The 68,485-nt window shown below is 43.5% G+C and overlaps 1 protein-coding gene across 7 annotated transcripts; it reads right to left on the bottom strand.

Annotated features, from left to right (window-relative positions):
• Positions 1–9,805: 9,805 nt before the first annotated feature.
• SEC23IP (SEC23 interacting protein) lies at positions 9,806–57,285 on the bottom strand. 7 transcript variants are annotated; one of them, XM_029932692.1, is made up of 19 exons: positions 57,042–57,285; positions 53,004–53,536; positions 49,567–49,789; positions 48,326–48,519; positions 39,102–39,191; positions 37,441–37,561; positions 35,892–35,981; positions 34,740–34,881; positions 33,207–33,415; positions 32,510–32,628; positions 31,810–31,962; positions 30,193–30,288; positions 25,781–25,978; positions 21,678–21,833; positions 21,176–21,278; positions 19,347–19,532; positions 18,564–18,726; positions 17,969–18,070; positions 10,808–10,895 (listed from the first exon to the last, which is right to left on the bottom strand). In XM_029932692.1, exons 1-18 carry the CDS (start codon positions 57,202–57,204, stop codon positions 17,989–17,991), a joined length of 3,021 nt encoding a protein of 1,006 aa, XP_029788552.1. In that variant the 5' UTR covers positions 57,205–57,285; the 3' UTR covers positions 10,808–10,895; positions 17,969–17,988. The 7 variants fall into 7 exon arrangements, with proteins under 7 accessions (XP_029788555.1, XP_029788556.1, XP_029788552.1 ...); XM_029932691.1 differs by having other exon boundaries at positions 10,824–10,913; XM_029932694.1 differs by having other exon boundaries at positions 10,824–10,913; positions 18,564–18,723.
• Positions 57,286–68,485: the final 11,200 nt, after the last annotated feature.

Here is a 68,485-nt window from a genome sequence, read left to right as displayed (position 1 = left end):
AGGGATGCAAAACTTGAGAGACTATTGAATACTGAAAACGAACTGAGGGTTGAAGTGGGGGGAAGAGAGGTGGTGGTGATGGAGGAGGGCACTTGTGGGGAAGAGCACTGGGTGTTGTATGGAAACTAATTTGACAATAAACTACTTAAAAATAAATAAATAAATAAATAAATGTTCACAGAGCTTTCTCTCAAAGGAGGTTCATCAAAGGTTGATCTAACGTGTCTATCTTCCTATACACACACACATACGTGTGCATATATATTTGGAAAATCGGAAGCAATTCAAAAACCAAATAATGGTAATTGGATAAATAAAAAGTGAGTTAATTTTATAGATTTTTTTAATGACATAGAAAAGTCAGGAAATAATACACATAAAAAGTTCCAAACATTATAATGTGATTGCATTTTTAAATTTTTTTATGTTTGTTTATTTTTGACAGAGAGAGACACAGAGTGCAAGTGGGGGAGGGGCAGAGAGAGAGAGGAAGACGAAGAATCTGAAGCAGGCTCCAGGCTCTGCACTGTCAGCACAGAGCCTGACGCGGCACTTGAACTCACAAACTGTGATATCATTCATGACTTGAGCTAAAGTCGGACGCTTAACTGACTGAGCCACTCAGGTGCCTATGATTCCATTTTAATAAAGAAAGAAATGGTGTAATTTTATTTTCTCATTTATGCTCCTCAACGTTTTCCAAATTTTCTAATCCAACACAGTGTCAAGAGCTATTTCATATTTACACACTTTGGGGCCTGGCAGAGTTACCAATTATATACTGATACGAAATATATTTCCAAGAAGAAGCAAGCAGTGCCACAGAAGGAGGGCGGGTCTAGGATGGAAAGAAAGACATGAGCGCCGGTCCCAACCTCCTCATCCACTTCCAGGTCACCATGGACAAGTCACTTCGCCCCTGGGATCCTCAGTCCTCCCATCTATAAAGATGGAGATGATCACCCCTGTCTTGCTTTCTTCCCTTAATTAGCACAGAGATCAAACGCAGTGAAGTTCATGAAAGTGTTCTGCCAAGGGGCAAGTGCAAAGCAATAAAAGAAATAATTGCAACCACTAAAGATGCTCTTAATGTTCTTATGAGTCTGACTCAAGCTTGTAAAGTTAAGGCTCTGTATTTTACATCAGTTAAGATATTCATCCCGACTGTGCACCTGTTCCGTCCAATACAAACATGGGACCCTCGGCAGAGCACTAAAGCAGGGATGCTGGGCAGGTGGGCAGTGTCAACCAATCCAAAAAAAGGAAAAAATAAACCAATACATTTACAAAACCCACTAAAATAAGGAACAGCTGTCGAGGCCCCTGGAGCACATTCTCAACAGTTCTATGAGGCAGGAAAAGGTAAGGATGTTGCGGAAAGTACATCCACATATTGAAGGACAAAATTATTTTTTAGATGATTAACATACTCCTCTCCCTTCCAAATCCATGAGAAAGAGAATTTTTGATCAATACACTGAGCCAAACATTTTGTCTAAACATTGGGAGGAACATAAGAAAAGTGATATGTAAAATCTTGACTTTTCATCTCATTTTACCATAAATTTTTGCTTTCTCTACTCTGACAGTTCCACCACTAAATCACTGTGTGATCTTACTTTTTTAAATATTTTTAAATGTTTGTTTATTTTTGAGAGAGTGAGATGCAGAGTGTGAGCAGGAAAGGGTCAGAGAGAGAGGGAGACACAGAACCCAAAGCAGGCTCCAGGCTCTGAGCGGTCAGCACACAGCCCCAATGCAGGGCTCGAACTCACAGACTGCGAGATCATGACTAGAGCCAAAGCCAGATGCTTAGCTGACTGAGCCACCCAGGCACTCCATCTGCTTTTCTAATCTCAGTTTCTTTACCTGTAAAATGGGCCTGTGCCATTCCAATACCACAAACATTGAAGTGATATATGAAGCTGCTGCTATGTTTCGGGTTCCAGATGGACGCAAATGGACTCTGGACTCAGGAGACGGAACTCTGGCTTTGTCGTTACCCACAACCCAAGCCCACCCCCCACCCCCCACAATGCTTAGATTGCTCAGGACTGATTGAAAGGATCCCGAGCCCCCAAACCCAGCCTGACTCAAGCTACACGCATCCATCATCTCAGACTGGCTTATTTATACACAAGGGACCTCCTCACCACTTTAGGTGGCACCGTGTGTGAGGACACTGCCTCTGACATGCTGAACTTGTACAGACAATGCTGGCAGCCTGCCACCCACGGGGATGCATGTGGGTTGTTTCTATACTTACAACAATAAACAGATGTGCACCCAACAGTCCACACGCTTTCACTGCCCAGTACGACCCCTTGTGGCCAAGAATAGAAATGCATGAAATTTCAAGTCTCCGGGTTCTCTGACGTCTTCCCAAACTGACCATCTTATTTTGCCTCCAGCAACTATAGGTTCTGTGCACGTCTTTTTTTTTTTAACTTACCATTATGAGAAGTTTTTTAAAAAGGTCCTTCTTTTTACATTTTAATTTGTATTTCTGTGATAAGTAACAAGCATGAACATTTTACTTCAAGTGGACTAGTCTTTTTTTTTTTTAGTGAATTATCTGGTCATGTCCTTTTCATATTTAAGTTGCTAAAGGTTCACCCTTGTGAAGCAACTTGTTCCTTGGGGGTGGAAGACTCAATTCTAGCCAGAAAAATAAGAAGCGGCCAGTTTCTTTTAAGTCGGTTGGGATTCACACTGTGCAATATGAAACAACATCTATAAAATAAAAACGACTTTAAATATTCATTTCCCTCTGAGGCTTGGCAAATGGGGATATAGATCCAGTTTACTGCACACGATCACTCTTGCTAGTCGAGAAAGCTTTCGAGAACTTTAAGATACGCCCAGGAGAAGATTTGACATTCTTCTCTCAGAACCAAAGAAGACAGACGTGGCTCTAAATTCCAGCCAGCAGACTGGCTGGCATTCTCCGCACAGAAGCGGCACATGTTTTGACTAGTGATACCCAAGGATCAGAAACCTTAATCTTCGTGTTTCTTCTGGAGAAGGCTTATGGAGACTCAACATCACCAATTCAGAATGCATTATAATTGACAACAGTTGAGGTAAACTATCATTTTCAGGTAACAAAACACTGTCATTTCATAAACAACGAAACTCCACAGGGCCCCATCAGCAGAAAGTGACGACAGAGGAAGGTAATAATACACTGTCATCCAGAGACCAGAGTGGTGCCAGGTTCCGGTGTTGACAAAGTTTATCTGGGAAAAGGGAAAACCACGTGGGGCCATCTAAGGCTTGGTTCTGAAACTTGCTGGAAAATAAACAGTGGCGTCAGGAAATGAATTTTGAAGGAAATAAGGTGAAAGGTGTTTCAATACAAAGACTTGTGTTTCTAATACAAGACTCAAGGGCTGCCTGCCCAAATGCCGAACAAAATAACAAAATCCGTCCTGTTCATACACATGACCACGACATGACCTAACGGGCGCTCTAATGACAATGATCAAACAGGAACACTTCAAGAGAGGCAAATGAGGGTGCCTGTGTGGCTCAGTCGGTTGAGCGTCTGACTTCGGCTCAGGTCATGATCTCACGGTTCGTGGGTTCGAGCCCCGCGTCAGGCTCTGTGCTGACAGCTCAGAGCCTGGAGTGTGCTTCGGATTCTGTGTCTCCCTTCCTTTCTGCCCCTCCCCTGCTCACGCTGTCTCTCTCTGTCTCTCAAAAATAAATTAAAAGCATTTTAAAAAACTTTTTTAATAAAATAAAGAGGCAAATGAAGGAATTTCTAGACGGCGTTGGGAAAAGTCTCCGTAGTAAAATGGGTCCCATTTAGAGAAGCTGTTTTTGACCCAAGATGATACTTCAGAGGGGAGTTTTTTTATCTTTTCACAGGGAAAGCTTTGTAATTAAAGCTCTTTTTTGGTCAGAGGAATGAAACGCATTAAATCCAGATCCTTGAGGTGAAGGCAAACCCCCCACAGGGCAGCTGTGTGTGTCAGAAGCGGCACCTGCGGCCTGGCCAGTGGCTCACCGATGTCCCCTCCCCAGGTGCCCAGCCACACATGGGTGCTGGAGGGCAGAGGGTGGAGACACTCACTCTCCCATCTCCTGCCTTACCGCTGTTCAGGTGGGAACCTGTCACTCTGATGTGCTCTTCCGTCTAAAGCAGGGCAGAGGCCGCAGGGGCGGGGGAAGAGGGACCAAGAAGGGCCTGCGCATTTGTTTGCCTCCCGTTATTTAACATCCTATGAAGCGAAGGCTGGAGTCCCATTAGCCATTTCCCCCTGTTCAACTGTGCTTTTTGAATAAACACCAGAGACCAAAGCAAGGCACAGGAGTTTGGGGAAGCAGCGACCACATGGGGCGGGGGCAGGTGCAGGGGGCAGGTAGGCCCGGGCTCTGGTCCCACAGAGAGGCCGGACTCGCAGCGCAGGGCAGCACAGCCAGCAAAAGAAAAGCCACGGGGGAGAGTGAAGAGCCGGCTTATCATGGAGGGAGCAGGAGGCGAAGCCGGAGAGAGGCTGCCAAAGAGGGTGCGGGGGCCTGAGATTCGGAACAAAAAAAAGCCCCTCCGTGGGAGGGGGGAGCCAAGGTCAGCGTCTGAGGACATGCTGGGAGACTCGAGGCTTCAGGCTGGGCAGGACGGTGTCACCGCTGCCGGGGGCATGGAAGGCAGAAGGAAGAACCAGCCCAACGAGGACCAGCCTGGCAGCGGCCACCCAGAAGCCCAGGGCGGGCGCACAGGCCAGGCACTTCCAAGGTCAAACAGACCATCTTGCACTTATTCCTCCCTCTTCAGTTCAAAGGGTCAGTGTGCAAACGTCTAGGTCCCATTTAGGCCAGTATTTGGGAAACTTCCTTAACAAGAGGGTGTTAGCACCCCCATCAAGGAAAACAGGAGCACTGCAGGCCAAAACGACAAAGCAAATTAGAATGCGTTGCTCCTAAAACTTCTCCCTTTCTTTGAAAGCTATCTTGCGGAGATGACTTGGCCTCTGCAGTAATAACGCAGTAATTTTGTGACCGCCTACACGCTTCCCAACGGGGGCAGTGGGCAGTCTGCAAATATTTGAAATGACTTTCCCATATTTTCATTTTGGGGGGTTAGGTGCACTTTATTCAGCCCTGACACAGTGTGGCCCCGGCAACAGGGCTCATTGCTATAAGCCTCAGTTCTCTCGTCTGTGAAACGAGGTAACAGCCTCCTCCAGCAGGCCCCTATAAAGACTACGGGAAAGAGCTACAAGGTGCACAGGGCCTGAAACACGGTCGGCGCCCAGGCCCCCCAAGTTCCCACCCCAGCTCTCGTCCAGGGAGGAACGGTCCAATGACAGCACCCCCGTTCACCGGAAGTTTGTCTGGGAGTCAGAAGTGCCCTTCAAAACCATCCCCGGTAAAAGCAGCAGCTGGACGCGGATCTGAGCGCCACAGGCGGCCAGTGCTTGCTGGTTCCAGACTGTGCTCCTGTCAACCAGGGCCGTGCAACCCAATGGCTACAGAAAGAAAAGGCGCCGCTAGAAATGTTGTCTTTCGAACAGTGTTAATGGGGTGCCTGGATGGCTGTCGAATGAGCATCTGGCTCTTGATTTCAGCTCAGGTCACGATCTCCAGATTTGTAGGTTCGAGACCCATGTCAGGCTCTGTGCTGACCGTGCAGAGTGTGCTTGGAATTCTGTCTCTCTCAAAATAAATAAACTTTAAAAACATACAGCGTAGGGTCGCCTGGGTGGCTCGGTTGGGTGTCCAGCTTCGACTCAGGTCATGATCTCACGTTCATGGGTTTGGGCCCCGCGTCGGGCTCTGAGCTATCAGCACAGAGCCTGGAGCCTGCTTCGGATTCTCTATCTCCCTCTCTCTCTGGCCCTCCCCTGCTCACACTGTCTCTCTCTGTCTCTCTCTGTCTCTCAAAAATAAATAAAAATCATTAAAAAAAGTTAAAAAAAAAACCATACAGCATTAATGATCCTCAGACTCAACACACTCCTACGGTTCTTTTCACAGTTCACTGGAAACAACTTGATTTTTTCCAGCAGCCCGAGTGGGCGACAGCCTCCCACACATCCTGAATGCACCCCCTCACTTCTCCCCTGGCCACCACTACTTACGTGTCCTTTTAGGTCGCCTCAAGAAGCCGTCCCTGCCAGCACCACCGACACAAGGGGAAAGGGTAGAAGGAGATTCATCACACCATCCTCCATCCTTTGGAGTATGTGAAATTTTCCATAATAAAGTCTCTTAGACGTCACTTTTAAATAAGGAAGGACAGAAAAAACACAGCGGGTCACCCAGAGGATGCTATTTGCGCCTGTCCATGAACCTGAACCTGCAGGTCACTCTCTAGTGAATCTACTGGCTCCAGGGTGGGTCCCTGATAATCCCGGTCTGTGTGACGTGTCATCAGGCAGCTTCACACGCTGAGCGTATTTCTGGTGGTTTCTGGGATTATTGCGCATGTACACTGCCCAGAATCGTTCCCGTCGGCCTCAGACTGCGGTATGAAGAGGCTGCGTTGTGTCACAAGCTCCTGTTGGACCTTTTTTCCAAATGCGAGTCACCGAGAATAGAATCCAGAACACAAACGGAGTTGGTTATTGGCTGTTTATTTTAGTTCGGCCGACAGGCCCCTCCGGAGTAGTTGTGATTCCGAGGAAGAGCGCCACCGAGCGGAAGCCCAGGGTTTATCTGGCCAGAGTAACCAATCCCGGTCTTACAGCGTTTGGTGGTAGCTCGTTACACTGTAAGACACCGCGGGGCAGTGACTAGACGGCTTTCACCTGCTGCCTTTGCCTTTGCCAGGTGGGGGTGTTGAACAGAATTACGTTCTAAGGGTTATCAGAACGGAAGTGGGCGAGTGAAAACAATGGTTGGTATTTTAGGGTCTAACACTCCCACTGGTGTTACCGTGAAGTCATCTTCCAAGTGTTCTGTGGAGCCCGTGAGTTTGGAGGAAATCTAGAAGGGTTGATGTTTTCAAGCAGAAAAACAAAATATGAGGGAGAGAAGAGAATTTAAGAAAAAAAAATATGTTTTATTGATCTTTATCCTAAAAAGAGCTTAGAGCACCAGGGCATGCAGAAGTAACACACAGGTGCTTCCTTTTCTTAAATTTATTTATTTTGAGTGAGAGCGCGCGTACACATGTGGGAAGGGCGGGGAGAGAATCCCGAGCAGGCTCCACTCCGTCATCGCAGAGCCCGGTACGGGCCCGAACCCACAAACCGTGAGATCATGACCTGAGCCGAAATCAAAAGTCGGCCGCTTAACTGCCGGAGCCGCCCTAGGGGCCCGCAGGTGCTTTCTAACGGTCCTGCTGGCCTGCGCGAGGCCCCGCCATCCCCCCACCTGGCTCCACTGTCCCTCATCCTCCTCGCTGACGACCACCGCCTCCTCCAGCCGCCACACTTCACCCCCCTGCACATCTGCTAGCTGCTCTCAGCTACGAGAAACCCAGCAGAAGCACAGCCCAGGGAGGAGAGAAGCGGCAGCGAGCCAGCCACGGAGGCCGGGGTCCTCCCCGACGTGCGGGCTCCCGGCGACGGAACAGGGCGTTCCGCGTGCTATGTGCCTAGCGCCGGCGCTGCACTTTCCCCGTATTTCCATTCAGTCTCACAACTGTGAGGCTGAGAACTGCAGGACGGAGGAAACGGATCAAAACCAAAACACACTGGGGCGGCTGGGTGGCTCGGTGAAGCATCCGACTCCAGCTCAGGCTGTGATCTTGCGGTTTGTGGGTTCGAGCCCCACGTTGGGCTCGGTGCTGACAGCTCAGAGCCTGGAGACTCCAGATTCTGCGTCTCCTCTCCTCTCTGCCCCTCCATGCTCATGCTTATGCTCTGTCTCCGTTAAAATTTTTTTTTTAATAAGAAAACCAAAACATGCCATGCCTGATGCCTGCCGTTAGGGACGAAGTCTCATCCCGGGAGCCACAGCTTGGACACCAAGGCAGGGAGGCACCAGAGCCCTTTAAGAGGCTGCCAAGGTTTGGGAAGCTCACTCAGGTGAAATAGCAGGACAAGGCTGATAACCTGCCGGAAGCATGACAGACACGTCAAGGGGACAAACCAGCCCAGTCCAGCCCCTGCTCTGCGGGGAGATGGACAGCCGGAACACAGGGCCGTCACCTCAGCCCCTACGGAGCTGACTTCCATCACCTCCTCGTAGAGGACCCACCTGTGGGCTGACGCCTCCTGAGCCAGAACGCCAACCGAGCGGGTTGCGAGGGACTGTACCTTAGAAGAAACCCAACCACTCAGCAGCTCAGTTCACCTCTTCCCAGATGGCAACATCTACGCGGGAAACCAGGTCACCACCAGTGTCGCGTGGTAAACACGTAGTTGCACACTTCCCATCAAAACAACGGCAATACAGACACCGAGGCCAATCACCCTGGGATTCCTGGGACGGGACGGTCCTGATGGCCCGCCCTCTTCACAGCCAGACCACGTGTCGTGAGTGACTACCTCACACATTTGGTCTTCCTGCCAGGGTGGGGGTATCTCATCTCTGCCTCATTTCCAAGGCTCTACGTGAATCACACCTTTCCAGGAACATACTTACCTCAAAAATCAACATAATCTGTGTAGTTCTGTTATGAGGACACTCACACTTTGAGAAAACACCCTTATCGACGACTCTGGAAACACACAGGTGTATCGGAGCTAAGAGTGCCTTCCCCTTGTTACTCGTCAACGTAACCAGCCAGGTGAGCATCTCCGGTTTTACGAGGACTCAGACCCCCAACTTCAGACACCGATGCTTTTTCTTGGCCCACACTCTGGGTCTGAAACCCTTTCAGAAGGACGAGACTTGACGCTTCCTCCCCTGGGGAAAGAGAGGGCGTTAGCCCGGGTTAGGGGCTGGGGTGGTGGGTGCCAGGCGGGGTGAGCTGTTCCTGGGGGAATTGGAGAGGTCAAGCTGGACTCAGAAGCTATGCTCACATCTAGGTTATGTTCTGGAATTTTCTGGAAAGGTCTCACTTGAGAAAGGGTTTTGCTGCTTTTTAAAAGTTTGCAAACCACTGATCCAGATGGTCTTCCAAGGTCTCTTCCAAGTGTTAAACCACGTTTTTGATTCTTAAAATTCTTTTATTCAAGAAATATTTGGGAGGTGTCTAACTATGAGGCAAGACTGTGCTCAATACAGTGGTGTCAACAGTGAACAATATGCTAACAGATGCAGATTCCATCCTCATGGGAACTGCTAACAGTTTTGCTTTTTTTTGTTTTTCTTTAAATTGAAGAGTAATATAAATACATGTCCACAGGCAGAATTCACAAAAACTTCTAATACACGTTTCAAGTGTTAAAATAGAATCTAAAAATTCCTGCAACTCACCTGGTACGCATTTATTCTTTGGACACTGGTTCAGGCGCTTCTTCTCTGCACAATACTCAAAGGACACAGGCAGACCAGACCAGTGGTACACTGAAAATTCAAACTGGATTCTGTTAAGGATACATACGTAACCCTCATTTTTCTTTGTCGCCAGTTTGGGGAAGATAAGTGGAAATTAAGCGAAACACAGCAGCAGCGGGTGTAGAGAAGTGAAGGCCAGAATGGAGTCAGGGAAACCGCATCCAGCCCGATCGGCCATCGGTCTGCAGAGAAAGGCACTTAGCGCCCTGTGCTCACCGCAGAATGAGGTTCGCGGGAATGAACGCATTTTGCCTGACATCACCTCGGCTCCAAAACTGTTCTGTCCTAATCCTACCATTAGGAGCAAACGCTATGGATGAACCCCGTACAGCAGGTCCTCACAACGACAAGTGAGTGAACGCTCAACTCACAGGAGTGTTTCTAAGGAAGACCAGAAACAGACGTATGCTGCTTTTAAAAAATGCAGTTACTGTTTTATTGACACTAATTAGAATACATACACAAAAAAAGTGTATCATTATGTTGCTTTCAAAAAAGTCTATGTTCCATGAGAACTATGTAAACAGTGTAAAATGCTTCTACCGCGTAACAAAAGAAGAAAAATCAGCATTCCCATGTAGTATTAGGAAAATATTTAAGATCATTTGATTTTGAAGTCATAGTAAAACAAAGTGAAATATTACAGAACAGTCTTTCCAGGAAGTAGGTTTATAGTCCAGGAGCAATACATTTCATACCTTGAAAAACTTTGGTTTACGTGAAATTAATACAAAGCAAACCCCCCCCCCAAAAAAACCGAAACCTAAAAACTCTACTTTGGTTCTCATAATAATTGAAAGTTCAGCACTGAGGCGACTGCACAGCTAGGTCAGGTGACAGGCCGGAAAGCCCCCCTTTGCTCCCCACAGCCGCGCGAGGCCCTCTCTGCCAAAGGAGTGACCCCTTCCCAACAGGCACGCTCCCGGCGAGGGCTTGGAAGGCTTCACGAGGCCTCAGATTCCACTCGGAATAGAAGTGATCTTGGTTACTTCCTCTCAGACCCAAATGACCCCGCATCAAAGCAGCTGGAAACTACACGTCACATTTAAAGTAGAACATAAATTTTTGGAAAATCATTATTACTACAGTGTCTCAAGAAGTCCATACATACTTGAATCAAAGAGCGTACTACATTAATTTAGAAACGCAAGTTTAATGGCCCTTTGACAATGAGTTTTTAAGAAACGGAAATAACCATCTGCATGCTACACGTATTTCTTCACTGATACCACGCGTGACTCTGACGGCTATACAACTAAACTGATCTGAGGAATTTTTAACTGCATCATTTTTAAAATTACATTTCCTTATCTACACTGTCCACACGTGGTGTTGATTTTCTTCATTGTCTTTGTTCCGGACGTCTTCTTTTAAATGGCTTCCCGCGGGTGAGAAACGCTGAGCAAACGCTGATGAACCTCTTCTGGCAGCCGTCACGGGAGCAAACGGGGAATGTCCTCTGAGGGCTTTCTCAGCAATGTGACGTCTATCCCGACTCTCTGGAAAGATGAGAAAGTCTTCAAAAGAGAAAAACAAATACCCGGTGAACTTCACAAAGTTACAGGAATGACACACTGCTGCACCGCTGCTCCTTCCTGAAGTAAAACAACTAGGTCAAGCGCCCAGCCTTACCCCACACTGCGAGCGCCTCCAGAGAACGCGGCCCGTGAGCACGAGGCCTCGGGCCTTCCGCGGGGATGGACGGCGATGAGTGTTTCGGGAGACTAACCAGCATGGCAGATCTTTGGAACAAAATGTGTTCGGAAAAGAACAGTTTTCTGTCTGATTCATGTGAGGTTCCTAAAGAACAATTCTTTTTCTATTTTTTATTTTTTTATTTAATTTGAGAGAAAGCGAGCGCCTGAGCAGGGGAGGAGCAAAGACAGAGAGGGAGAGAGAGAATCCCAAGCAGGCTCTGCACTGGCAGTGCAGAGCCCAACGTGGAGCTCAAACTCACGAACCATGAGAGCATGACCTGAGCCAAAACCAAGAGCCGGATGCTCAACCAACTGAGCCACGCAGGCGCCCATTAAAAAACAATTCTAAAAAGGACTAAAGAAGAGAAAATAATAGAATTATTCAACCAAAGTGATCTAAGCTTCTATGAACCAAGTACAGAAGAACCGTTCTAAATTATCATACAGTATTGGAACAGCCTCAGGAAGTAAAGTTCTTGCCCGAAGTTTACAACCAAGTATAAGGAGAATAAAACAATGGGCAGTGAAAAACTCGGTATGAAATGAAAGATTCCTAGCTTTTCATGTTAGGTTTTGCTCTGCTTTGTGGAAAGAGACTGTCAGGGGAACTTAAGTGATTTCAAAAGTCATTCGCGACAACGGCCAGGACTGTCGGGTACTCAGAACCTGCACTGCCAGACAATAAATCTTTGTTACAGTCACTAAAACCCCGTATTCCACTGAATGGAAGACACCATCAACTGTGAGACGCACCATCAGTTTCGGTACCCATGCAAAGGAAAAAAAAAAAAAAAAAGACGCTCAGGATACAGACAGCCAAGAAGTCTGCACGCCTCCTCCTTGACCACGGGAAGAAGGGACGAAGATTCCTTGGTGTGTGGACTGGTCCCCCAGCCCTGCCAGCCCACACACCGTGGGTCTGAACTCACCCTAGCAGCACAGTCCAAGTATCTGCAGCAGAGAAATGAGCTCAGGCCGGCTCAGGTCGGCAGTGCCCCACTCAGTAAATGGTAGGAAATAATGCATACCCTTTTGGCAAGAATTCAACTACCAACCCGGCAACAGCTGATTAGAAGATGCAGTCCAAACTTAAAGATAAAATGTGGAAAACATACAACTTGCCATCAATGAAATATGGTAGACAGGTGACTAAATCAATAGAAGAGACGACAAAAAGCCTAGAAAACAAAGACCTGGCACAATTATCTTAATGAGCCCGGAGTTACGTCTGGAAGTGGGGAGCCACTATGTTGTGCACCTGAAACTAACAGAACACTGAGTGTTAACTACACTGGATTTTTAAAAAATGTTAAGTCAATTTTCTCGGGGCACCCGGGGGCTCAGTCAGTTATGTGTCTGACTCTTGGTTTCAGCTCAGGTCATATCTCACAGTTACATGGTTCGAGCCCCGTTTTGGGCTCCATGCTGGCAGCCCAGCACCGGCCTGGGATTCTCTCTGTCCCTTCCCCACTCACGCTGTCTCTCTCTCTCTCTCAAAATAAATAAATAACCTTAAATAAGTTTTTAAAAATCAATTTTCTCATCAAAAAAAGAAAACAAACTACACATGTAATAAAAATGTCAAAGAAGAACACATCAACATCAATGACAAAAGGATACATTTCAATATCTGGCATAGGCCAAAAACCTATTTAAGAGAAAAGTTAAAAGCCTCTCTATTCTTCTAAAGTATATCCTTCTAAACTATACAGTTAAACTTAGAAAACCATATGAGAACAAAAAAATTGAACATAATTACTGAAATAACTAATCTCAAAAGACTGGACTCATTTTTTTTTAATATTGTCAAATTGGTTTCCATACAACCCCCAGTGCTCTTCCCCACAAGTGCCCTCCTCCATCACCACCACCTCTTTCCCCCTCCCCCTTCCCCTTCAACCCTCAGTTCATTTTCAGTATTCAATAGTCCCTCAGGTTTTGCATCCCTCTCTCTCCCCAACTCTCTTTCCCTCCTCCCCTCCCCCTGGTCCTCCATTAGGTTTCTCCTGTTCTCCTGTTAGACCTATGAGTGCAAACATATGGTATCTGTCCTTCTCTGCCTGGCTTATTTCGCTTAGCATGACACCCTCGAGATCCATCCACTTTCCTACAAATGGCCAGATTTCATTCTTTCTCATTGCCATGTAGTACTCCATTGTGTATATATACCACGTCTTCTTTTTTTTGTTTTGTTTTGCAAAAGCAAAGGGCTTTATTACGGGTTTAGGCTCGCCGGGGCCTAGACTCGGGCTTACAGACTTTACCGGCGTGGTGGATCCATGCTGAGAGCCCCGAACAAAGATACCACATCTTCTTGATCCATGCATCAGGTGATGGACATTTAGGCTCTTTCCATGATTTGGGTATTGTTGACCGTGCTGCTATGAACATTGGGGTACATGTGCTCCTATGCATCAGCACTTCTGTATCTCTTGGCTGGACTCATTTTTTTTTTTTTTTTTTTGCAAAAGCAAAGGGCTTTATTATTACGGGCTTATAAGCTGGGGCTCACAGACTCCACCATCACAGGGGATCCATGTGGAGAGCCTGGACTCATTTTTAAAGCATACTTTCTACCCATCCAACCTCCCAAATTCCAAAGCATAACTAAAAATAAAAGGCAAATGTCAAACTGGAAAAACTCTTTGCAGTGACAAATGGTTAATATCCTTAAATATCATAATTATAAATCAGTAAGAAACAATATACTCTATACCACACCTCCAGAAAAGAAGACTAGACAACTGACAAATGACCAATGGGCACTTAAATATAACAAAAATGTTCCATTTCACTAATAATGGAAATATAAACTAAAACAATTATAATAATTTCTGACTATCAAATGGGCAAAATTTTTAAAAAGATTAATACCCAATGCTGGCAAGGATACAGGAAAACTGGCATTTTTATGCTGACAGGAAAATACTCTGGTTTCTCTTCAGATCGTATAAATCTTTCGCCTTATACTGACAGGAAATATGAAAACTAAGCAAATGCAATTTAGCAATAGGTAGTATAAAAATCCTTTTTTTTATTTGAGAGGGAGACAGAGGGAGAGAAGGGGCGGGGGAGAATCCAAAGCAGGCTCCACACTCAGCACGGAGTCCAACAAAAGGCTCAATCCCACAATCCCAAGATCATGGCCTGAGCTAAAATCAAGAGTCGGATGCTCAAGTGACTAAGCCACCCAGGTGCTCCAAAATCCTTTTAAAATGTGCAATACTCTTGTATCCAATGATGCTACATGTGGGAATTTATCCCAAACAGATATGTGCAAAAGATATATGCAACTACATGTCAGAATTATTTATAATAAAGTTGGGAAAACATCTAAACACTCAACAATGGGAGATCAATTACTTTAAAAAATAACAGAACTATAAAATGGAATACAATGCAACTCTTAAATGCTATGTATCACTAAAGCTTTATTCTAGTAGAAGATCAGAATAACTGAAATGCCTATTAACAAAGAACCGGTTTAAGAAACGACAGTGGGGCAGCCAGTGGGATACCGCACAGTCGTAACAAAGAATGAGGCGGCTCTTCTCTCTGCCTAAAATGATCCTTCTCCAGATACCGGCCTCCCTCGTTTGCTCCAATGACATTGTCTCAGTGAGACTGTCCCTCACCATGTGATACAGAATAGCAATCTGTCCCATTCCAAACTCATTCCCCACCCCACCCCTGCCCCTGCTGCTCTACTTTTTACCGTCTGGCACACTTCGCTTGTTGACTTACTGTCCGTCCTCCCCCAGACGAGGAAGAGCCTTGAGGGGACACCGCTGTCACCACGTACCCGCATCGGTGCCCACACTCCTCTGCTTCATCTGGCCCCGGGAAAGATGCATCCCTGTTCCTTCCCTGGGGCTAAATGCTTCACTTGACCTAAGCCCTTCCTGCAATGCCTTTTCAAGTATTTCCTCCACAAGGATCCCCTTTTGCTCCTGCCTTACCATCTTCTCCCCCCAATACTGGATCATTGTCAGTAGCAAACATACCTTAATATCATAAAATGTCCGCCCATCTTCCTCCTATTACCCTTCACAGCAAAACTCCTTCCTCTCTGCGCCCTTACCTCTCCTCAGCCCAGCTCACCTCTGCCATGGCATTCAGCTTTGCTCCAGGTTACCAGTGTTCTGTGCCCTCCTCAAGCCTCAGGCCAATGGCCCAGTTCGGGCCCCCCTCTTTCTGGACCTCTGGGTCAGCAGCCCTGGACACCACTGACCACTCTATCTTTTCTCAGCTTCCCTGAGATCTTAAGCCCCCAAATTTTCTTTCATTTCAATGGCTCCTCCTTCTCCACCAGACCTCTTCTCTTCTCCACCTACAAGGTGATCCCATCCAGTTTCTGACTCCAAATGGCCAAGTATATGCTGACGACTGGTTTTAAGGTCTTCACCTTCAGCTCAGAACTTTCTTCTGGGCTTCAGGCCATCAGCTTCAGAACATCATCAACTACTGACTTAACACAACAGAACTACTGATTCCTCACCCCCAGCCCCTACAAAAGACCCTGCCCTGTCCACAAGCCTTCCCCAGAAAGGAACCCCATCCGGCCAGCTGCTCACCTCAAATCCTGAGTCATCCTCAACATCATTCCTTCCTCCCCCATGATGAATCCCTCTGGGAGTCCTGGGCTTCCCTCCCTCCACAACAGATCTGCATTCAGTCACCTGTCACCGTCCCTCCCAAGAGGGGCCTCATCAGAGTGACCACAGCCTCTTCACGGCTCCCCCTTCCTCCTTCTTGCCCAGCAGTCTGCCCTCCACCTGGCACCCGGAGCATTCCTTCTAAAGCCTGAGCCAAGTCAGGCCACCCCGTGCATTAAAGCCCTCCGTGTTTCCGTTACACTTAGAGTAGAATGCAAAGGCCTTACCGGCTCCCTCAGACCCAGGCCCACCCACCTCTGACTCCCCTCCCCCCGGGCTCCCCTTCATTTATTCCCACCAGCCGCACTGGTCTGCTTGCTGTCCCTCAAACATGCCACGTCTGTTCCCGTCTCCTGACCGCCGAAGGAAGCTGCCCCTCCTTCTGTGTGTTCTCCCCATACCCTTGGACATCCACCCCCTCCTCATCCTTCAATGATCAACCCCCATGTCATCATCCCAGCAAGGCCTTGCCCAGTAGCCACCCAGCACTCACAACATCCTCCTAGTTTCTCTCTCCACAAAGCCTATCGGCATCTGAAACGCACTTGTAGGCGAAAGCACAGGCTTCCTATTGCTCTCCTCCCAGTAGAAGGTAAGTTCCTTACAGGTGAGGCTATCTTCTTACCCATTTACCCAGAGCGTGAAAAGTGGGGCCTGGCATATAGTAAGTACTAAATACGTATTTGTCAACCAAAGGAGGAATCATTTTATAACTGAAAATCTGAACTGGAGTAGCTTTTGACATCACCTCCAGTTTATTTTAGTACTATAGTATCAGAAATGGTGAGAACTGACAAAACTGTATCAAGGGTTTGATTACGGAATGGCTTTTTAGAGCTCTTACCTACTCTGTTGACTGAGACTTCCTAACATACATTAGGAAATGATCTAAATGTGCATTAATGGGAAACTGGCTAAAAAAGACGGAACACAGCCACACATGCAGCCACTGAAGAGAATGAAGAGGCCCTCAGCTAACATGAAACACAAGGTGCGCAGGTTATAGGCTGATGGAAACCCCTCACGCTGCACAACACGTTCAAGGAGACCCCTCTGTTCCACGTGCACACACACTAGACTGGGCGTGCACAGGGCAACCCCTTCAGGGCAATCCTACTCAAAGTAGTTACCTCTCCAAGATAAGGTAGAAGCTGAGCTGAACATTTATTGTTAGAAAAATAAAAAGCGCCAGGAACTACTTTCGACTTCACAGTTTAGAGCTGATCACTTGTATTCCAGCTTTGCGGGGCTTCAAAATTTCGAGCTATTTAAAAACCACTCTACCTCTTTTTTGTAAATGATGCATCACCTAGGGAGCAAGAAGAGGTGTCAGGGTCTCAGGAGAACAGTCAGGGATGTAGGCTGGTTCACTCGGGTCTAACCCCCTTCTTTATCCCTTCCCTCTGTAAAGACTGGGGCGCAGAAAACATTGCTTTCACAATCCCCCCCAAAGTTTGGGGCTGTGGGAGATCCGGGACATGTGACACAGGCTTAGGCAATAGGCATGAGGGAATTTCTGGACATGCCCTTTTGCTTCCCTAGTTAAAAGGAACAGATAGAACTGACAGTCCTTTCCCCCCTCTCCAGGTCTCAAATGTACGCATGACGCCTGGAGTGAGGAGAACCGTCTGGTGACTGCAGGGTGACAGCCGACGTGCAGACGGGAAGACACCAAGAGTGTGGATGTCCAGTGACTTCACTCAACAGCGGCACCCTTCCCGTTCCACAAGAAAAATACACTGCTCTTCATTTAAGGTACTGTGAGCTGCGTTCTGTTACCTACAACCAAAGCAATTCCTAACTGATATTCCTGGGAAGATCTTCTATAAAGAAACTGAAAATCAAAGAACTCAAATTTCATGCAGAATTAGAAAAAAAATATGTAATGCATCAGAAATGTAGATTGCAAACCAATTCTCCTCTTTAAGTTCTCTGTTCTTAATTTGAAGGGGAAAAAAAGAATCCACTAGGAAGAAACAGAAATAAGAGAAAATTATAGCCAACATCAACTCCATAGAAAAGACTTCAGGGGCCACACGGCTGGCACAGTCCAGCGGAGCATGGGACTCTTGATCGCGGTCGGGGTCATGAGTTCCAGCTCCAGCGAGGCACAGAGATTACATTAAACAAAAAGCAAAACAAACAAACAAACAAAAAAAACTAAAAAAGACTTCAGAATGAAACATTCAGGATGTGTACACATAATGAAGATCCACTCACACAGGGAGGCTGAAGTCCAGTCAATGCTGGGGCTGTTCTGGACTAATGTTCATTGTTCGATAAATTTCTTTAAGTAAGAGCAGGGCAGTATCTTCAGATTCCCTATCACAAAGAACAGAACAATTGTTACTTATCAGACATGAGCAGAAAGTAACCTCTGTGCATAAAGGTGGAAAACGCACCTTTTGTTCTAGTCAATCTATTTTATGAAAATAAAGGGGTGTGGTCTTAAAGCCGCCCTTGCAAACGGGACAGACGCCGAGCAGCTACAAAACAGCTGTGCGGCCTTCGTCCGTGGTGACCGTGGTGACCGGGGCTTCACGAGAGGATGGCTTTTCAAAGTCCCTACGACTCAGTCTGTGAAAGGCAGCCCTACATCCAGCGCGCGAGTCCCACAGGCCTGAGGTCAAAGGCAGATGACACACTGCCATCTAGTGGACAACAAACTAATGGGGGAAAAGACTGATTTTGAGTATATGGCCATTGAAATTAACATTCCATCCCAAATGATAAATCCGCAAGCATCTCCCTAAAACTGCTGGATGTGCTAGCGCCTAGAGGCCACAGGAATGTTATCGAAGAAGAAAACACTTACCAGTAGCATAAATGACTCTGAAGAGCGAAAAGATACTCATTAAAACTCTCTATTGGCTTTTCTTGAAGAACGTAGTCGATTCGGCGGCCTCCGTTGAGCATTCCCACCTTTCCTAAGCAGTCCTCATCCTTGGAAAAATCTGGACTTTCAACAATCTTTTCTGCTAGAATTTAAACCATTTCAATGTCAAAGTCAACCACTTAACCATTATCCTTCGACTTTAGCGGACTTTCTGGGCCCAAGAGAAAATCACTGGACACACGCAGCAACCCGGGGAGCGAGCAGGCTCGCTTCCCGTTCCTCCAAAGAGCAGGGGAAAGAGGGGGGGCTGGCGACCCGAGGGAGAGGAGAAAGAGCCAGTGAGCTGACACAGGTTTTGAAGAAAAGTGAGAGAACATTGTAGAAAGAAAGAAGCATCACGGCACAGCGGCCTGACGATGCAGACCGCGTCGATAACGTGATGAGCCGGTTAAGGACAGCATCAGGAAGCTAACGCCCTGCCGCGGGTCTTTAACACGCCTGGACAACAAGCTGATAGGCCGAGCCGGCCTTAGGAGTCTCCGCAAAACGGAAGACAGCAGAGTGAAAAAGTCCAGCAGCTATGAGGCGAAAATCCAGGAAAAGGAGGACACGCATTTTGAGTAGTTTACCAGAACAGAGTCTTCTTTGGAGGAAGAACATGTCAACCAGACACCAGCATGGAAAAGCCTCATTAGACAATTCGCAAGTATTGTGTTTACAAAGGACATTCGCACTAGAAAATGCCTCAAAGGTCAAATTTACCTTCAACCACTTGCTTTTCTTCTTCTTCTTTGATCTGATTGGCCACTTTTTCCAGTTCCTCCTGGAGCTGAGCTGAAGAGGTGTGAGCGCGAGCAAACTCGTTCAACGTCTGCCAAGCGCTTTTCAGGGAGCTAATGAAGCCCTGCTTCAGATCCGATCCCATTCGAGAGAGACTGTCTTTCAACTCTGAAGACGACACATCAAGTTAATTAGGCACTGGGTAAAATTCTACACCACGAAAATTAATACAAAAGCTAACATCGTCCTCAGACAGGAGGAGACCCCTCAAGGCCTCTCTTCAACGCCAAGCACCCGGAGTCTCTCAGCCAAGAATATGAAAATGTTGTGAGGAGTCCTATTCTGTCATTTTTTAACAATTAAAGGGGCACTTGGGTGGCTCAATCGGTTAAGCACCTGACTTCAGCTCAGGTCATAATCTCGTGGTTCATGGGTTCGAGCCCCGTGTCAGGCTCTGTGCTGACAGCTAGCTCAGAGCCTGGAGCCTGCTTTAGATTCTGTGTCTCCTTCTCTCTCTGACCCTCCCCTGCTCGTGCTGTCTCTCTCTGTCTCTCAAAAATAAATAAAAAACATTAAAAAAAAATTTTTTTTAAACAAAAAACAATTAAAGCTAACCCAACCAATATGTATCCATTTCCTCTCCCAGAAAGAAAGAAAGAAAGAAAGAAAGACAGAAAGAAAGAAAGAAAGAAAGAAGACTGAAGGAATTCAAATACCATAAAAATTCATGTGCTTTTCTTTAACTGTAAATGTGGGGGGGGTGTGGAATGGGCCCGCAAGATTAAAAAGATGACCTCTTTTCTAAGGGGTAATGGCAAAATCGTTTTGAGAACTTGACATTCTGACATGACCACAATTTAACTTCTTTAGAAATGAAGAAACTCCTGCTCCTTCAACCTCTTCTACTTTTGTTGAATAAATCCTCTTTGAATTCAAGGTATTTGAGTATCAAATTTCTCATTTTAACTCCAAAAGAGTTAAATATTTTTTATTTTTATTTATTTTTTAATATTTATTTATTTTGAGAGAGAGAGCAAGGGAGCACGAGCAGGGGAGGGACAGAGAGAGAAGAAGAGAGAGAATCCCAAGCAGGCTCCACGCTGTCAGTGCAGAGGTAGAGATCATGACTTGGGTCAAAATCAAGAGTCAGATACCCAACTGACCCCCCCCAGTGCCCCCAAAAAAGAGTTAAATATTTTTTAAAAGCATGATGTAAACAAAACAGAGAAGGATCACTTTCCTCACTCTTCTGAGCTACAGTTCCGTCCTTTCCGCCCAAACCTTTAAGCCTATGGATAACATACACCCTTAACTGGCATAAGAGAATCTAAACCCGACTTGGAATTATCATCAATCCACTATGTTTAATGAACAGTTTTAAAGAGGAAAGTTTCTCCTGTTAGCAAGGAAATGACAGCTCACTTAACTTAGCATAAAGCTTATTTTCTGATTGTTGGTCCTAAGTTCAAGTGTTACTCTACTTCCCAACTCCAAAAATTATGACCAAATTCTACCAAACTCTTGGCATCTCATTCTCAAGTATCTCAACCATTAGAAAGCCATTTCAAGGAGAAAGTCATCAATGAGAAACAATGCATTCAAACCTTTCTTTCCAGTTCCTCTGAACATTTAATAAACAGGTTCTAAACAAGGCAAGCAGGCATTTCAATAACATTAATTCTTTCAGAAAGAACTTAGTGTTAAAATTTTCATAATCCAATGACAAATCACAGGAAACACCTAATTCATTAGGACTGACAGATTCCAAAATGACAGGAAGGAAACAAGTTTTTACAGTATTCGCTTTTTACCTAAATGAAGTCTTTTTCTGCCTTTGTGATGGGGAATGAGAACTGCTTTCAGGTCCAGATCTGGAACAATCATAGGCTCTAATCTATAAGCCACTGGATCAAGCTGTAAATGGAAAAATTGGAAATTCAGGAAAAGCTCTTTTGTCCTGAGTTACATAACTCAGCTGGTTAACAAAACGGAAAACTAGCAGAGATTTTGGGTTTTTTTTCCTCCAAGTTATTCACCTCCGGTAATTACAAGGAGACTTCCAAGTCTGGGGGTAAAATTACTTTGCAGGCAAAACGATAGAATTATTTCATTGAACAAAGGCTTTCTGGTAGAGAAGTTTACCGGGAAGCATCAGACCGTTCTCTATTGGGACCAAGAGCTGGGCTGTCTGTACATCAAAATCAGAGTTAGTTCCTAAGAAATAAGCTGAGAATCTATCAGCAGGATCTAGATAGGGGCTTCCAGATAGGTGCTTGGTCTTCCTCAGAAGGAAAAGGAACTCGGTTCACTCACCGGGTGATAAATATTGAAGAATCCTTTACAGGTAGGAAGCCTGTAGTTCTCATCTATCCTATCCACTCCTCGAATGGTGAGAAACATGCCAATTGGAGATCCCAAGGCAAAGAAAATCTCTGGTTCAAAGTCTAATGAGTTGTAAACAACAGAAACCTAGCAAGAATCAAAAAATTAAAACAGGTCATCACTCCAATGTCACAGGACACAAAATGCACAATTCGAGCTGGAGCTGCACCTAACTAAGGCCACAGCCACACAGACGATGCCACACCGGGTGCGGCTTATGATGCTGATACTCACCGTCACAGCTTTTTTAAAAGGGACTAAAAAATTTCTCTTTAAAATCTTCACAGACAACCACATCTTCCGTCCCTACTTCTCATGCAGCACAGTATGTACAGTATACTGTAAGCACTGTACTTATTTTAGTTATAAAGTATCGTTAAAACTGCAGTCTCTAGATTCAAACTGCCGCGGTTTGAATCCTGGCTCCACGCCTTACTAGAGGACCTTGGGCAAGTTTCTTAACCTCTCGTACCTCCACCTGTTTCCTCACGTACAAAACGGGGACCATAACAATCCCAACCTCAAAACGGGGTTCAAAAATCAATAACTGAATCCACACGAAGTGCTGAGCACAGAGCTCGGCACTTGACAACCGCGACTTCTAGCACAGCCGCCATCTTCGCTTGTTCAAGCAAGTTTCTCCCCGTTAGGAAAACGGTGTGTCCACAAAGACCTTCTGTTTTGGGACAACTTGCGGGTAGCGGCTCAGCCCGCTGAGAACTGCCTAGATGAAGAAGTGGGGGCACTCCACGGTTTACAAAGCCCTCTGGTTTGTGGCTCAGTGGCGGGGGACAATGAAGAACAATGAAAGGTGAACAACGAATACCGTAATCCCTAAGTGGGCGAAAGAGGCCTGCTTCGGGGATGTAGGCACGATGATCACGTCACTTCTCAGATGAAGACAGTGAGGCTCAGACAGATGACAGATGACACCACTCACCCAAGAGCACTCAGCCAGTGGGGGGCAGAATGAGGACTCGTGTTTCCCACGTGATGCCCCCTCGACCACACTAGGCTGCCCCGTCTAACAAAATGTGGGCTGCGCGTGCCTTCGCTTGCCCTTATATGTGCAAATGTAATGGTTTCTGCTACTGATGAGAGCACACAGGACATGCTCCCAAATTGCCATTTCCCCCAACTCCAGACAAAAAAAGAAGAAACTACCAAGTTAAAAGGAAAAGGTATTTAAAACATAGATGACAAAGACCAAATACCCTTAATATCCAAAAACTTTTCGATCTCTGAGAAGGAAAAAAACTCAGTAGGAAAGTAGGTAAAACTAGCACTTTCCCCAAAGAAATCGAATATCGAACTTGACTAGTGCTCAGAAACACCGCGAGACACCACTGCCCCCCACAAGGTTAGCAGATAAATGAAATACTAGGACGTAAAAGTATTCTGTTTTCACCAAAAAGTTATTTCCTCAGAAGAAAGAGACCAAAGTGAGCGCCCTGCCGGTCTGTAAAGGAGGCGGGCGGCACCAGCGCCGGCGAGGAGGCCGGCCCGGGGTCAATGCTGCGAGCTGCCAGCAAGAGCACAAACCCGCACAGCCGTGTCAGGGCAAGCGGAGGGAGCTACCGGAATGTTCCTGCGTCCACTCTTGGGTCCAGCTATCCCACTTCTACTCATTTAGCTAAAGGAGGTAATGAAGAAAGTGCACAGAAAACTGGTTTAAAAGTGTTCACCACTGGGGGCGCCTGGAGGGCTGAGTGGGTTAAGGCTCCGACTTCAGCTCAGGTCATGATCTCAAGGTTGGTGAGTTTGAGCCCTGCATCAGGCTCACTGCCAACAGCGCGAAGCCTGCTTTGGATCTTCTGTCTTCCTCTGTCTCTGTCCCTCCCCTGCGCTCCCTCTCTCTCTCTCAAAAATAATTAAAAAAAAAAGTGTTCATCGCTGGATTGCTTAAAAATGTGAAAAACCAAAAACTGCCTACGTGTCCAATGTAACGGGTGAACTGTGTCCCCCACGAGAAAGCTACACAGCAGTGCCTCAGACCTCGTGTGGAAAGAGGGTCTTTACAGCGTAACTGAGTTACAGCAAGGTGTTTAGGTCGGCCCGAATCCAACATGATTGGTGTTACTATAAAAGGGGAAATCTGGACAAAGAGACAGACACACAGAGGACGCAGACACAGGAGGAGCCGTGTGAGAGCAGGTCTAGGGAATGGCATCTGTGAGCCAAGGGGCCCCTGGCACACCGCCGGCGGCTGGAGAAGGCAGGACGGTTTCAAAGGGAGGATGGCCCTGCCGACACCTCGCTGGACTTTCCAGCCTCTAAAACTCAGACAATAAGTTTCCGTGTTCAAAGCCACCTAGTGTGTGATACTTTGTTACAGGGGCCGGGCAAGGCAAGCTAATACATCCAATAACAAGTAAGTGACAAAATAAGTCATCGTTTTTCCAAACAGTAAAACAAGACAGTCACTAAAAATGAGAGAAATATCTACTGACTTGGGAATATATGCAGAACAGAGTGCCTGAAAATAGCAGTATAATGTTTTGGTAAAACGTTTATGTAGTATTTTCCCATTTTTATTAAAGTATATAGGGGCGCCTGGGTGGCTCAGTCGGTTGAGCGTCCGACTTCGGCTCAGGTCATGGTCTCACGGTCCGCAGGGTCAAGCCCCACCTCGAGCTCTGCTGACGGCTCAGAGCCTGGAGCTGCTTCTGATTCTGTGTCTCCCTCGCTCTCTGTACCCCCCTCACTGTCTCTGTCTCTGAACAGGCTATAACAAACACCCTGTCCATTTTTAAATCAGTCATGAACCCCCATGATAATGGAACTTTAGAGACCCAACTATAAATACACTCAAAAAAGCAATGTCTTAAAAGATTTTAATATGCCTAAGCCACTGAGATAGAAGTACGTTAAAGTGTTTCATTAAATATAGCACCATTGGGTCGCCTGGGTGGCTCAGTCGGCTAAGCCTCCGACTTCGGCTCAGGTCAGATCTCACGTTTGTGGGTTCGAGCCCCGCGTCAGGCTCTGTGCTGACAGCTAGCTCAGAGCCTGGAGCCTGCTTCCGGTTCTGTGTCTCCTTCTCTCTCTGCCCCTCCCCCTCTCATGCTGTCTCTCTCTGTATCAAAAATAAATAAAACATGAAAAAAAAATTTATAAAAAAAAAATATATATATATAGCACCATTGAGTCCTTGGTTTTTACAGAAATTTTCTGGGGGAAAAAGGAAGAAATTTTTCTGCAAGGGAAGAATTATGTACAATAAGACGCTAAGTGAATGCAGCAAGTTTCTCTCACAGGAAGCTAAGTATACAGTGGTCTCCCTCATCCAAGGGGATACGTTCCAAGACCCCCAGCGGATGCCTAAAGCCTCAGAAAACTCTATACGCTATATACTATGTCTCTGCCGACACATACATACCTACGACAGTTTAATTTATAAATTAGGTACAGTAAGAGATTAACGAAAAGAGTAATAAAATAGAACAATTACAACAATATGCCGTAATAAAAGTTATGTGAATGTAGTCCATCTCTCTTGAAATACCCTCCTGTCCTGCACTCCGCCTTCCTGTGGCGGTGTGAGATGATACTAGGCCTACCGTGGTGAGATGAGGTGGGCAATGACGCAGGCATGTGACGTAATAAATGTCAGGCTACTACTGACGTGTTGTCAGCAGAGTCACCTGCTTCCAGGCCACGGTCAGCCGTGGGTAACTGAAAACCGCAGGCAACTGGGGACTACTGTGTTCAGAATATAATTTTTTTTCTAACGACTGCCACTCTGTTGCTAATGGCTATGAGACACTAATGCTATAAAACATAAAATACTGCTACAAAATAATGGAAAAACTGAAATAAAAATAATTTCCAAAGGAATAATGTTCAGTACACATTCAATCCCTTACTTTGAACATTTCCATGAAAGACGCAGACAATCCTACTGAGAAAATAAACAGTTTTCTCCATCACCCCCCATAAATGTTGAATTTTTAAAGAATTTAAAACCAACTCAAATAACAAAGACACGTGATTCCAATATAAAATACGCAGCCCTAATGAACATGTAAACTTACCTGTCCAGTGCCAACTTTAAAAGACTCATAATCAACATGCACAGAAGATACATAAGCACCAACTGGAAGTTTCCTCTTGGATTCGTTACATTCTGAGGGGAGAGAAGCCATTTCTTTAGCTTTCTGAGCACTCTCCTCTTGCCCTTTCAGCGAAGTGGCCATCACCGCCTTCTTTTCTGATGCTGCTTTTTTCTGTTCCTGTGAAGTACGAACAATTCATAATATAACCCTGAGGAGAAGTTCAGTTAACCAGCTGTCACTATGGGACATGTTATCTCAATGGTAAGAAATCCTCAGTCATTTCTCAGGCAGTGTGGTGATTAGAGAAATGTCCTTTTTAGAGACACACACTACATGTTTGAGGAAGAAATGCCAGGCTTTCTACAATTTACATTAAAATTCTTAAGAAAAAAGGAAACCCTGGATGGCTCGGTCTGTTGAGCATCCAACTTTGCTCAGGTCATGATCTTAAGGTTCGTGGGTTCGAGTCCCGGGTCAGGCTCTGCACTGACAGCTCAGAGCCTAGAGCTGCTTTGGATTCTGCGTCTCCCCCTCTCTCTGACCCTCCCCCAATTGCTCTATTTTTCTACATAACTCAGTTTTTTTTAATAAAAAATGCCAACTTCTTCATTTATGGTATCAACTTTAGACATATTAAAGTACCATTTAATAGCAAAATACATACTTCCTATAAAGATGTGGATTTGGGGAGAAATTTCTTCATTCAACACATTCATACCCATTATATTTACATGGTGCCACTGACTAGTTTTCCTCACAACTATTTTGGGAAGAACGGACGAGCACACACTACAGCTAGAGTCACACAATGGAAAAAGTACTCAGAGATAAAATGGACTGAACTGCAAATGTTGCAACAATTGGATGAATCTCAAAACCATGATTGTGGATAAAAGAGGCCAGACACAAAAGAGCATATGATGCTGTTCCATTTATGTGAACTTGGAGAGCCAGCAAAACTCAACGGTGACGGAAACCAAAGAAGGCATCGGATGGCAGGAGGAGCAGACTACAAAGCCGCAGGAGAGAACGATCCGATGACACAAATATTCCAATGACACAAATGTTTTAGGTGGTGACCACACAGGTGCAAAAACATTCAAAACTTCCTGCGCTGAACATCAAAGACCCGCGTATTTCCACCTGTGAGGCAGTAACCAAAGCTCTGGGAGCGCCTGTGGAGCAGGTGTGTCTCTGCAGGAATGAGATCAAACCCGCTCTCCCTGATTGGCGACCGCGGCCTGGCGCAGCAGCCTGACAGTCAGGGGACCGTGAACAGCCGCCACGGGGGGACTGGCCGGTTTGACACAAGGCCGTCATTCCAGCAGCCCTCACTCGCCAGGCTGCACGTGACAGCCTAAGACTGCTGAAAACGGCACCCCAACAAAACCGCTGGCCGATCTTGTCCATGAAGGACAAACACCAAGAAATCGGGAAACAAGTCTACTTGGTGAATTCGGCAGACCAAAGAGGAAAAATAACTCTGTGCCAGCCTTCTTTTCCACTTCCTTATACACCCTCGTCATCTCCCACTGAGTCGCTGAAGAATTACAGTGACTGCTCTGAGGTTCCCAACAGCCTCTCACCGCTCGACAGCAGTGGTTCTCAAACAGTGTCCCCTCAGAAACTGGAGCAAGAGGTTTACTGGTGGCATATGAAACTATGGCCCATTTCACACACACACACACACACACACACACACACACACACACACACACATATTTAATGAAGTCAATCCAATTTAAAAATGGGCAGAGGATGTGAATCGACATTTTCCCAAAGAAGACACACATATACGTGGCATACAGGTACGTGAAAATATGTTCCACGTCGTTAATCATCAGGGAAATACAGAGTCAACCCACATTGAGGGATCACCTAACAACTATTAGAATGGCTATTATCAACAAAGGCAAGAGATAACTATGTTGAAAATAATGTGGAGAAAAGGGAATGCTTGCACACTGTTCATAAGAACGTTAATTGGTGTAGCCACTACACAAAACAGTATGGAAGTTCCCACCAAAATTAAAAGCAGATATTCTATATGATCCAACAATTCCACTTCTAGAGGTAAAACCAAATGAAACAAAAGCACGATCTTGAAAAGACATCTGTACTCCCAAGTTCATTACAGCATTTTTTATACAATAGCTAATATATGACAGCAACTGAAGTGTCCACTGATGGATGACGGTGGGAGTGCGGTATAAATGTGTGTGTGTGTGTGTGTGTGTGTGTGTGTGTGTGTGTGTGTATACACACATGAATATTATTTATCAATAAAAAAGAATGGAATCTTGCCATTTGCAACATGGACCGTGAGGGCATTATGATGACAGGTAAAGTAAGACAGAGAAACACAAATGCATGATCTCACTGAAGCGTGGAATCTAAAAATCGACAAACATAAAACTTGAAAACCAATTGGCGTTGCCAGAGATAAGGGCTGGAGGGCATGAGAAATGAGTAAAGGGGGTTAAAAAGTACAATCTTCCAATTATAGGATTTTAAAAACATTTTAAATCAAGCTGATAATAGAACTGTCTCAATTTTAAGCTTGGCTCCAATTTTTTTCCTTTAGCACTCCCTATCGGCCAGTGGGCCCTAGCCAATAGCTAAAGAAAGCAAATGTTAATGGAAAAACCAGGCAGGAATCAAAATGTTAAAAACTCATTTACTACAGATACATTTGCTCATGGCTGAAATTTCATAATGTGGTTTATTGTACATATTTTTACATTTTAAAATTTCTAAAATAGAAATTAAACTTTAGACCAAACAGATGATTTGATACTAAAGCTTAATTTGTGACAGAACTAATAAGCAGGTCAGCATTTCATGGTATTTCTTTAAAAGCACCATGACTTCCAGGGCACCGGGGTGGCTCAGTTGGTTAAGCGTCCAACTCTTGACTTCTGCTCAGGTCACAATCTCCTGGTTTTGACATCAAGCCCCCCGTCGGGCTCTGCACTGACAGCTTGGAGCCTGCTTGGGGTTCTCGCTCCCTCCCTCTCTGCCCCTCACCCTGCTTGTACACACACACTCTCTCCCTCTTTCTCAAAATAAATAAACTTAAAAAAAAAAAAAAAAGGTACCACGACTTTCATGGCAATAAAAACATGCTTGAGACCCACTCCCTGACAAAAGGAAATCCAAACTCCAACACCTGCCGTTCCAGCCTCCAGGACCCCGGTTCTAGCACATTCCCAGCTCACCTGCTGTTTCAGCCACAGAAGAGACGAGCCTGCTCCTGGAAGGCCCTCTCCCCTGATCCTTCTCTCCTTCAAGCTCGGGCAGCAGCATCGAAGGAGTCTTCTCTCACCATTCCCAGCCCCTTCTCCCCAGGCAAGAAGTGCCACCCCTCCCTGGCTCTGACAGCACAGACGGCACTCTGTCACAGGACCAATGCGTCATTTGTAGTCAAATCTCTGCCCCTAACTAGACCACACACCCTGTTCATCTCCAGATCCCAAATCCTGAGCACAGTGTCTAACTCAAAAGATGCCCATTAAATGCTGAATAACTCAATTAAGCAAGTTGATCATAACAAATCAGTCCTAAGACTTTATAGTCCTGCTGCGTATAAAGTGACCTTATAAGAAGTTCCAAACACGTGACACAAATTAAAGAACCACAGAAATTCAAAAGATGGAAGGATCAACATAGACCATGGTAACAACCATACACATAAAGTAGCCACCCTAAGTGCTATTTTTTTCTAAGTATTTAGAAAATCCGTCAAGTTAATTTAATCAATGAAAATTAAACAAATGAGTTTTTCCCAGTTGGTCTATTTTTTCTACAAGCTTTTGAATTGTGGCATTGTTTTGTATTGTTAAGAATTTTTGCTTTTTGGTTGTTAGGAGATTTTTAGTGGGTCTGTTCTTGTTTCTTTATATGGTGAGGCCTGGGGAGGGAGAACACGAGCTAACATTTACTGGGGGCAAAGCGGACACGTATTACTTCATCCTCACTGCAGCTCGAGAAGGAAGGTAGCATCGTTCACATTTTAGAAACGAGGGAAATCAAGGATCCGAAAAGTGAAGCAAGTTGCTCATGAATAAGTAGTTGAACTGGGCACTAGGGTGACCAATGCATCCACCTGCCCAGGGCTTCCCCAGTGTTTGCACCAGGAAATCCCCAAATACCAGTCTTAAAATGGCAAGTCGTTCAGCCTGGGAATTCTCTCGGTTTCAGGAAAATCGGGATGGTCAGTCACCCTATCGAGGACTGAAATCCTGAGCCTCCGCCAACACGGCCATGCCCCTGGGCAGGGGGCGCACCTGCCGGCCCAACCATACCAGGACCCGCACAAACTTCCAAAAGACAAACAAGCTCGTCAAAAGATGAGTTTGGGCTTCTATTTTTAGGGCGGAAACAAACTTTACCAGTTTAATGGCTTTCTGTTTTACGAAGTTAGCTATCTTCTTTCTGGGCCCAAGGGGTATGCCCATCTCCTTCAGGTCATCAACCGTGCACATAAGCTTTAAAAGGAAACAAACAAGCACATCAGTTAATTGGTCTAATGACAGACGAACTGAAACTGAGCTATGGAGATGATAATAAGAAACCATTTCATCAAAAGCAATCTAAGATCCAGTCAATTTTCTGCAAGTTTGTTTTCAAATCATGGATTAATTTAGGTTGTAAAATCTGGGGCCTCCACATCTAAACCGCTCTATTCATTTTTAGCAGAAAATACACGCACGTTGTACAAAACTCAAAAGCCACATCGTCGAGCAGACAGTGAAGTCTGTCTCATCTACTCCTGTCCCAACCACCCCTCTCAGCAGCCGCTGCTGACCATCCGCTCCCCTTCCAGAGACACCTGCCGTACACGCAGCACCTACGCGGTCTTCCTTGTGTGCGTGGCCTGCTATTCAAACAGGATAAACTGTGCGCTTTTCTCGTAACAGATCTTAGGAATCATCTCACACCAGGATCTCCGACACTGCCTCATTTGTTCGACAGCTGCAGGGCAGTCCATTCTGTGCACGCACCAGTAAGCACTTCCACTACTGGTGGACACGGAAGGTGCTGTAATGAGTGCCCTTGTAGAAATTCTTGGGCAGGGGCGCCTGGGTGGCTCAGTTGGTTAAGTGTCCAACTTCGGCTCAAACCATGATCTCACCGTTCTTAAGGGGGAGCCCCGCGCCCCACATCAGGCTCTGTGCTGACAGCTCAGAGCCGGGAGCCTGCTTCAAATTCTGTGTCTCCCACACTCTCTCTATCCATCCCCCACTTACCTCTCTTTCAAAAATAAACATTATACACACACACACACACACACACACACAATAATTTAAAAGAAAAGAAATTCTTGTGTAAATCGTGCTCTACAGGAATTATTTCTGGCAGTCAAACTGCTAGGGGAAGAGATATGCATTTTTCATATTTTAAAAGATATTACCAAACTGCTTTCCAAAGAGGGTGTACCAAGTCACAGTCTTACAAATGAGACGTCAGCAGCTCATACTTCCCCTCATTCTTGCCCCACAGTATACTATCAAGCTCTTTAGTTTTGCCAAACTGAAAGGTTAAAAAAAACTCATTGCACTTTCAATCTGCTTTTCGCTCCTGAGTTTTCACACGATAAGAAGCCATCTGTTATTTCCTGTTCATATTCTTCACCTATTTTCCTATTGTGTTAATAATGGTCTTGGAACTCTTTTGTAGGAGCTTTGAATAATAAAGAAATAAGCCCTTTGTCTACAGTGTGTGTTCCAAACATTCTTCTTAATCTACCGTTTGCTGTTGGATATTGTTTAGGGCAACTCCTGCTACACAATTTTTCTCTTATGGCTTCTGGGTTTTGTGTCATAGAGGCCTTCCCAGAGTATACCAAGACAAATAAACAAAACTCCTGTTTTCAATCTTTTAAACACTGAAGTCTCTGCTTTATCTGAAATGTATTACGATGTAAGAATGTTCAAATCAGTCTAATTGTTGATTTTACGTACAGGAAAAACAATATTAAACAAAATGAATCAAAGTATCATCAGTACCAGAGACTCCATGTCAATCCTTTCCTTCTCAAAAGTGCTAACGTATTCAGAGAGGCTAAGTGCTTCCAGAGTCTCTTGCAAACTTAGGACTTCTTCATTTTCAACATCAAGGTCACAAGATTCATCCAAAGTCAGCTTTGGCTCTTCAGGCATCTTAAAAAACAAACAAACAAACAAACAAAAAGTCAAGGGAACATTACAAAGCTCAGAAAAACTCCCATAAAATGTCTCCTGACCTACAGAAAAATTTAAACAATTTTGCTCCACAAAGAAATCAATTTTAGGTAGTTTATCATCCAAAGTTTAAATATTCTGAAGAAGAATATAAATGGAATAAATCATTCTCACTCCCATTTCCTACAATAATTTGCTTAACATTTTTTTAAATCATAAACTTTCTCTCATATTTAAATTTATAATCCAAAAGGAAAAAGATGAGAAACCCCAACAAACTATATGATCCTATCACACTTAAAAACCTCAGGATAATTTGACTTATAAGAATATTTCAGGGGCACCTGGCTGGCTCAGTCAGAAGACTGTGACTCTTGATCTCAGTATTGCAAGTTCAAGCCCCATGCTGGGTATAGAGATTACTTAAATAAACTTTAAAAAAAAAAAAAAACACTTCAGGAAAGAGTTCAGACTTTAATAAACTGTTCAGCTTCACCTCTGACTCTGAATGTTAATCAGGCCATACCTGCTTTTCCTGAAAATGTGGCTGCTTCACAACTCCATTAGCAACAGCAAAAGGCCCAGGAGACTTTGACAAATTCAAATCTTTTTGATTAGAGAGGATGTCAAACAATATTAAAGAACCTAGAAAAAAAATTGCATTTTGCTTTATAATGTACTAATAATTTAGTAACACTAATTATCCTTTTTTTTTTTTTTTTCACAAAGTCCTAAGCAGAAGTCATACAAAAGTTAAATGTCTATCAGGATTTGATCACCAATATCATTGTTTTACTAAATAGCAGAATAAACTGAAATATAAAGCATTCCTGGGTCATTGAAAAGCAAAGGCAGAATCTAACTAGACTCACCGCATTCATGTCTACCCTTTACAAAACTTAAAACCTAGGGCACCTGGGTGGCTCAGTCTGTTGAGCATCCGACTTCGGCTCAGGTCACAATCTCATGATTCAGGGATTTGAGCCCCACGTCAGGCTCTGTGCTGACAACTCAGAGCCTGGAGCCTGCTTCGGATTTGTGTCTCTCTCTCTCTCTGTTCCTCCCCCTCTTGCACTCTGTCTCTCTCTCATAAGTAAACATTAAAAAAAAATAAAATTAAAACCTATTAATTCTAAATCTTGCACTAACATTGTCACCCTTTCTAAAAGCAGTGGGGACTCAACGAAAATCACGTTTAAAAAGTGGATATTTGACAGTTTTACCTAAACTGTGACCAGCAACAGAGACTCCTCCTTTGAAGTCTGGATTCCGACTCATAAAAAGTGCATGCAGACGGTTTATCTCCATGCCGACTTTTTCCACAGTCGTCTGACAGTAGGTGGGGCTATTGTAAAATAAAATACCTAGCAGGGTTTCGTTGGTAAAGTGACGAAACCGACCAATACTTGGTAAGGTGATTTTCTTAATGTTCCTGTTTAGAGAGGAAAAAAGTATATTTGGTCAGGAGCCACCGTAAACCTACAGATTTTTAGAAGTCTAGATACTGATTTCTAAATATACAACGAGTAAAAGAATCCCATAGGCGCATTATGAGTTGATTCTGTAGACAGACTTACTATAAATGAATCAAGATAAAGCAAAAATATGTGTGCCTGCAGCTGTACTGTGACCCTGGGGACTCATGAAGAGTTATTACATAAAGAAAGCGTATGCTGGGGCGCCTGGGTGGCTCAGTCGGTTAAGCCTCCGGCTTCGGCTCAGGTCAGATCTCGCGTTCGTGGGTTCGAGCCCCGCGTCGGGCTCTGTGCTGACAGCTAGCTCAGAGCCTGGAGCCTGCTTTCAGTTCTGTGTCTCCTTTTCTCTCTGCCCCTCCCCCTCTCATGCTCTGTCTCTCTCAGTATCAAAAATAAATAAAACACAAAAAATTAAAAAAAAAAAAGAAAGCGTATGTAAAAACTTAAATGCTATTTTTAAAGAGGAAAGGCTACTCTTCCATTTTTCTTCCAATTAACTGGAAATGAGGATACCTGGCAAAAACCACGGTGGAAAGGACAACAGGGAATATCACAGAGTCAGAAAGCAGCTTCGTGCATTGAAAATCTTTCCTGATTTGAGAACAGAGACAGCCAAGTTCATATCCACCGAGAGAGAAAACACCCTCATAACAGGGCCTACCATGGAATAACACAGAATGCTATTTGTAGAACTAGTTTTATTAAACCACATGCCCTGAGACTTCATGATGTTCACTGAAACAGACATGTTAGCCCTGTGTCCCAGCAGCAACGTTTACCTGAATCTGCGTTTCTCAACTGGGAGTATTCAAAACCGAGCGGGTCACTTCAACTTGTCACAGTGCCTAAAGAGCGCCGCTGGTCTTCAACAGTGACCGGAGATGCTCTTGGCTGTTACGGGTGCACGGGGTGGGGTGGGGGCATTACTGCTGCCTCGTGAGGAGAGGCCAGGATGCTGCTAAATGTCCTACCATGCACAGGACAGCCCCTTGTCTAAACTACTGTAGATGAGAATGTTCTAAAACTGGCTTAAATTCCTTAGATTCTCTTAAATATTTATAATAGGAATGCATACATATGCCTACACACATGCGCAAAAACACACAGATAAGTAGCATATAAGCATTAACAGCCAATATTTAAATCATATTGCAGAGCAATTAGAGCACTGAAGTAAAGGACTATATTTGTTGAATATATCTGCTGCAGCTACAATAAACTATTTCATATCATGGCTTAAATCTTGAATCTAAGTGTGACAAGTGATCGAAGTCCACAAACCTGTCAACGCCTGTGGCGTCCCCGCCCAAGGAACTGTGCCAATGAACCGGGAGGAATTCCACTCTGCTGACTTTCCGGTCATCTAAAGATTTCTTGAAATGTGTCTGCAGCAATTTCAGAGAAACCACCCTAAAATCATCCACTTTAAAAAAAAATAGATTCGGGAAGACAAACGAAGTAAGATTAAATTTTCCCAGCTTGAGGGGCAGTTAGCAATTCCCTTACCTATGCCAGTGTGCTTTATAACAAACTTTTAAGAAAAATAAATAAATAAGAGTGACAAAATCAGTCCAGAAAAGAAAAAACCCAACCTTTAGGAAGCTCTTTTTAACTTTTCAATAGTTTAGAGAAAAGTGTAAATGACTGAAGAACATTTAACTATCACTTCTGGAAGGCAGCATGGCACTATGGGTACAGACTCTGGGATCAAACTCCCTGTTGCTGGACCCCTGCCCAGGAACCCACGGACCACGATTCCGGAGAGGCTATCTTAGGCTTAGGGGCCTCAGGGCCTCACCTGTTTGTGCGGAGGACACACGCCCCCAAGGTTTATCAGGAGAGTAAATGATACATGCAAAATGCCTGGCACAAGCCAAGAACTCAATAAACATGAACTATTACACAGATATGAAAATAAAACTTCAAAATGTAAGTAAACTAGGCAGATTCATTGTTCCGTTAAACAACTTCTTTCAACGAATTCACTTTAAAGTTAAAGCTCAAAGCACAGTTATTCCTAGTTGCTGGAGGCGCTTAGGCAGAAGGTCTGTCAGAAAGGCTAGATTCTTTCAAAGATCCTTCTAATTCTAATTCTTCTCATTCTTCACAGGCTAGGATTTTATGAGTTGCGTGTATCGTAAGAGCAAATCAAGAACACGTATTTCCCAGAGACCATTAAAAATCTCCCCTTACAGTTCCTCAGCCAATAATATACGGCTGGAAACAATCTTAAAAATGAACATTTAGTTTTGAGTGAACAGCTCTATTTTAGGAAACATTTTGCCAGATATTTTCTATCTGTTTTAACATAAGTGTGTCACCTTTTGAATTTCTCTAATACCAGAAAATGATATTGTTCCAAGAAAAAAAAAGCATTTAAATGTTCTTCTATTGGTTCTCAAGTCATTGCATGAAATAAAAGGACTAACTTACCACATTCAATAATACTTCTAAAGCGCAAGTCACACACAGGTCCAATGCCGTGCACCATGAACACCAAATGGTCAACCTGAGGCATTTCCCCTACAAAAGAAACACACACATGCCTATGTACATGCACTATGACAGAGAGCCCTTTGTCATCACAGACTGGGCAGAGAGCTGTAAGACCCTTCCATGCTAATAAGCTTCATTACTCTCTATGAAATGACCAGAACAAAGCTCAAGGTCCATCTCGGTAAATAACAGTGAACTAGGCCAAGAAGTGAAGGAAGGTCACCTCTGACCCCAGAAGTTATGAGCATATGAGTTTTGTGCCTACTGAGTCTCCACAACTTTTGTGATTTCTTCAGAATTCCCCAGGAGACGACTAAGTCCCCCATGGAAAAGCGATATGCCAACATTCAAACTTTAAATTATTTCCCCCAGTCAGGTGCCTGGCTGGCTCAGCTGGAGGAGCACGTGACTCTTGATCTTGGGGTTGTGATTTCAAGCCCCACACTGGGTATAGAGACTACTTAAATAAATAAATATAATTAATTCAAATAAACTATTTCCCCCAAATCCTTCCCTTTCCCTATAGAATATATATTCTGTATCAAGAACAACTTCAAGTTATACATAGGAATGTCAAGTTAAATCTATTATCGTACTCTGCCATATAGGAACATCTACAAGTTAAGATTCCTATTTTACTCTGGTTATTTTGTTCAGATTCATAATACAAGTATATTTATTTTATAATTTCAGAAGACAATGAAACAAAAATGAAGTGTATAATTGTCAAAATAAAATGTGTGTTTCTTTTTTAAATGTTTATTTTATTTTTTTAGAGAGAGAAGCCGCCGCGCACATGTGCCAGCAGGCTCTGTGCTGACAGCAAACTCGCCAACCACGAGATCCTGACCTGAGCAGAAGTCAGACATTTAACCCACCGACCACCCAGGTGCCCCTAAAATGTGTATTTTAAACGGTGTAACAGGAGAAACCGAAGCATATACACTGGAGCAGGGCTTGACAAAACAGGCCAAATCCTGCTCACTGCCTGTTTTTCACAAAGCTTTACTGGAACACAGCTCTGTTCATTTGTTTCCATGCCATGTACAGATGCTTTCACACTGCATGGCAGAGTTGAGGAGATGTGACAAAGTCCATATGGCCTGAGATATTTACTATTTTCCCATTAACAGAAAGAGTTTGCCAACTTTTGCATTCAAGTAATACAAGGTAGATAAGGAATGACCAAAAAAACCCCAAGGGTACTGCCAAAATACTAGCTTCAACAAGCAAAGTGTTTCTTCACAACAACACATATTTTAGAATCTACATTATGTGGTTTGTATATCTTCAACAGGATTCTCAATTTAAAAATTAAGAGAGAGAAAATTGATAAAAAGAAAGATGTGCCAATCTGGCCGATTTCTTCAAGTTACTAAGGTAGGTAGTATTCCCAGTAACTGCTTCCGTTTTCATCACTCTAAAAACTGATGCTAAAATAGAGGAGTCTAAAAGTGACCTTGGCCTCTAAACAAACTGTACACACCATCAGGAATTTCATCAAGGTTATCGTCAATTCCACGCTTTACAACCCTGGGCCTCGTCTGTCCATCTTGTGTGGTTCCCCATTCATCTGGCACTGATGAAGGCTGGAACTGAACAATAACCTTTAAGACACGACAGAAGGATTATGACAGAGCTCACGACCAAGCACATTTCCACTACAGGCTACATAATTTATTTCAATACACAACAAACTACTTCATAGTATGAATAGTTTACAAATCAAGTACTCGTATTGTTCTCCCAAAACCGTTCTTATAACAGTCCTGCTGGTGTTCATTAACATTAGAAGCAGGCGAATCAATACCATTACCTCCAATGCTTATGCAGGAAAATGCTACAACTAAATCAGAAGTAGTCTACCTTGCTTTAAAAAATTAACGTTAATAATCCAGGGTTATGCATAAGAAATTAAGGAAAAGAGGAATAATAGAGGAATCTTTATCTTACGAAAATATTTACGGCACGGTCCATTAAATAGCAAGATTTCCAATTAACTTACAAATTCAGTTTCAATGCCAAAAACTGATATACTCACCGCTTTTTAGGAAAATATATATTCTCTTAAATCAACTATATTAAACTTAGTCCCATGTCACACAGAAAATTTTCTTCAAAACAATAGATGCGTATTAGATGGTATGCACAACATTTGTATTTGCATCAAAAACAAATGGAAAACAAAAGGTCAAGAGTAGTTACCATCAGGAAGAGAAACAGGAAGTGCAGAGTAATAGGTTTTTGATTTTGATCTGATACGTTTTTATTGTTTCAATTTTGTTGGTATACGACCGTTTTTATTTTTATTTATTTCAGTATCAGTAAGATCTATAGAAGTGAGGAGATTAAAATTATTTTTGTTTTATAATTTTCTAAAATAAATAGTCTATGTTCTGAGAAACTATGGTATGCCTAGCACTATGCTAGATGTTTTTGTAGAATTACTTCATTTTACTTAAAAAATGATCCTGACCCTGGGAAGTAAAATTTATCCAGGTGAGAAACCTGGAGCTCAGAGAGACTGAGTGTGGTAAATGAGAGACCACCACTAATTGGTATCTTTAAAAAGCCAATACAAACAAAAAGAAGAACATATTTTTAAAAGCTGAAATGAGGGGCGCCTGGGTGGCTCAGTCGGTTAAGCCTCCGGCTTCAGCTCAGGTCAGATCTCACGTTTGTGGGTTCGAGCCCCGCGTCAGGCTCTGTGCTGACAGCTCAGAGCCTGGAGCCTGCTTCCAGTTCTGTGTCTCCTTCTCTCTCTGCCCCTCCCCCTCTCATGCTCTGTCTCTCTCTGTATTAAAAATAAATAAAATATTTAAAAAAAATAAAAAAAATAGAAGCTTAAATGAAACATCCTCAAGCATAGGCTGGGCAAACCGTGCTGCACGCTAAGTGTCAGCTGACATGACGCCATAAACAGAAACCTCATGGGAAAAATTTAAATCTCATTTTTGTTCCTCTGATCAATGTGAACTACAGTAAGCTTTTAAAAGCCACGTGCTTGTTACAAATAGATCCCTACAGGAGTTAATAAAAATGAACATTTATCAAACACATTCAATAAAATCATTATTAAAATGAACCTTACACTTTATTATCTTTTCTTTTTCCTTAACACTTTAGTATCTTAAACCATAACATTACCTTTGGATTGTGCATAACGATGGTCTCTCCGCTCGGGAACTCTAATCTGCGGTGCCACTGATTGGTGGTTACTGCTTTTTTATATTCAGCCTAAAATCATAGAAACATATGTTCCAGTAAGACAAATCTGTGCCACGCTGAGAAAGAGTGTGGAAGAAAAAGTGTAACTATAATGATGATAAAAATAATGTAACAGCAGCTCTCATGAACTAATTGTCATACTTGTATGACAAGGAACATATTATGTATGTTACTAAATAAGGTAACATACATTACCTTATTTAGTTAATTACTCTCAACCACTCCTAAATAAGGTTACCCTCATCACACAGAGGAGAGAACAAGGGTTTACACATTCTGTTAGTTTCCTAGCGCTGCTGTGACAAAGTACCACAAAATGAATGGCTTAAAACACTAAAAACATACTATCTTAGGGCACCTGGGTGGCTCAGTCGGTTAATCCTCGACTTCAGCTCAGGTCATGATCTCACAGTTCGTGGGTTTGAGCCCCGCATCGGGCTCTGTGCTGACAGCTCAAAGCCTGGATCCTGCTTCAGATTCTGTGTCTCCCTATCTTTCTCTGCCCCTCCTCTGCCTGCTCGCTCGATCTCTCTCTCTCTCTCTCTCTCTCTCTCAAAAATAAACATTAAAAAAAAGAAAAAAAATAGAAATGTACTGTCTCAGTTCCAGAGGCTAGCCGTCTGAATTCCAGTGTCAGCCAGGGCCGTGTCCCTCTGACACCTATAAGGAACGCGGTCCTTGCCTCTTCCTAGCTTCTGGTAGTTTGCTGGCAATCTTTGGCTTCACAGATACAACACTCTAATTCTGTTTTTACTCGGTAGGACATCAAGTCAATATTGGATTAGGGATCCACCCTTCTCCAGAATGATCTCATCTTAACTATCAATACCTGCAAACACCCTATTTCCAGGAAAGATCACATTCTGAGGTGCTAGAGATTAGGGCTTCAGTGTATTTTTGTGGGGTTCAAAGGAGGACACAATTCACCCCCTCGGCAGACATTTTAAGTTCACAGTTACACGAGATCCCACACGTAAAGTAGCAAGGGCAGAACCGCAGTTCACTCCCAGCCTCAAATTTCTGATTCCAAAGACTAGATTGCTGAACAGTTTTCTTACTCCTCCTCCATACAGTATTCTGCTCTCTACAAGGCAAAAAAAACAAAAAGTCTGAGGGCCTCCTGGAGACAGATGCAAGATGAGGTCATGGGGAACCTCTGGCACACTCATGGTCCAACGTTTATTTTTTTTAATTAGTAACATAAACTACCAAAACACACAGGAAGAAACAGAAAATTTGAACAGGCCCATAACCAGTAAAGTCATCGAATTAGTAATCAAAAATCTCCCAGAAAAACAAGAATCCAGGGCCAGACGGCTTTCCAGGGGAATTCTACCAAACATTTAAAGAAGAGTTAACACCTATTCTTTCGAGGATGTTTCCAAAAAACAGAAGTGTAAGGAAAACTTTCAAACTCATTCTATGAAGCCAGGATTACCTTCATTCCAAAACCAGACCAACACCCCACTAAAAAAGCAAACTACAGACCAATTGCCCCGATGAAGGTAGATGTAAAAATCCTTAACAAGATACTAGCCAACCAAATCCAACACTACCTTAGAAGAATTATTCAATGCAACCAAGTGGGATTTACACCTGGAATGCAGGGCTGGTTCAAAACAGCCCTATCTGCAAAACAATCAATGTGATACATCACATCAATAAAAAAAAAAAAGGACAAGAACCACATGATCCTCTCAATAGATGCAGAGAAAGCATTTGACAAAACATAGCATCCTTTCTTGATAAAAACCCTCAAGAAAATAGGAACAAAAGGATCATACCTCAAGATCATAAAAGCCATATATGAAAAACCCACCACTAATATTATCCTCAATGGGGAAAAATTGAGAGCTTTCTGCCTAAGGTCAGGAACACGACCTGGATGTCCACTCTCACCACTGTTACTCAACATAATATTGGAAATCCTAGCCTCAGCAATCAGACAACACAAAGGAATTAAAGGCATCTAAATCAGCAAGGAGGAAGTTAAATGTTCACTCTTCACAGATGACATGATACTCTATATGGAAAACCCAAAAGATTCCACCAAAAAACTGCTAGAACTGATCCATGAATTCAGCAAAGTCACAGGATATAAAAACCAATGCATAGGAATCAGTTACATTTCTATAATACACCAATAATGAAGCAACAGAAAGAGAAATCAAGGAATCGATCCCTTTTACAACTGCCCCAAAACCCATAAAATACCAAGGACTAAACCTAACCAAAGAGGTAAAAAATCTATATACTGCAAACTATGTAAAGTTTATGAAAGTGAGTGAAGACGGCATGAAAAAACAGAAAAATATTCCATGCTCCTGGATTGGAAGAACAAATATTGTTAAAATGTCGATACTGCCCAAAGCAATCTACATATTCAATGCAATCCCTATCAGAATAACACCAGCATTCTTCACAGAACTAGAACAGTCGTAAAATCTGTATGGAAACAGAAAAGACCCCAAATAGCCAAAGCAATCCTGAAAATGAAAACCAAAGCTAGAGGCTTCACAATCCCAGACTTCAAGCTGTATTACAAAGCTGTCATCATCAGGACAGTATGGTACTGGCACAAAAACAGACACTCAGATCAATAGAACAGAATAGAGAACCCAGAAATGAATCCACACATGTATGGCCAACTAATCTTTGACAAAGCAGGAAAGAATATCCAATGGAATAAAGACAGTCTCTTCAACAAAGGTGTTGGGAAAACTGGACAGTGACATGCAGAAAAATGAACCTGGACCACTTTTTGTGTAAACTGCACACAAAAATAAACTCAAAATGGATCAAAGACCTAAGATAGGAAGCCATCAAAATCCTAGAGGGAAACGCAGGCAAAAACCTCTTTGCCCTCCGCCACAGCAACTTCTTACTCAACATGTTTCCAGGGCAAGGGAAACAAAAGCAAAAAGGATCTATTGAGACCTCATCAAGATAAAAAGCTTCTGCACAGCAAAGGAAATAATAAAACTAGAAGGCAACTGACTGATGGAGTGGGAGAAGATACTTGCAAATGATGTATCAGATAAAGGGTTACTATTCAAAATCTACAAAGAACCTATCAAACTCAACACCCAAAAAACAAATAATCCAGTGAAGAAATGGGCAAAAGACATGAATAGACACTTCGCCAAAGACATCCAGATGGCTAATAGACACATGAAAAAAATTGCTCAACATCACTCATCATCAGGGAAACACAATTCAAAACCACAATGAGAGACCACCTCACACCCGTCAGAGTGGCTAACATTAACTCCAGCAACAGCAGGTGTTGGCGAGGAAGAAAAAGAGGAGCCCTTTTGCACTGCTGGTGGGATGCACACTGCTGCAGCCGCTCTGGAAACCAGTACGCAAGTGCCTCAAAAAGTTAAAAACAGAACTACCCTTTGACCCAGCAATTGCACTACTAGGTATATATCCAAGGGATACAGGTGTGCTGTTTTGAAGGGGCACGTGCATCCCAATGTTTATATACCAGCACTATCAACAACAGCCAAAGTATGGCAAGAGGCCAAATTGACAGATGAATGGATAAATATTACACACACACACACACACACACACACACACACACACACACACACACACAATAGAGTATTACTCGGCAATCAAAAAAGATGAAACCTTGCCATTTGCAACTACGTGGATGGAACTAGAGGATATCATGCTAAGCGAAAGTAGTCAGAGAAAGACAAATATATGACTTCACTCATATGAGGATTTTAAGATACAAAACAGAAGAACATAAGGGAAGAGAAGCAAAAAGAATATAAAAACAGGGAGGGGGACGAAACATAAGAAACTCTTAAATGTGGAGACCAGAGTGTTGCTGGAGGAGTTGCGGGGGATGGATTAAACAGGGAAGGGGCATTAAGGAAGACACTTGTTGGGATGAACACTGGGTATTACACATAGGGGATGAATCAATGGAATCTACTCTGACATCATTATTGCACTATATGCGAACCAACTTGGATGTAAATAAATCAATCACTAAGCAACTAGAAAAAAAATAATGATTATTTGGCAATCATGTCAAAACAGAAGAGTTTCTTTTTGTCTCCTGGACAGTCATTGTCTCTTGGACAGTCATTCAATATTGATTCCTCTCCATCAGTCTCTATCCATTTGACTTTCTTTCTCACTTTGTCTTTTGGAATTTTAAACATATTTCTTTATAATTCTTAAGAGCAACATACAAACAAGAAGAATAATTTGTACTTTGGGGCATCTAGGTGACTCAGTCAGTTGAGTGTCCAACTTTGGCTCAGGGTTATGATCTCGCGGTTAATGAGTTCCAGCCCCACATCGGGCTCTCTGCTGTCAGCACACAGCCCTCTTTAGATCCTCTGCCTCCCTCTCTCTCTGACCCGCTCCTGCTGGTTCTCTCTCTCCCAAAATAAATAAAAAAGTAAAAAGAATTATCTGCACTTTTTTTATATTTCCTTTCAATCCACAGCTTTATGATAAAATTTTCTTAAGTTTATTTATTTAATTTTAGAGTGACAGAGACCATGCAAGTGGTGGAAGGGCAGAGAGACATGGGGAGAGAGGGAGGGAGGGAGAGAGAGAGACAATCCCAAGCAGGCTCTATACTCCCAGCACAGAATCCAACAAGGGGCACGAACCCACAAACTATGAGATCATGATCTGAGTCGAAACCAAGAGAGGCGCCTGGGTGGCTCAGTTGGTTGAGAATCCAACTTCAGCTCAGGTCATAATCTCACAGTTTGTAAGTTCGAGCCCTGCATCAGACTCTGTGCTGACAGCTCAGAGGCTGGAGCCTGCTTCAGATTCTATGTCTCCCTCTCTCTCTGCCGCTCCTCTGCTCATGCTCTGTCTCTCTCTCTCTCTCTCTCTCTCTCTCAAAAATGAATAAACATTAAAAAATTTTTTAAAAAGAAAAGAAACCAAGAGTCAAATGCTTAATCAACTGTGCTACCCGGGCACCCCAGCCACAGCTTTATAATAAATGTCGTCTGGAACAGCAAGTTTCCACACATCATTCTTCTAAATGGTCTTGGTTATTCCAGACACTTTGACCTTCCATATAAAATTCACGAGCAGTTTGCAAATTTTACCTTAAAACTCCTAATGTGATTTTGATTGGGATTACGTAAAATTTATAAGTTGGGAAGAACTAACATCTTAAATGTGCATCTATGAACATAATAATGTGATTTTGATTGGGATTACGTAAAATTTATAAGTTGGGAAGAACTAACATCTTAAATGTGCATCTATGAACATAATATTCAGCTTCATTTCTTGAAATCATCTTTTATGTCCATCAATACTATTTTATGGTTTTCCTCCACAAGTTCATATACATATTTGTCAGACTTTTTCCTACTTATCCTGTAGTTTTGTTAGTGCTATAAATAGTATCTTTTATTACAGTTTCTAGTCCTCCCTTCCTTCCTCCTTCTTTCCTCCCTCCCTCATTTCTTTCTTTCTGTACACTCCATGCCCAACACTGGCCTTGAACTCAGGATCCTGAGATCAAGCGTCACATGTTCTGCCAACTGAGCCAACCAGGTGCCCCCTCTAGTTAGTTATTTCTATTGCAGAGAAACACTATTAGTTTGTATATGTTAATTTTACATCCATAGACGTACAATGCTAATGGTATTTCTAAAAGTTTTCCTGATTTTCTACATAATCATATCATCATCAAATAGAAGGTGTTTTCTGTTTCCAATTCTTCTGTTTTGTCTTTTTTTTTTTTTTAACATTTATTTATTTTTGAGAGACAGAGAGAGACAATGTGATGAGGGTACGGGCAGAGAGAGAGGGGGAGACACAGAATCCGAAGCAGGCTTCAGGCTCTTGAGCTGTCAGCACAGAGCCCAATGCGGGACTCAAACCCACAAACCGTGAGATCATGACCTGAGACAAAGTCAAGACACTTAACTGACTGAGCCACCCAGGCGCCCCTCTTCTGTTCTGTCTTCGTGCTCTGATAGGATCTGTGTAGGATCACCTACACAATACTGAGCAATATGTATCATCTCTTCTCTTTTTCTCACTAGCTTTCTCACTTCCTAACTTCCTCTGCCTCTTCCCAGATCTGGTTTGAGCTTCCTCAAAGACGCTGAAGAGGAGCTAAGCTCTCCCTAGGTTAAGAACGGCCATGTGCTGGGGCGCCTGGGTGGCTCAGTCAGTTAAGCATCTGACTCAGTCAGTTAAGCTGACTCTTCAGCTCAGATCGTAATCTCATGGTTTGTGGGTTTGTCCCTGACAGCATGGAACTTGCTTTGGGCTCTCTCTCTCTCTCTCTCTCTCTCTGCCTCTCTCTCACACCCATGCACACACACACTCTCTCAAAATAAACAAACAAAATTAAATTAAAAAAAGAATAGCCATGTGCTGTTGAGATAGTCAGTACATGGACAGCTACCCCACCCTCAAAGCCTGTGCCACCCATTTACAATCAAGTATAGTTCAGATAAAGTGAATACTTTCAGATACTGCTTAGAGTTTAAACTTAGACCATACACTATAGCTTCAAAATAATAGGACTAAACATTCAGCCTTGGGACATTATACCTTCAGTAGGATCTTCTCAAAGGTACAACAAACTACAGTATTCATTTTGTTTGTTTAATCATTTAGATCTAAACTGGGCCACCTGGGTGACTCAGTCAGTTAGGTGTCCAACTCTTGGTTTCAGCTCAGATCATGATCCCATAGTTAGTGAGATAGAGCCCCATGTCAGGCTCTGAGCTGACAGTGCAGACCCTACTTGGGGTTCTCTCTTTTTCTCTCCCCATTCACACTATCAAAATAAGTAGACTTTAAAAAATACAACAACTTGGATCTAAACTTAAGCTATAGATATCAGCATTTTTTTAACATTTTTCCTCATTCCAGTAACTAAAATTATGTTTTAGGAGACTGGTGGCTCTGGTACATGATATTTCCAAAAACAAAATTGATTTTACGCCTCCTCAGTCTTTGCTCTTCTTAACTGGGTTCTGATTCTACTCTAAATCAGTGTTTTCCAAACTGTGGGTCATGCCTAGTAATGAATTCTACCATCAATGTTTTAAATGAAACAGAACATACCAGAGTGCCACCCAGTAAGTGTAAGCACTGCTTCATGGACTTGGTTTTTAACGGTGTGTTAGCGCAGGCTCACACCAGCTCACAAGGGCCATCACAGCTCTTCCAACTCCACGTCCAAAAACATCCGTTGATACAACTGGCCGTGAAGGGGGCACTAATATCATGGAAATCACCAAATGCTATAAATCAGGAGCTTTTGTTCCCCGGAGAGCAAGTTTACCATACACCACTAATTCTGATAGTTAAATATACATTTATGTGTGTGTGAGTGTCAAACGTGTACACTGAATCTCAAGGTAAATTGTATTTCTTACTATGGGTTGAACTGAAAAAAAATCTGAAGCCTCTGCTATCAATAAGCTTCTTTTCCAATTCACTTTCGGCAACTAACCACTGTCTAACTTTAGGCGAACGCTCATCTTTTGGTACCGATTTGATTACAGAATGGTATTTCATTTTATATAGTTTCATTCTTTATAGTTGCTACTATAAAGATCAGTATTTCCAGAACAGGCACAATTAAAAATACCTAAGAAATACATTTATAATTTTTTTTAAAAAAAAGGAAATACTCCACAAAAAGTCTATACTATTGTAATTATTAGAAAAACTATGTACAGAGGGGCACCTCGGTGGCTCAGTTGGTTAAGCATCTGACTCTTAATTTTAGCTCAGGTCATGATTGAGCCCCATATTAGGCTCCATACGAGGCATGGAGCCTGCTTAAGATTCTCTTTCTCCCTCTGTCCCTCCCCCGTGAGTGTGAACATACTCTCTCTCTCAAAAAATAATATATATATATATATATATATATATATATATATATATGTATGTATATATATATGGACAAATAACAGTCTAATAATAAAAATTTTTTTAAGATTTTTTTTTTAAGTAATCTCCACACCCAACGTGGGGCTTGAACTCACAACCCTGAGATCAAGAGTCACATGCTCCACTGACTGAGCCAAAGAAAATATTTTTTAAATGTAGGGGTTCAATTTGAAAGGATGACAAGATTGTGATTTAGTTTTTTTCTTACCTCTATTAAATATTACACTATTTGAGGGCAAAAAAACTTAGTTAATTAAAAGTACAACTGTTAAACTTGACTGTCAGTTTCTAAAAAACCATAAAGTCTAGTCCTTGCTTAAAGCTATTCAAAATATGAATCTAGAGAAGACTAACACTGTAGGGCCGTTTTTCATGTTAACATGGTGTCATTTTAATGGTTTCTGTCAGCACTGGTTGTCCCAGTTCTAATATCCACTACATTGAGAAACAGTAAGTAGGAGCACCTGGGGGCTCGGTCAGTTAAACATCCAACTCTTGATTTCAGCTCAGGCCACGCTCTCACGGCTGGTCCGACTGAGCCCTGTGTTGGGTCCTACGCTGACAACCCCAGGCATGCTTGGGTGTCTCTGTCTCTGTCTCTGTCTCTCTCTCTCTCCTCATTCCTCACTCACACATGCTCGCACATACCCGTGCTCCCTCTCAAATAAACGTTAAAAAAAAATAGTAACTAAACCATTCTGTATCTCGTTTCCAATGTCCATAAATTGAATTCATGTATTAATTCAATCATTACATAGAATTATAAGAAATAAATGCAATTATATGACACAACATTAACCACCAGTTTTAGAATGTCTAAAAATTGTAGTCTTAAAACATTTGTTTCTATTCCATTTTCTATTTATTTTCAAAAATCAGAAGTTAAGCTCAAGTCATTTACTGAACAGTAATCAGAAGAGAATCCATACGCTTGGCACGTGCTGTTAGCAACAGGTCCCAGCAGACTAAGCTGGCTTGAAGGTCTGATACAGGTATCTTTCTAGATTTGTGATACGCCCTGTAAAACAGGCTCCCTTCAGACACTGAGGCCATAATTAGCACCTCATCCAGACAATGGCGCCCCTGAAAAAGCAATCTTTTTGTGAACAGGATCAAAACAGGCTCTCAAAAAGCCTGCTTCCTTGTGAGTGGTGTTACGTGAGGCTCCAATACACACAGGGCCTACTTTCGCTGAAGAAGAGCGTAAAAGACGAACACGCACATACCTCTAGTTTTTCGCTGAACTCCTCCGTGTAGGGGATAAACCTGCTGTCTGTGTCCCCTTTGTAAAACCACGTGCAGCGTCGGACCTCGGCCGGCTCCTCCTCCCAGTACACAGCCTTCCTCATTCGGTCGTAGAGATGAACGTCGTAGCGCCCTCCATCCGTGCCCAGAACCACGCTCTCAGGGTCCGGCTGGACTGGAGCACAAAGTCCACATGTTAACCCGACAGTTACAAGGCGTGTTGGAAAGTAATCAATAATGAAAAAATAAATAAATTTTAAAAAATAAAAAATAAAAGTAGTAAATAATGAATATGGTGACTAGTTGGTCCTTAAGGACAAAGAACTAAGTTCATCCTTGCTTAAAAATTGAAGTTTCACATTAATTTTTGCTGCCCAAAATTATGACTCGTCATAAGTGAAGAAAAAACAGCCAGAGCAAAGTTTTAAAGTATAATCATAAAATAATGCAAATAACTGGATTTTCTTTTTTTACTCCAAGCAGCAAGTCTCCATGAAATATGCTTCTAGAGGGTATTAACAAGTGATTTTTAAGTCTAATGATGAAATAGCCTCAGTATAAAAAAAAAAAACAAACACATAATTCTATACTTCAAAACTTCACAGAGCCACACAGTCCACTGCACTATCTCAAGAGGTGAATGGGGGCGCCTGGGTGGCTCGGTCGGTTAAGCCTCTGGCTTCGGCTCAGGTCAGATCTCACGTTCGTGGGTTCGAGCCCCGTGTCGGGCTCTGTGCTGACAGCTAGCTCAGAGCCTGGAGCCTGCTTCCGGTTCTGTGTCTCCTTCTCTCTCTGCCCCTTCCCCTCTCATGCTCTGTCTCTCTCTGTATCAAAAATAAATAAAACATTTAAAAAAAAAAAGGGGGGGTGAATGAAGCTAAATCACTTCCAAAAGTCGCCTGACCATGGAACACTTTTCAAAGCATCTTTAGGAATGAGAGCTCCAAAGATGTCTGTAACTACAAAGTAATAAGGGATATAGGAAAAATGACACCAACATTAGAGGAACTATTCCGTTTCTCCATTAAAATATCTTTAAACAAAGAAGAAAATTACTAAAACATTTTTAAACCCCTGCTCAAATAACTCAGGGCTTCTATTACTATCACTACCTTAAGGTAGAGTCTGGTGGAGTCTACAAGGATTAAGGAAGCGTAAGCCATGGATAAATATGATTTCTTAATCTTCCTAAAATGAGATACAAATGATGATCAGTGCTTACCTGAATTATAGATTTCTTCAAGATTCAAAGAGTCAAACACGCTGAAAGGCATCCACAGTTGCTTGTGTTCAACCTCCTTGCAGTAAAACCAGTGGGGTTGCACAGGCTCATACTGGTTCTGAAGTAGAAAAGGAGGGGACGCTTGCACAGAGGGGCCTGCAGGTCTAGCAAGACCCAGCTGCTGTGTTGGAGGGGTCAACCCTGACGGCACTGAAGGAGGAATCTGGAAGACCAGAAAGACAGGACTATGACGTTTGTTCAAAAAAACAAGCCCGTATATGCCTCAGGCCCAAAGTAACGGTACTAATGATTATCCTACCTGTACTTCTGGACAACTCTTTAGTAACTAGGCCCTAAAGCAACCAAAACCATGGTTTTTAATCTAACAAAATTAAAAACAAAATCAACAAAATCCAACATTAGTCTCAAAGTAAACTGGGCTTTCTCAAACTGAAGGTGAAGTAACCTAGTACCTTTACAGAAATCAATCTGGCAGTATATCTCCTGTGATTTATTTAATTTTTATAACTCTCATATTCCTTGGCCTGGCCATTCTATCTTAAAGATGTAATAAAGAAAGAAGTAAAAATTTACCTACAAAGACTAAATGGTCATTTATAATAGGAAATCACTGAACACAATCAAAATGTCTAACAGAGACCTGATTAAATACATTACCTGTGACTTAAAAGGTAGAATTCTCCAGAGCCATTAAAAATGTTTTAGAAAAAAAATCTTAACATCTAAAAAACACTCACAGAAATCATATACAATTTGTCTAGAAAAAAAGATAAAACATTTAAAAAATGAGAAGGGGGATTATCTAGGGGCAATTTTTAATTATTTGAGTATCTGCATTTTTTAATTTTCTACATTGGAAATATTTTAAAAATCAGAATCAGGGACACCTGGGTGGTTCAGTCGATTAAGCATCTGACTCATGATTTCAGCTTAGGTCATGATCTCACAGTTTGTGGGTTTGAGTCCTGCATTAGGCTCCACATTAGCAGCACAGAGCCTGCCTAGAATTCTCTCTCCCCACCCCCTCCGCCCCTCCCCTGCTTGCATGCATTCTCTCTCCCTCTCTGAAAAATAAACTTAAAAAAAATTAAAAGTCAGGGAGCACCTGGGTGGCTCGGTTGCTTAAATGTCCGACTTCAACTCAGGTCATGATCTCATAGCTCGGAGCTGGGAGCCTGCTTCAGATTCCATGTCTCCCTCTCTCTCTGTCTGCCCCTCCCCTGCCTGTCTCTCAAAATTAACATTAAAAAATTTTTAATTTAAAAATTAAAATTAAAAAACAAATTGTTCAATTAGAATACGATTTTTTTTAATGTTTTATTTATTTTTGAGAGAGAGACAGTGTGAGCAGGGGAGGGTCAGAGAGACAGAGAGACACAAATCTGAAGACAGGCTCCAGGCTCTGAGCTAGCTGTCAGCACAGAGCATGACGCGGGGCTCGAACCCACGAACCACGAGATAATGACCTGAGCCAAAGCCAGACACTCAACCGACTGAGCTACCCAGGCGCCCCTGAATGCAATTTTTTTATATGTCTTAATTAAACATCATTTGGTAATGCTGTACCGATGTTACAGTTACTGAGGTGATAACCGGACTGGTTACGTCAAAGAACATCCTTATTCTTAGAACATTCGCACTAAAATAGTTAGGAGTAAAGACTCAGAATGCATTTAACTGTTTCCCAAACAACTGCACACAGACACAGTGAGAAAGGGACGGAGAGGACGTCCAAATGTGAGGGGGGCATGTGCACAAGTGAAAGAACCAACGGGGCAAATGCTAATGAAAGGTAAATATGGGTGAAGGGCACTGGGGCCCTGTTTGTGCTATTTTTATGTTTGTAACTTGCTAGTCTGAAATCATCATTTTTCAATTTCTTAATTAGAAACCTTTCAAAAATTTAATCAGCCAGCTAGTTTATTAAATATACTACATGCTGTGAGGCACTTATCTTCCAATATGCTGAAATCCAACATTATCAAGAGTTTGTGTATCGACAGGATTTAAATTAAACAATAAAACTGAGACCACTCTCTGTTCCCAAGAGAGAAGTTCGGTTATTCTCTGATTATATTACTGCTATTCCTGCCACACGTGGGCTCTTAATTCTTCCTTTTAATCATTTCCCTTTTTTTTGATTCGGTTGATTTCCCTGAGGAAGTCAGTTCAACAATTAGCCAGGACAAAAGCATAAGGGAATTTCACAGAACTTACCCAACACACATGTTGCTCCATCACCCACCTGAGATAGAGTTTGACTGTCTAGACCCAAAGTTCATAATATAAATAAAGTACTGAAGTAATAAATTTTAGTCCCGGTAATTGAATGTTTTGATTGAACAGGATAATTAAAAAATGAGAAAATGGCAGTCTGTTAATAAATGCTTCAACTCTAACACACCCCTGAACAACATTTATTATTGGTATCTCACACTAAAATCGGGAAATACTGACATGTAGTTAACTCATTAAGATCAGGTACTACTTCCATAAATCAATAATGTAAACTAAAATACGAACCACTGAATGAGCTTCCTTTATATTTGCTTTAACGTTTATTTTGTTGAGAAAGAGTGGCAGTGGGGAGGCGCAGCAGAGAGAGAAGGGGGACAAAGGATCCAAAGCAGGCTCTGCACGGACAGCAGCAAGCCCAGTGAGGGGCCTGAACTCACAAACTGTGAGATCATGCCCTGAGCCAAAGTCTGACTCTCAACCAAATGAGCCACCCACGTGCCCCTTTATGAGCTTCCTTTAAAAGAATGTTTACGTCAAAGCAGGGAGCTTACAAAGAATGGCCTCTCACACTATTAAAAGCCCAATGTTGGGACCCCTGGCTGGCTCAAGGGGTTGAGTGTCTGATTCTCAATTTTGTCTCAGGTCATGATCTCACAGTTGGTGGGATCGAGCCCCGGGCTGGACTCTGCGCTCACAGTGCAGGGCCTGCTTGGGATTCTCTCTCACCCTCTCTCTCTGCTCCTCCCCCAGTTGTGTACACAGGCGAGCACACACACACTCTCACATTCTGAAAATAAGTAAGTAAATAAACTTAAAAAAAGGAATAAAAAAATAAAAATAGAAGCTCACTATTTTTAAAAACATAGGCTAAGATGAGAAGTAAAAAATCAGAATGAGGGGCACTGGGGTGGCTCAGATGGCCGAGCATCCGACTTTGGCTCAGGTCACGATCTCACGGTTCATGACTTGGAGCTCCGCGTCAGGCTCTGGGGTGATGGCTCAGAGTCTTGAGCTTCCTTTGTATTCTATGTCTCCCTCTCTCTCTGTCCCTTCCCTGCTCGCATTCTGTCTCTGTTTGCTTCAAAATGAATAAACGTTAAAAAAAAATTTTTTTTTAATAAAAAATACAATACAGTAAGACAAAGTGAACAGCCAGGATATAAAACACGTCTCCATACCGGCGGCAAAGGTCCTGCAGGCGTCTGGTACATCTGCACAGGGGGTCCCGCGGGTGGAGGATGGGCGGGAGGGCCTGGTGTTTGGCACTGCTGCAGCTGTGGGGGTGCAATGTAAGGATTGGCCCTGCTGCTTACAGGGGTGTGACGATATGGATTGTGTCCTTGTTGGGGCGTTCCTTGCGGTGGGCTCCCAAAATTGGAAGGAGGGAGACTACTTGGCTGAGAAGGCAGGTAAGTATTCATTCCCATCTGTGCAGAAGGCGGAGCACCATAGTGAGCCTTGGAAATGGCCGGTGAACACGCATTCGACCCATCCTGGGGTCCGGTTGTGAAGGGGAGAGCAGCGGGGGGCCTGGGGTATCCCGAGTATCCAGCCGATGCTGCCACAGCTGTTAACGGGGACTGTCCAATGTTCCCAAAAGGGTCACTACTGCTTGATACCTGAGAGAAGTAACTAAATGTCTGTGGGGTGGACGTGGGAGCGGAAGTCTGACCGAGGAAGCTGTCCTCCTCACCAACGTCGGTGGAATCCTCTGAAAGGGAACAGGAGAGCAAAAGATTTAAAGATACTCTGTTGCTCTGTGGCTTCGATCCTAGAAGGCAGACCTCGCAATTGTACATGTTCTTTTGTTTTCCTGTTTCTGCATTACAAAAAAAAAAAAAAAATGAAAACCTTGTTCTTTTTTCACTTGAGATGAAAAACTAGAAAATAAGAATACAAAACAACAACAAAAGGAGGGTAAAATTAAAATACATTCATAAGTCCACCTCCCAGAGGCAATCGCAGTTAACAAGTTAACATTTTGGTACATAACCTTTTATATTTTTTAAATAAATAGGGACACCTGGGTGGCTCAGTTGGTTAAGCGTCCTACTTCGGCTCACGTCATGATCTCCCGGTTCATGGGTACGAGCCCCACATCAGGCTCTGTGCTGACGGCTCAGAGCCTGGAGCCTGTTTCAGATTCTGTGTCTCCCTCTCTCTCTCTACCCCTCCCCCATTCATGCTCTGTCTATCTTTGTCTCAAAGATAAATAAACTTTATAAAAATTTTTAAATAAATATGCATAATCAAGTATTTATTTTATAAATATATATAAATTACATGTATTTGTTCACAGGAGTTTTTAAAAACAGAAATAGAATCTATACCTACCACTTTTACATTTTATTTCAAATTTCTTCCTGGTAAAAAAAAATAATTCAAATATATTCTGCTACCAAAATACACATAATTTTATTTCTACAGTAATATGAAACTTAAGTAGAGATATGAACTCTGTTGACAAGAAGGGGTGTGTCGGGATTCTTGCCTACAAAGCAGTCATTGTACAAATGAACTGTGGCATTTGTATTCCCAAGGCAAAGTAGGTCAGCCATTAATCGCCATCCCTAAAATCACCTTTATCGCAACCAGAGAACTAGTCATCAGAGAAGGCCAAGCCACTAAAAAAGCCATTTTCTAACCAAAGTTAAGTTCTCCTCACTTCCCTTTGCCTGAACTGATCTTCACTGCAGGTATTATCAACCCCAAGCTATCTTCTCTTCTGCAACCAATTTGTATAAAGTATTCTCCCTCTATGTGGCCTCGAAAGTCCAGTCTACTCTTCTTACTAAACTTTTATAAGCCGTCAGCTCGTAGAAATGGTCTTCGAAATCCTTCTCTTCCCCGGTCTCATTCTCCCTTACCTCCCACTGCTGGAGGCAAGGTGCCCACCCAGCAGAAGACCACGCTCAGCACACAGGCGCACTGTGATCCTTCCCCCAAGAGACCTTCTTCCACGGGGCTCACAGACATTCTGGCTGGAGCTTCTAGCTTGCTCCCACTGTATTTCTCACACATCAGTTTAACTGAGATACTCCGCTATTCAAAATACTCCTCCCCATTGTTTCTTTGTAACCAAAAATAAATGATCACCTCCTTCCTTCACAAAGCCCTTTGTCTGCTAGCCTAATTCTCCTTTGGGAATGGATCTCCAGTTCCATCTCTTTTTTCAGCTGCCTGAAATTGTCTGTATTTCTCAGCTCATCTCTCAACAACTAAAAACATGGAATGGAAAAATAAAACCTCTATGGTATCTTTCACCCTTTGAGACAACCAGGGATCAGCCTGATCCAAGAGACTTTTTTCTGATTAACATCGATTGCAAATTAAACACTGATCTCAGCAGGCTGCCAGCTCGCTCGCCTCAGGGGCACTTTCTAATTACAGGTGGACACATTTGGCATCGAAACCTACAACTGTAATGAGCACTTGTACACTTCTGACGCTCCCTAATCCATCTCAAACCGAGAGTCTTCTCATGTGTTCCAGAAGCTACCATCCAACTGCTTCCTCAACACTTTTGGCAGACTCAGCCACACACACCCCGAACTTAGTAAGCCTGAAAATGAATAGGCCACCTTCACTGACCCCTGCACGTGCTCATTTTACTACAATGCACTGCCTCAACAGGTGTTTACCAACATTCAGCCAGACACTCAAACCGAAACATCGTCTCTTAGACTCCTCCCCGGCTCCGTTTCTCAATCCCTTCATTTAACCATTCAGATAGTCATTAGAGACACATGTACACAGCATCCATTACATGCCGTCGGGAGTCACGTCTTCTGGCTAAAACTGAATGAAGAGAAGGAGCCTCTGTGCTCAGAGAGCTGACAGTATGGCCTCCAGGGAGTCACTAAGCCCCAACAATGCATAGTCTAAAACATCTCTCACCTCTCATCCCTGCTCTTCATACCCAATGTGACTCCCAGCAGCCTCCAGACTGACCCCTCTTCCTGCAGTCAGCTTTACTCTGGTGCAATCTCAGAAAACACCAGTCTTTCTGAAACACACCTCCAATTCCACTGCCTCGTTAATTTAAAATTCTTCAAAGGCTCCCCCACACCCTACAGGATGAACTACAAACTCCTCGGTAAGGCAGATGATGCCCTTTGTGATCCAGTCCCCACTGACTACTCAGGCCACTCCTTTGCATACATTCTAGCAACAGCTGCAAACTTCAAGAAGCCCACCGACCAAATACAGAAGCAGATATGTTTATTTCACAAACACTTCTTAAATGATTTTTAATTTTTTTAATGTTTATTTTTGAGAGAGAGAGAGAGAGAGAGAGAGAGAGAGAGAGTGTGAACAGGGGAGGGTCAGAGAGAGAGAGAGAGGGAGACACAGAATCCAAAAGCAGGCCCCAGGCTCTAAGCTAGCTGTCAGCACAGAGCCCGACGCCAAGCTCAAACCCACGAACCATGAGATCATGACCTGAGCCGAAGCCGAATGCTTAACCGACTGAGCCACCCAGGCGCTCCTATTTCACAAACACTTCTATAAGACTATATGCCAGGCACTATACTCAGTGCCTTACAAATTTTAATCCACTTCTCATTACAGCCTTATGAAGCTCTCTGGACATGCAAAGTGAAGCACAGAGAGGTAAAGTAACACGCCTAAGGTCATACAGCAAGTTCCTGGCACAGCCAGGGCTGGAACACAGTCTGTGCTCCTATATACTACGGTCTGGGTTATGCCAATCATTAAAAAGCCATACCCCTAGACAAAAGTAAATAAATGAAAGATCTAGGTGCACATAGGAGCGGGGGCCAAGGAGAACAGAAAAAAGCTTCTTAGACAAAGTGATGCACTGTCTTGAAGGATGAGTCCTGCATTCTGTAACTCTACTTTCCAAGTATTCCAAGTCTATCCTAGATCTCCTACTGCATCCTACTTGAGAAGCACTATTTTCTGTGCATTCCCTGCCAGCACCTGGCATACAAGCATGTGTGCAACAAAAATTTGTGTAATGCCAGCGCCAGGGTGGAGTGTCCAGCCCTCGGATCAGTTCCTCGGGCGGAGAGCAAGCCTCCTGATCTGGCCCCCCACTTCCAATATCTCAAAGCCCCCGGGCCACTCAAACCTGGCCACTGATGGCCCTGGCAAGCTACCCACAGAGTCGAGGCACAAGGAACACCTCCTGTCTGACCCTTGTCACCCCACACCCTGCACACACTCTTCCCACCAGACACCCGCCCCCCCACTACCTCCAGGCAGGAGCAAGGAGGCCGAGGCAGCGGCGGCTTGGGTGACCGGGATGAAGGGCACGTTGAAGCTGAATTCCGTGGCCGAGGAGGAGAAGAGTAAGTTAGTGCCCGACGAGGAGGTGGAGGCGGTGCCGCCGCTACCGTTAGGTTTCCTCTCGGCCATGGCTGCGGCCCACCGTCCGTTACACGTATCCTGGCAGCCGGTTCGGCACCACCGGCCGGAACCCGGTCACACTAGGGGCCAGCACACTTCCGCACATGCGCACAAGGCCCGGAACGCGGGTCGGTCCGTCAGCGGCCTTCGCCTTCCCGGGAAAGCGCCGCCAGAAGCCAATATGGCGGCACTGGCTTCACGCCCGTGTCCGGGCATGTGACACTGCCAGGCGCGGCCTTGGCTGAGGCTGGGACGGGAGCGTGGGCGTGGCAGTACCGCTGGCTCCGAATCAAGGCACGAATTGACGCTGAGGGTCACGGATTGCAGGGGGCGCGCTGGGCTGCCTAAAAGTATCGACTGAAGAGTTTAACTGGCAAGACTCTGGAGGAACAGCGGGAGCCTGCTGGAGCAGCCAGCGGAGCGCTGTCCCCATTGGGAGGGAAGAAGAGGTGTTGAGCCATTTGTAGCCAAAGCTGAGCCCGACTCACCCACGCTAGCACTCACATCCAACCCGCCCACATGTCTTTCTGGACTGAACTGAACTCTTTTTGTTGGCCCAGAAATAGAAATGGTAAAACTTCTGAAGTTTTTAAGCCATGTTTAAAAAAGGAACCAGGGAACTGAAATTTGGAGATGCTACATTTTAAAATAGCTTTCTATATCTGTCTACAATAATCTGATTAGTTCAATCCCAAAATGCGCTGTGGATGACTTGGATGTAATTGTCATCTTTCATGTAGTTAAGGATTATGAATAGAAAATAACCGACAAGTAGGCTTTTTGGAGGGTGGAAGAGGAAGGTAGACCCCAAAAGAAGCCTTGAAATAATGAAACTCTTCCCCTGAAGCTATTCATTCCTGTATGAAACCTGTTTACTTAATTCAGTAACTATTTAGTGTGCTTACTGTCAGAGATAAAGTGAGACACTAGTTAAAGCAGTAAGATTTGGGTGCCAGGGTGGCTCATTCGGTTAAATGTCTGACTTCAGCTCAGGTCTGACTTCAGCTCAGGTCATGATCTCATGGTTCGGGGTTCAAGCCCCACATGGGGCTCTGTGCCGATGGCTTGATGCCTGGAGCCTCCTTCAAATTCTGCATCTCCCTCTCTCTCTCTCTTTGCCCCTCCCACCTCTCGTCCTTTATGTCTCTCTCTCAAAAATAAATAAACATTTAAAAAAATTTTAAAGCACTAAGGATAGATTTTACTGGGTAATAACTATTACAACAGGAAAGAGGGTACATCATGAACTGAACTTAACTGAACTTACCCAGAAGACTGGAGATTTTCCAAAGACCGGGTGCTAAGGGGAAAACATTGAGAAGTGCCAAGGATGTTGGTCCAAGTGAGGCCACCTGGGTTTGTTAATTGGCAACTATCTGAAGGAAAGACAAACTTCTCATACCTTTATGACAGGCAGTTATACAAGTTAGAGCAATACACCTCCAGTCTGGGAGAAGATGGGCCTTGAGAAGACAGTTCTGTGTGGCAGATTTACACCTCAAAACCATAAGAGATCTATAATTGCAAGTTTTCTGAAGTAACTGCTCTGAAAGGGAGCTCAGAGCACCTAGTACCAGGTTTTTGCTGGAGAACACACAGTAAGTTCTTCCGGCAGTGTTGACCTTTCTCTGGGTAGGCATTTTAAGGAGGACTAGGATCATTTTAGGGACATGGCCATAAACTAACTGCTAGAAGCCTTGCTAGAATTGGGTCAAGGAGAGAGTCTTTGTCATTGCTATGGATGGGCAAGGCAGTACACCAAACACTGTGGGTTCAGTGGTGTATGAGATAGACACAGAATCCTTCCTCCTGACAGCTTGTCGTTTGGCCAGGAAGACAGGAAACTAAACAGTGGTGAAAGTTGTAATGAAGAACTTCCCCAAGTGTGTTAGGTGGAATATGGACACCGTCAGGGGAGGGAGGTATAACCCTTCTGTGGGGAAGGATAGCAAATCTTTAGACTAATCAGACCATCAACAAAGGACCTACATAGTGTTGAGTGACATGAAAGGCTTCCTCAAAGAAGAAAATTTAAAGTTGAGACCTGAAAGGCGAGTAGAAGTTAACTGGAAAATTTGGTGGGGAGGGATTGGAGGAAGCAATGAGCAATCATTTAAAATTTAAAAAAAGTTACAGTATGTAGGGATACCCTGAAATGCCACACTGAGCAACTGGAAGAAAGTTAGGAGATGAGACTGAAAATCAGAGCAAGGCCAGATGATGCAGAGGCTCACAAGTCAAGAGCAACGGGGAGCCAAAGAAGGGTTTAAAAGAGGGTAGAGAGGGGTGCCTGGATGGCTCAGTCGGTTAAGCCTCTGACTTCAGCTCCGGTCATGATCTCCTTGTCTGTGACTGTGAGCCTTGCATCAGGCTCTGTGCTGACAGCTTGGAGCCTGGAGCCAGCTTCACATTCTGTGTCTCCCTCTCTGTCTGCCCCGCCCCCATCCCCGCTTACTCTCTGTCTCTCCAAAAAATTAATTAACATTAAAATGTTTCTTAGTAAAAGAGGGTGGAGAAAGAACATGTGCCCTGTAGGAAGTCCACTCTGTCTTCAGTGTAATAAGACAGACAAGGAAAGCACAACCCAGGCTGCTACAGTGGACTGGGGAGCAGTGAGAGAGGCTTGAATTAGAGCAGCTGCAGTAGGAATGAGCAGTGAAATAGGAGTTAACTCCTGGGGAGAGACATCAGATTGAACAGAAATGTCTTCATTTCCTTCCTCCTGAAACCCTATTGAAAACACAAATAGGTGTGTTTGATTTTTTTTCATGTTTATTTATTTTTTGAGAGACAGAGGGTGAGCAGGGGAGGGGCAGAGAGAGAAGGAGACACAGACTCTGAAGCAGGTTCCAGGATCTGAGCTGTCAGCACAGAGCCCGATGCAGGGCTCAAACCCACAGACCATAAGATCATGACCTGAGTCGAAGTCGGCAGCTTAACCAACTGAGCCACCCAGTCGCCCCAGGTGTGTTTGATTTTTTAAACCCAGAAGGATGAGGGGGATAGGAGAGGATTCAACAGCAACAAGATTTTGCACACGCACACAAAAAATGATCCTTTAGTAGGTGATTTAGCAAACCAGTAACGGGGAAAGCCCAACAGCAACTTTATTTGCCCCATAGAATCATCATAAGGTTGAGGGCCTGATGACCCCAGGCACCTCAGGAGGTAGCAGTGAAGCTAGAGAGTTTGGAAGAATTGGGTAAAACTGTTGGAGAAGCAGTTAGGTCTCTCCCCCCTACTCTGAGTAACTGGACCACTAGCCATCCCTCTTCTAGAAGAAAGATTGTAAGTTTTCCCTCTGGGGTGGGTAACAAAAGAAACAGTTAGCAAATATGTACTTACTGCATAATAAAATAATCTCTCCCACAACCCTAGCCAAGTCTCTGCGCTCAGCTCTGAGAACACTGGCTGCCAGACCTTCAACCTTCAGGCAGAAGATTAGAAGACTCCTCTTTGGGGCATGGGAATGACAGATGTAGAGATGCTGAAATCAGGGGTTCCTACGAAGACAGCCCAGCCAGGTCACCCCATATTAAGTTCACAATCAACAACCCTATTTATATGCTCTGAGTTCCCAATCACCTTGTTAGTCCCCACACTTTTTTTTAAGTTGGTTCTATGGCCAATGTGGGGCTCAAACTCACAACTCTAACATCAACAGTTGCATGATCCAGCGACTGAGCCAGTCAGGAACCCCTAGTCCCCACACTTTAAATATGATTACCGCATAGCTGAGAAGATCCTTTAATGGGAAAGAGGTCAAAACAAGACACACACCAAAGGAAGAAGAAATAGAAACTTAGAAAAAACAACCCACATGGGAAGAAAAAGACTTAGAAAGCCTGTCAATAATATTCTCAGAGGGATAGAGGGTCAGTAACCAAGAAACAAGATCAGTGCGTTATTTTTGTGTGTGTGTGTGTTTTTTTTTAATTTTTTTAATGTTTTATTTATTTTTGAGACAGAGAGATTCAGAGCATGAGCTGGGAGGGGCAGAGAGAGAGGGAGACACAGAATCTGAAACAGGCTCCAGGCTCTGAGCTAGCAGTCAGCACAGAGCCCGACTCGGGGCTTGAACCCGCGAACGTGAGATCATGACCTGGGCCGAAGTCCGAGACTTAACTGACTGAGCCACCCAGGCGCCCCTAATTTGGTTTTTTTAACATTTATTTATTTTTGAGAGACAGAAACAGAGCATGAGCAGGAGAGGGGCAGAGAAAGAGATAGGAGACACAGAATCTGAAGCAGTCTCCAGACTCTGAGCAAGCCGTCAGCACAGAGCTCAAACCCACAAACAGTGAGATCATGACCTGAGCCGAAGTTAGATGCTCAACCAACTGAGCCATGCAGGTGCCCCCAGGATGTTATTTTAAAAAGAAAAGAAATGTTCAGGGAACACACAAGAAAATCAGTAGAAGGAAGATAAATAATAAAGAACTCTCCCAAAAAGTATAGCAAAAATACAAACAGATGGGAGCTAGGAGAGAAACCTAAGAAAATTGGAGTGCCGCGCAAGGAAAGCCAATATCTGTATATTAAGAGTTCTGCTAAGAATAGAGGCAGAGAAAATTCAGGGGAGGGAATCATCAAAGAAAAAAATTTTTTATTCTCAGAAGTGAAGGATACAGGCTTCCAGATTGCAAGGCTTGAGTAACAAGCACAGCAGCTGAAAATAGACACACACTAGAACACTAGAGACAAACAGAGGATTCTTAAAGGTTCCAGATGAATAAAAACAGGTCAAATGCAAAGATATTCAGCTCTCGAAATGCTTACCCCTCCAGCACACCTCCTGAGAAAGTAAATGGAGGAGGTGCTCCACCCAAATAAAGGAATAAGCTAAGAAAGTCTTCCTAGGTGGGATACAGGAAACATGATGTCTAATGCAGGTGTGCAGGAGGATGTAATCTGGTTTTACAAAAAGACCCACAATCTAGTGGCTCAAACAAAGTAAAAGTCCATTTCCCACAGAAGAGTACATGCAGGTAACCAGTTTTCCAACTTCAACACAAGGTTTCTCTTTTTCTTAAATTTTTAAATGTGTTTTATTTATTTTTGAGACAGAGAGAGACAGAGCATGAGCGGGGAGGGGCAGAGAGAGAGGAAGACCAGAATTGGAAGCAGGCTCCAGGCTCCGAGCTGTCAGCACAGAGCCCTACGCATGGCTCAAACCCACGAATGTGAGATCATGACCTGAGCCGAAGCTGGACCCTTAACCGACTGAGTCACCCAGGCACCCCTTCAACACAAGGTTTCTAAGGCTGCTCAAATTCTGGCCAGCCAAGGCAGTGGCTGGGGGGTAGAGCAGTTTGGACACAGACGTCTCATCTTAAGAAGTGAGGTTGACCTTGCAAGAATCACCTCTGTTCACATTCCACCAGTGACAACATGGACAAAAGTCATTCCTGGTACAAGAAGAGCTAGAAATACAGTCCCCGCATGAGGAGGCACGTCCTTCCCACAGTTCTGTAACTGTTCTGTACAGAGGAGGAAGATTTTAGTGGGCACATGACAATCACCACCACAGTCTGCCCCTCTGGCCACCAAACACCAACCCTTCTTCCCACATGTAGAATATACTCGCTCCTTGGAGGAAGCAACCAGCTGCATCCTGTTGAACTTCGATCTGTGGGTGCAGCTCAGCCCCTTCCACTGGGCCTGGATGTGGCTCCTCCTCCTCATGAGCTGTGACACTAGGGCACAGTAGACAGGGAGCAAGAACAGGCTAGCTGGATACAGACTCCCATTGTTGCACAGAAATTATTAAATCCCGTGAGGGATCAATCGAAAATACTTCCTACCCTGGGAGTGGAGAACGTGTATGATCAGTCCTGGCTGCCCCTGGTTTGGGCCTCTAGAAATATCTCCCCAGTCTACGGTCCTCAGTGGCCTCAGTTTCTCCTTGTCCCTGACCTTCCATGGCCATATCTCAGGTGGCAGTGGGAAGCATGTCCCCTCTGGGGGCTCTGCAGCTTTGGGAGCCCCACTGCCTGTTCCTATGAGTGTGGGGCCTGAGACTTGCCTTAAAACTTGACGCGTTGCAGGCGTTTTCAGGCTAAGCTCCTGGTATTTTATTTCCTGAAAGTTTCATGGTCTTTACTTCCTTGTCTGATTTGAGCCCTTTTTCTGTCAGCCTAGTAGGTGTGGGTGAGAAAGCTACATCCTTGATATGACCTTTGCCATAAGGCAGGATTCTTTAGTTTCCCAGAGAAATCTTTTTTTTTTAACTTTTTAAGTGTTTTATTTATTTTTGAGAGAGAGAGAGACACACACACACACACACACACACACACACACACACACATACACACAGCATGAGCAGGGGAGGGTCAGAGAGAGAGGGAGATACGGAATCCAAAGACAGGCTCTAGGCTCTGAGCTAGCTGTTTAGTATAGAGCCTGATGCAGGGCTCAAACCCACGAACCAAGAGATCATGAGCTGAAGCCAGACGCTTAACCGACTGAGCCACCCAGGTGCCCCCATAGTTTCCCAGACAAATCTTAACAGACCCTTGAAAATGCCTTTGACCAAGATTCTTAGCTCCTCTGATCTGAATACTGAGGCCCTGGTCCCTCTCCCGTGCTGTCTAACTTAGTAGCACTGGCTACCTGTGGCTATTTAGCACTAGAAATGTGGCTGTCTGAATTGAGAAGTGCTGTAAATGTAAAATACACACCAGATTTCAAAGAATTAGTTTTTAAAAAAGAATATAAAATATTCATTAATAATCTTTATATTAATTATTCAAATTATAATATTTTGAATATGTTGAGTTAAATATACTATTAAAATTTTTTTGTTTATTTATTTTTGAGAGAGACAGAGACAGCTTGAGTGGGAAAGGGGAAGAGAGAAAGGGAGAGAGAGAATCCTAAGCAGCATCCACACTGTCAGCACAGAGCCCAATGTGGGGTTCAAACTCACAAAACCATGAGATCATGACCTGCGTTGAAACCAAGAGTCAGATGCCTAACCCACTGAGCCACACAGGCACCCTACTATTAAAATTAATGTTCTCTGTTTCTTTTTACTTAAAAAATTTTTTTTAACATTTATTTATTTTTGAGAGACAGAGAGAGAGAGAAAGCGTGAGTGGGGCAGGGGCAGAGGGAGACACAGAATCTGAAGCAGGCTCAGGCTCTGAGCTGTCAGCTGTCAGAGCCCAATGCGAGGCTTGAACTCACAATGAGATCATGACCTGAGCTGAAGTTAGAGGCTTAACCAACTGAGCCACCCAGGTGCACCTCTTTTTACTTTTTAAATCAACTTTATTGAGGTATAATTTACATGATAAAAATGCATGAACTGTAAGTATACAATTCTATGAGTTTTGACAAAAATATATATTTCAGTGTAGAATAAATCTATCACCCTATGGATGCCTAGGTGGCTCAGTTCGTTGAACATCTAACTCTTGATTTCAGCTCAGGTCATGATCTCACGGTTTGTGGGTTCCAGGCCTGCATTGCCCTTTGTGTTGTCAGCGTAGAGCTAGATATGGAGCTCGATCCTATGAACTGTGAGGTCATGATCTGAGCTGAAGTTGGACTCTTAACCAACTGAACTACCCAGGCGCCCCTTTTTCTTTTTTATCATCTTATTTCCCCACCAATAATATCTATACCTGGTGTTACCACTATTTTAAATGATTTCCATTGTAACGCACGTATAAAAGTGTCTCACTATGGTTTCTTGTTTGTTTTCTATTTATTTAGAGAGAGAGAAAGAGAGTATGTGCACACTTGTAGGGTAGGAGGGGCAGAGGGTGAGAGAGAGGGAGAGCGGGAGAGCGAGGGAGAGGGAGAGGGAGGGAGAGAGAGAGAGAGAGAGAGAGAGAGAGAGAGGGAGAGGGAGAGGGAGAGAGAGAGAGACAGAGGCTCTCAAGCAGGTGCCACACCCAGTGCAAAGCCTGATGCAGGACTCGATCTCACAACATTGAGCTCATGACCTTAGCTGAAATCGTGAATCGGAGGTTTAACCAACTCGCCACCCAGGTGCCCCAGTTTGTTTTCAATTTTTAATTGAAGTATAATTGCTATATATTTCAGGTGTAAAATATATTGATTTGACAGTTATACACATTATGAAATGCTCACCACCACAAGTATAGTTTCTACATGTCACCAAAGTTATTATAATATTATTGATTTTATTCCGTATGCTGTGCTTTTCATTCCCTTGACTTATTTATTTTATAATTAGAAGTTTGTACCTTTTTTAACTCTTTTTTAAATTTTTTTAATTTTTTTAATGTTTTATTTATTTTTGATACAGAGAGAGACAGAATATGAGAGGGGGAGACGCAGAGAGAGAAGGAGACACAGAACCGGAAACAGGCTCCAGGTTCTGAGCTAGCTGTCAGCACAGAGCCTGACGCGGGGCTCGAACCCACGAACATGAGATCTGACCTGAGCCGAAGTTGGAGGCTTAACCGACTGAGCCACCCAGGCGCCCCTGTACCTTTTTTAACTCTTAATGTGACTACTAGTAACTTTTAATTTACACCTATGGGTTGCATGATATTTCTGAGAGACTGAGTATACAAACAATGGCCAGACCATATCAAAAGAACTTTGACTGACAACTTCTGCAGCAATTGGCCCAGAAAAGTCAGAACTTGGTCAATGAGTCCAACTTCCCTATTAGTTGCCCCCACTCACTCCTCAGAAACTAGGGATAGTTAAGAAATCCCTTCTTGTTTTTGTGTTCCAAGAAGGGGTCATAAATGCAAAACGTCAACTCGTTCTTGCAAATTCCAACGTTAGACTCACCTCCACCCTCCTCAATGCCTTCCTTGTTTTATGAAGCTCAAAATTTACCACTCTCCTTTGAGATGTTCCAGAATGAACATTCTCCCTATAGCAACAGCCTGAATGAAACCAATCACCTTCATTGTCAGAGGCATTTCATCTTTCACTGATTGCTACCTGCCCTCCAACCACTAAACTGGAGCTACCTTACTTTATGTTTGTGATAACACCCCACTTACACCACTTTCTGAATTAGAGCAATGCTAGCAGCTGTAACAATGCAATGTTCATAAAATCCAGGCTGTCACAGAATCCTTCTAGTCATCACCATCCCGTCCATCACAGGACGAAAGAACATATCCAGGCCAAAAGTTTTCTCCTAAGAAATTGAGGGAAAAGTTCCAGACCTATCATTCGCTCCCAGTTCATTGGGAAGAACCTCATCGCACAAAACCCTACTTAGCTGCAAAGGAGGCTGGGAAATATACCCCTCGTTGGGCAACGGCCTCATTATACTTGCGTAGCTAGAAAATGCAGGTCTTCCCTAGGATATCTATCTCTAGCTATGGAAGATAGAGGGAACCGATTTTTCTGGAAGTGTCAACGAAACCATGAAAGGAAAGAGAATCTTAAGGATAATGGTGGTAGAAGATCCTAGGAAGACAGTTTTGTACCAGAGGGAGAGGGCAACAAATCTGGATTGAAACAGGTCAAGAGGCTCTAGGAAAGATGTCCAAGAAAATGTGTCTAAACGCCTAGAGAGGAAATTTAGGCAACTGATGGAAAAGGCGCATCATCATTCACCAACCATTTATTGAGCCCCTACACTACGCCAGGCACTGTTCCAGGTACTAGGGAATAAAACAGCATATAACTACCAACATCATTGCTTCAAGGATTTTACAGTCTAGTGCAAATTCTAGTGCAAGTGGGGCTTAATTAATGACAAATATGTAGAAAGCTAGCAAACGTTTAAGAGGAATTTACCCTACCCTGAAAGCAGCTCCATTGAACTCTTCCTGCTGATTCTTTCAGTACTTCTGCTCCTAAATTAACAGGATTACAATGCCACTTCCGCTGTTTTTCCTGTTTGTATTATATTGTTGACCTCCCAGATGAACGATGAGGATTTTGCCCCTTTCGATCTTTGTCCTCACATATATGAACCCTTTCCTCTTAGCCTCTTACCCTAGTTAAATTATAACATCGGCTAGGTTAACACTCAAATTTTAACTTGATTCTGATTACATAAAGATAATTAGTAGCCAAGTCATATAATAAATTGCCATTTAAAAAATTTTTGTTTGCAAGCTTTGTTTTCCTAGGCTTGGAACATTCTTCTCTCATACTTTTTGCCTAGTTATCTCTTATTTATCTTTCAAGGTCTAGTGTTAATGTCACATTTCAAGAAAGCCCTCAAGCATCCTTTTCCTTTACCCCACAGAGGTAGATAAGGTTATTTAATGTCCTCCTTAAACATGTAGGCTTGGTATGGGGACAGCAGTGCCATTAGTGGTGGTGGGAAGTTAAATCTTGCCATAGAGATGTGCTTTTATGGATCCTCCCTGGCCTCTTACATTTTCGTAACTGCTTAGTAGCACGTCTGGCCACAGAAAAATTAGATGTTACAATCATTCACATTTTAAAATAATGACATTTTGGGGTGCCTGGGTGGACCAGTTGGTTGAACATCAGACTTCGGCTCAGGTCATAATCTTACCATTTGTCTGGCTCTGTGCTGACATTCAGAACCTGGAGCCTGCTTGGGATTCTGTAACTTCTTCTCTCTCTGCCCCTCCCCCACTCATCTCCTCGCCAAAATAAACATTAAAAACATACATTAAAAATTTTTAATGACATTTTAAAAGCACCACAGGGTCCCTTTAAGTAAATCTAAGAAATAGTTTGTTTCTAAGTCACTAAATACAGAGGGAGAAACCTAAAGCTTGAGTGTCCCTAGCTACTGCTGTCTTGGTAGCATCGGCAATTTCAGATAAAGCAAGTCAGTCTGCAATTATTATAACTTAGAAGCAGACATTTTCATGTCCACATACATTTAATTTGCCTGTTACTGCTCAAGAAACTAACATATGGGATTCCTCCATTTTATCCCAGGGACTTGGCAACACTCTCTGCTAAACACATGAATAAATGACTGAAGTGGTGGTGGAGCCCTGGATTTGAAACTCTGTTTTCTCAGCTCACCCAAACTCACAAGAGCCAGATGTATAATCCAGGAGGCCCATGAATTAGTTCACAATGAGAAATACAAATTACTCGCCTTTGCCCTAAGTAGGGCTTGAGATTCGAGTTCAGTTCTTACTCCCATTCTTCCCACTTTCCAGTCTCTATTCGATCGTCCTCCTTCTATTCACAGGCTCTTCCTCCAGCTGTGGATATGATCGTTTTCTCAGGGATGTTCCAGTCCTAGGAGAAAATGCTGTTTCATCACTGACCATAGATATTTTCCGAATTCCTTCACTAAAGTTTACCCCTAGATTTGACCTTTTGTGTGTGCTGATGCCACATCTTCATC

This window comes from Suricata suricatta, chromosome 2 (assembly GCF_006229205.1).
Source record: "Suricata suricatta isolate VVHF042 chromosome 2, meerkat_22Aug2017_6uvM2_HiC, whole genome shotgun sequence".
Taxonomy (NCBI): domain Eukaryota; kingdom Metazoa; phylum Chordata; class Mammalia; order Carnivora; family Herpestidae; genus Suricata; species Suricata suricatta.
This window is presented reverse-complemented; position numbering and strand designations above follow the sequence as displayed.

Excerpts from the sequence above, each read along its gene's own strand:
- SEC23IP (XM_029932692.1), bottom strand. The coding sequence starts at position 57,204 with ATGGCCGAGAGGAAACCTAACGGTAGCGGCGGCACCGCCTCCACCTCC. Across the intron at positions 49,790-53,003 it reads CTGCAGGACCTTTGCCGCCG|ATTCCTCCTTCAGTGCCGTC; the intron begins GTATGGAGACGT and ends CTGGTCTTCCAG. Across the intron at positions 25,979-30,192 it reads AACAGAAAGCCATTAAACTG|GAACAGAAAAAAGCAGCATC; the intron begins GTAAAGTTTGTT and ends CGTACTTCACAG.